This window comes from Erinaceus europaeus, chromosome 1 (assembly GCF_950295315.1).
Source record: "Erinaceus europaeus chromosome 1, mEriEur2.1, whole genome shotgun sequence".
NCBI classification, from domain to species: domain Eukaryota; kingdom Metazoa; phylum Chordata; class Mammalia; order Eulipotyphla; family Erinaceidae; genus Erinaceus; species Erinaceus europaeus.
Window position 1 is genome coordinate 74,579,346 of NC_080162.1, and position 51,311 is coordinate 74,630,656.

At 44.9% G+C, this 51,311-nt stretch overlaps 1 protein-coding gene across 8 annotated transcripts; it reads left to right on the plus strand.

Annotated features, from left to right (window-relative positions):
* The first annotated feature begins 301 nt into the window (after positions 1-301).
* HM13 (histocompatibility minor 13) lies at positions 302-51,110 on the plus strand. Of its 8 annotated transcripts, XR_009549039.1 has the most exons (14): positions 304-609; positions 10,873-10,971; positions 11,330-11,458; positions 16,406-16,488; positions 26,682-26,770; positions 28,924-29,009; positions 29,108-29,233; positions 30,113-30,170; positions 33,417-33,500; positions 37,457-37,493; positions 41,401-41,503; positions 47,165-47,250; positions 49,653-49,855; positions 50,691-51,110. XR_009549039.1 is itself a non-coding variant. In XM_060188183.1 (13 exons), exons 1-13 carry the CDS (start codon positions 427-429, stop codon positions 49,801-49,803), a joined length of 1,314 nt encoding a protein of 437 aa, XP_060044166.1. In that variant the 5' UTR covers positions 304-426; the 3' UTR covers positions 49,804-49,856. The 8 variants fall into 8 exon arrangements, 6 of the variants coding, with proteins under 6 accessions (XP_060044198.1, XP_060044166.1, XP_060044192.1 ...); XM_060188183.1 differs by lacking the exon at positions 50,691-51,110 and having other exon boundaries at positions 49,653-49,856; XR_009549040.1 differs by lacking the exon at positions 11,330-11,458 and having other exon boundaries at positions 307-609.
* The last annotated feature ends 201 nt before the right edge of the window (positions 51,111-51,311 follow it).

Sequence of the window (51,311 nt, forward strand, 5' to 3'; positions counted from 1 at the left end):
CCTGTCTCCCCTTTCTCAATTTCTCTCTTGTCTCTATCCAAAATAAAGAAAAATAAAGAACAGTTGAATATTGAATTGATAACCAAATTCTTAATTATTAGGATGAGTATCTGTGGGGAATGGGATAGCCTGTAATCGAGGAGGTCATCTGCCAGGGAACTGGTCCCCAGACCACTGCAGTGCTCCAGTGCTTTCTCTGATTAACTAGTTGCTTAGCAACCTACTGCTTGGTCCTCCGCCTTCGCTAGAGGGCGCGCGGGCGGGGAGCCTGGAACGCGCATGTGTACGCGGCGCGGGTCGACCAGGGAGGCACGTCACTTCCTATTTCTTTAGGGGAACGTGGCTTTCCCGGCTGCGCCTGTCTTTGCTTCTGCGTCGCTGCAGCAGCTGCCAGAGCTGGAGTCGGATCCCGAGCTCAGCCTCACCATGGACTCGGCCCTCAGCGATCCGCATAACGCCAGCGCGGAGACAGGCGGACCAGCCAATGGCACTACGCGGCCGCCTTCCACGCCTGAGGGCATCGCGCTGGCCTACGGCAGCCTCCTGCTCATGGCGCTGCTGCCCATCTTCTTCGGCGCCCTGCGCTCCGTGCGCTGCGCCCGCGGCAAGGTAGGTCAGCGCCCGAACCCGGCGCCCACCGCTTCTCAGGACACTGCTGACATGACAACTCCCGCCCGCACTAGGCGGGACACCTTCTCTCCCGGGCTGTCGACCCTTCCCATCACTGATCTCCACCCACTCCCCACCTGGACTCCACGCCCCGGGGCAGGCCCTAGATGCCCCGGGATTTGGACACTAACCTTGCTATTGACAGCTTCCTCAATTAGGTTTCGACCCCCCACTCAGTTGAACTCTGATGCATCCCTTCCTCTCTGCATCCTCTTGGGAACACTACTTAGCAGACCCTCACAGGGCAATTCGTACACTAATTGTTCTGAGCCTACTGGACCCAACCATACCAGTTCCTCCCTCTTTGCCTCTTACCTCATATTCCATCTGGGACAGTCACCTTATCTGAGCCTGAACATCTGAATGGTAAAATCCCAAGTCATTTCTCACCTCCACCCCAAGACAAAATTCCAAGATCTGGTCCCATCCGTAGACTGTTGCCTTTCTAATTGTAATCAGTGACCCACAGTGCCCTCTCCCATATCCCCTGGGTCAAGCCCTTGCCCCTGCCTGCAAGAAAGTTAATCTCCAGTTTTGTGCATCACTTCCTGAAATTAACTAGCCAGCTCCTTGAAACCTGGCACCTTGACGCCTCTCTTTTTAACCTGGCACTGATCTTGATTTCGCTGGCTTCCTCTGCCTGACTACTAGTCTGCCTGAACCTGTTCTAGTCTGAGTCCAGACTGTTCTGGTTGTACCCCAGTCCTCCTCAAAGTATTTTTTCTCCCTTTACTCGCTGAAATCATCCCTTCACTTAATTGGGCCTGCCTACTGAACTGTGACTTGGTTAAGTTCATCCCTGGCCTTCTGAACATCTGTTCCATTTGGCTACCTTAGAGAACACCCAACACTTTCCATCTCCTGCTTTCCTGACACGTACCCTTTTTTTCCTATAATAAGTCCTCTTGGCCATTGCACTAACTACTTCTAACTAACTTCTACTACTGCTCATCTCCTTCTTTTTCTTTTTAGATTTATTTCATGAGAGAAAGGCTAGAACAGCACTCTTGCATATGTGGTGCTAAGGATCAAACTCACATTTGCAAGTCCAAAGCTCTTACACTGTGCCGCCTCCCAGGCCTTAACTTTTTTTTCCCCCCTTTCACCAGAGTATTGCTCATCTCTAGTTTGTGGCAGTACTGGGAATTTCACCAGAGGGGACATCAAAGCCTTAGGCATGAAAGTCGTTTGCATAACTCTCTGCTTGGACTTTTCTAACATCTTTCACGGTCTCCTGATCTGCAGCTCCTTGCTGCTGCTGGTCTCCCACCAGAACAGTGGAAGCTTCGTACTAAATGAGTACAGACCCACAAGGAAACCACTTTTGAAACTGCTCAGTTCTCAAAACATTACCCAACTTGAGCACTGGCTGAGGACTGCCACCTTTCTTCCCCAAAATCAGAAAAGCCGCTGGATCTCTATGGTCAGACACAAAGGGAAGTAGTTAGACAGGACTTTGGTGGCCCCATTGCTTTTCTGTTCTGCCTATTGTAAGTAGAGTCCAGGTGGCTATAAACCACCCTGCCATCTTTTTCATGACACATAGTGCAGAGAGATAAGGTCGAGGATGTGGAGGGCAACATGGTATAAGGCTGGACAGCTTGATCTGACACACCCCCAAAACTGTCAGTAATTCTCCTTGGTGCCTTCTGTATATTGCTCATTAGTCTCTTCAAACAACAACAAAATGCCTTCCAGGGCCAGGGAGATAATGCAACAGTAGTGCATGGTATGTTCATACAGGAAGTCTCTCACTCTTGATCCCCAACACTACCAGTAGCAGAGCTGAGATGTGCTTTGGATAAAAAAATTTTTTAAAAAAATTTAAAATACCTTCAGGCAATAAAATTGCCAAGACTTTCACTATTACCAGGGTGAAGGTATACTACAAAGGTAAGTGGGTCAGAGTCCTTTCACTGAGAAGTTAGTCTGAGTGACAGAAATAGCCAAATCTGATATTATAATACAAATAGTGCAGAGGGGTTTAGGGAGAAAGATACTGCACACTTGTGGCAGAGCAGGAAGACATGTAGGCCTGAGCCTTGATGTAGAAGTAAAATTTCAGTTTGGAGGAAACATTCTAGGCAGGGGAAACCAAGCAAGCAGAGGAGGAGTTAGCTCAGGAGATGGTGGAAGACCCAGCACAGCTGGAACAAAGAGGATGGAGGGAGCCACCATGCGGTAGCGCAGCACATTAAGTGCACATGGCGCAAAGCTCACAGACCAGCATAAGGAAACTGGTTCAAGCCCCTGGTTCCCCACCTGCAGCGGGGGGGGGGTTTGCTTCTCAGGTAGTGAAGCAGGTTTGCAGGTGTCTATCTTTCTCTCCCCCTCTCTGTCTTCCCTGTCTCTCTCGATTTCTCTATGTTCTATCCAACAACAATGACAATAAAAAACAACAGCAATAATAATAACATCAATAATAACAAAGGCAACAAAAGAGAAAAAATAGCCTCCAGGAGCAGTGGATTCATGGTGCAGGCACCAAGCCCCAATGATAACCCAGGAGACAAAAAAAAAACAGGATGGAGAAAGGAAGCTTTGTATCCACTGTTGCCTCTAAGTACCTCCAAACATCTCTTGAAGACCAGGGAGGTCAGAAAACTGCATGAAATGGCAAGTAGTCTGACCCCTTACCACCTCCAATAGCCAGGATGATCTAAAAACGTAGAAAACCTTTACCCTCTTTGATTCTCATAGCAATTGAGTATATCAGTTTTACCGCCCCTACTATACAGAGAAAGAAACCGAGGGTCAAAGGAATGGTTTCTCCTTATCACTGCCAAGTAGAGACAGAATCAGGTGACCCTAGTTCCTAGTACAGGACTCTCCTTTACACAAGTACCTCTAGACCCCCCCACACAGGAAACATTTTTGCCTAGGAAAAGAACAGACTGAATGACTCCTTTTTTCTTTTTCTTCTTTTTTTCTTAATTTAAAGGTTTATTTAAGGGGGCTTGGCAGTATCTCCTGAGTTTCACAACTACTTTTTTTCTACCCTATTTCCCTGATAATTAGCATGGAGAGAATAAATAAAGTTGGGGGTGGAAGGAGCATTCAGGAGTTTTGATTTCCCACCAATGTAAGAACCATAAAGCTAACTGACAGGAGATGAGTGAGAACAGAATTCTCCCTAGGACCCAGCTATCTGTTATAACAGGCAGGGTCAATCGTGAAAGCATGGGAGACTGGGAGTATGGACTGACCAGTCGACGCCCATGTTCAGCAGAGAAGCAATTACAGAAGCCAGACCTTCCACCTTCTGCATCCCACAATGACCTTGAGTCCATACTCCCAGAGGGATAAAGAATAGGAAAGCTGTCGGGAGGGGATGGGATATGGAGATCTGGTGGTGGGAATTGTGTGGAGTTGTACCCCTTTTATCCTACGGTTTTGTTAATGTCTCCTTTTTTAAATAAATTTTTTTTTTTAAATTTATTTAAAAAATGAAAGCATGGGAAAAAAAGGTGAAACACGTAGGTGTGTGTCAGAAGCAATCTTTAAGCAATGTCCATCCCTGTCAGAGATCTGCCATTCTAGAAAGGAGTAAAGCCCAACCCGAGTTATAGCTGCATATTAAGATACTTCACAAACCCTTGACCTATAACTCAGAGGACCTCCCCAACCAACTTTTAGGACTCCTGCTCGGTGCCAGACCTTGGACTGGGTCCTAGGGGTGCCAGGACAATGGAGGCCAAGCCTCGCCCTCACCAAGGAAAGACAGATGTGTAGCCAAACAACTAAATTGGATTCTGATGCACCTTCTAGTGAAAGAAGCATTGTCTTTGCTTGGATGCATGAGATTCAGCAGGAAGAACAGGAAGAGAAAGAGGCATGGGACCACATCTGAGTTCTGGAAGGTGGTGAATCATGTGACATGACCCCAGTACAGGGGCTTAGATGTGGTGACAAAAGATAATCAGGAAGTCTTAAGGTTCTTGAAGGCAGCCCCGCATTTCATCTTCATAATTATTACACACTTGCCACATCAGGAATACCTGGGAACTTGTTAGAAATGCATGGTCGGGGCAGGGCAGTGGCGCACTCAGTTAAGATCACATATCAATATGTGCAAGGAAGCAGGTTTGAGCCCCCCACTCCCCACTTACAGAGGAGGTGCTTCACAAGTGGTGAAGCAGATCTGCAGCTGTCTCTTTCTTTCTTCCTCTCTATTCCCCACTCCCCTCTCAATTTCTCGATGTCATGTCAAGTAAAATAGAAAGGAAAAAATGGCAGCCTTGAAGGATGCATTTGTAGTGCTGGCACCAAGCACCAGCGATAACCCTAGTGGCAATTAAAAAAAAGAAAAAAGAAGTGCATGTTCAGAACCAGAAACACATGGACTCAACATTATTTTCACGAGTATGGTGATTCTGGTGTGTACTAAAATGTGAGAATGTCTGATTTCAAGTCATCTGGTAATTTAGATCTTTTGCTTTTTTTTTTTTTTTTCTGAGTGATCCAGGAGGTAGCACAGTGACTAGAGCATTGGACTTATAGTCATGAGGTCCCAAATTTGATCCTTGACATCACATGTGTCAGAATGATGCTCTGCTCTCCCCTCATTTTTTTTATGTACTTTTATATTTATTTGTTTACTTTGGTTAGAGACAGAAATTGAGGTGGAGAAAAAGAAAAAGAGAGACACCAACAGTGTTGCTTAGGACGCGTCCCCCTGCAGTTGGGGCTCAGACCTTGAACCCAGATCCTTGTGTGCTATAACATGCATGCTCTACTAGGTGCGCCACCTCCCAGCTCCACTCTGGTTCTCTCTCTTTCCCCTTCTCTCTCATGATAATAAATCTTTTTTAATGACTTAAGAAATGCTAAAATTAGACTGTATACATTTGTTATTTCATATTTGTTTGTATCTAAAGGATAAATTCTTTAAAATATATTAGCTGCCTCAATGGTTATATGCATATTTGATTTAGGTGAATTTTTACCAAATTACCCACCATAGAGGCTGTTTCAGTGTATCTTCCCATCAGCAATAATCCCGACTCTGAAGGCAGATTTGTGATCCGATCTGGTCCAAGCATCAGGAAGAACTGGCAAGGTGGGTGGTAGGCAGGGAAATGGTGAGGGAGCTAGTGAGGTAGTTTTTCACCTTGCTGTAGTGGGGGTCAAAGGGCTGAGACTAGGAATTGGTTGAAGTTAGGAAGCAGATTGTGGAAAGAGGAGTAAGCAAATTGGGAGTAAGGAGGAGACCCTGAGGTGGTTTTTTTGGAGATATAGAATGAGTAGTCCACAAATTGAGGATCATTTCTAGGGCATGGCCTGGAAGCAGAGTCCCCAGAGCTCGAGCTGCGCCAATGACTAGAAGCTGGGCATCTGCCTTCCCTCACTGCTTTTGCTTCTACCCTGATAACTGAACATTTAGAATATCGCTGGAAACTAAATTTATTTCTGCTATTTGTGTCAACTCTCCCCCCACCCCCAGACTCTAATTACGTTGTGTGTTTCAGGAGCTACTGCATTTGCATAAGAGCATCTGGCTTTAAAAAAAAAATTCCAAATTGAATTGGTAAAAAAAATTCTAACAACTTAGTATTTTTATAACCGCAAAGCTTAACTTTTTTTGCCTCCAGGCTTCCTGGGCATTTTATCACAACTTTACAACAGAAATGTCTAGGAAGGACAGATAGGAGTTATCTAGGGAACAGTGGCCAAGTAGAGTTTGTGCTCTGACACTAGATTGCTTCAATTAGAGTCCTGAGGCTCATTTGCCTCATCTGTAAAATAGAGCTACTAAAATTACCTGGGTGGGTAAGTGTGTGTGTGTGTGTGTGTGTGTGTGTGTGTGTGTGTGTGTGTGTGTGTGGCGGGGTGTGGGGGGTATTTTTTTGCATGAAATCATGTAAAGTGACTAGAATAGTGCACAGTGCCTAGGAAGTTCTCAGTTGGTGTTATTCTTATTTCTGTTAATGTTAGGCAGATTTCAAGACTCCATTCTTACTCACCATTGCAACATAACAGTCACCCCAGAGTAAATGAGATCCCTCTGTATTGTAGAGCACCTGGCCAACTTGGTGTGTGTTAAGCCTCTTCCCTCACAGGAAACTGAACTGAATTGAAAGGAACCATAATTCTGGTTTGTAGATGAAGGAAGCCATGTATACTTTCACACCTAAGGGCTCTGCACCTACAGGTTCCTCTACCTCCTTCCTTCCTTCCTTCCTTTATACACAGAGCAAACTCCTCAGTGTTTAGCTTCTGCTATTTACCAGACCTTCTGCTTAAGACCTAAGTGACCTCTTCTCTATCCAACTGCTACTCCTGCTTCCCTTCAGAAGTGTCCTGTCTGCATTCTCATGATTCCCATGTTCATAATAAAAGTTTGTGTATGGAGCTTAGTAAAGTACTCAAAGTACAACACATAAGTATTTCCTATGTAAAACTATAGAGTCCACGAAGCGCAAGGACCGGCGTAAGGATCCCGGTTCGAGCCCCCATCTCCCCACCTGCAGGGGAGTCGCTTCACAGGTGGTGAAGCAGGTCTGCAGGTGTCTCTCTTTCTCTCCCCCTCTCTGTCTTCCCCTCCTCTCTCCATTTCTCTCAGCCCTGTCCAACAACAACGACATCAGTAACAACAATAATAATAACTACAACAATAAAACAACAAGGGCAACAAAAGGGAATATATAAATAAATATTTTTTTTAAAAAACTATACGGTCCTGACAATTCAGAATTTAGGGCTGAGGAGACTGAGACTCTGAATGAGGAAATGACGTTCCCAGTATTGCAGAGCTGGCAGTCAGTCCTGATATCAGAGCCCTCGCTCAACTATGTAGCTCTCATATCTTGTGTTAAATCAGTAAGTGTGTCATCATTTGCCAGATGTCATTGTTTTGTTGTTCTTTTTACATACCAAGGCCTTGACTTAACTGTCTGTGACTGTCTCATCTATTTTTGTGCCCGTGATACACATGAAGTAGGTTGAATTCATGAAAGTATACAGCGAGGGTAAGGAATTTACCCAAATTCCACGGATACTGGTGCCAAAGGCAGAAACAAGCTACTTAGACATAAGTAAATCTAATTATTGTCATTCTGCGTGACAGATGAGTAAACTGAGGCTCAGAAAGCAAATGATAATGCCATAGTCACCCAGCAAGCAGTAAGACTTTGGATTTACATTATATGCGTCATTTTGTATATATGTGGATTGTGTCATAGGAGAAATTCTCAGAAGTGGAATTGTTTGGTCAAAAGATAAGTGTTTTTTATGCTTTGACATGCACTGCCATAAGTGCTTTCTGCAAAAAAAAAAACCATATTGAGTGAAGTTAGACATTGTTCCTAGTGATCAGAGCCACTTGTAGTTCCTGTTCTGTGAATCTTAGGTATCTTTAGCATGTGCAGATTGCAATTTGATATACCTGCCTGCCAAATTACCCTACCCAAATGACTGGGCCAGTTTATACTCAAAATGATGGTGCTGGGTGGAGGGTAGATAGCATAATGGTTATACAAACAGACTCTCGTGCCTGAGGCTCCAAAGTCCGAGGTTCAATTCCCCCCACCACCACCACCATAAGCCAGAGCTGAACGGTGCTCTGATTAAAAAAAAAAAAAAAAAAAAAGATGATGATGCATATTCCTCCCTGTTCCTCACTTCTTCTCCTAGTCAATCCCATGGGCCTGCTGCCCTGGCCCTATCTCCTTCCCCTTCTGCAGTCTACCTTCCTGAACCAAAATCAACCCCTCTGGGCAGCTTGCCCCTTAGTATGTTTTGTCCTGTTAGTTTTAGTTTTTATTGAGGGAAAGGCCAGAGCACTACTCCAGCATTTGTAATGTTCTATTTTGTTTTGAGTTGGGGGGTTTTTTGCCACCAGAATTGCCTGTGTTCTTGGTGGCTTTTTTTCCCCTTTCTTTCTCTTTTTGCTAGGATGTGAGAGGCAGCTGGGTAGTGGCACACCCTGTAGAGCACACATTATTATGGGCAGGGACCTGGGTTTACACGCCCAATACCTATCTGCAGAGGGAAGCTTCATATGGGATGGGATAGTGCTACAGATATCTTTCTTTTCTCTCCCTCACTTTGTCTTTCACCTTTTGTCAAAAAAAGGAAAATGGTTAGTTATTTGTGAGAGAGACCAAAACACTGCTTCACTATTTTATCTGGTACTATTTTATCTGGTGCCAGGGATCAAACCAAAGCCTTGTGAATGTAAGATGTACATACCTTGTACGTGTAAGACATATTTCCCAGTGCCCTGTCCTGTTGCTTTTTAAAAGGCAGCTGTGGGCCAGGTGGTGGAGCACCTGGTTAAGTGTGCACATTATAGTGCACAAGGTTCTAGATTAAACCCATGGTCCCCACCTGCAGGGGGAAAGCTTCCTAAGTGGTGAAACAGGGCTGCAGGTGTCTCTCTGTCTCCATCTCCCTCACACCTCTCAATTTCTCTCTGTCTCTATCCATAATAAAGAAATAAAAATATTTTTTTAAAAAAACAGCTGTGAGCCAAAATATTTGTAAGACTGATGCAGACCATGACTCTTTTTTCTATATCCCAGGGGTATTAATGTCATGTTTAAAAAATAGACATAGTTGGGGGTCGGGCAGTAGTGCAGCAGGTTAAGCACACATGGCGCAAAGCGCAAGGACTGGCATAAGGATCCCAGTTTGAGCCCCTAGCTCTCCACCTGCTGTGGGGTCGCTTCACAAGCAGTGAAGCAGGTCTGCAAGTGTACGTCTTTCTCTTCCCCTCTCTATCTTCTCTCCTCTCCTCTCTCAATTTCTCTCTGTCCTATCCAATAACAACAACATCAGTAACAACAATAACAACAACAAGGGCAACAAAATGGAAAAAATAAATAAATAACTTCCAGGAGCAGTGGATTTGTAGTGCAGGCACCGAGCCTCAGCAATAACCCTGGAGGCAAAAAAAAAAAAAAGGAAAAAAGAAAAAATAGACATAGCAACAGTGGCATTCCCGTTCACTGTGATCTGTGATGAGCCTGTGATTAGTGGAGAGAATTTCACAGTAGCATGAGCATTAACTAGACCTATAAATAAAATATAGTGGGAATTGCAGTTGAGAAGTAGACTTATCCCAGTGAGGAAATCTGAAAAGCTTTCATGCCAGTGACATTTGCTAAGTCGTTGAAAACTGAGAGATTTTCCTGGCAGTGACAGCCTCATTAACTTGTTTTAACTTGTTTTTTGTTTTTTTTTTCACAATGCTAGAGAATGAACCCAGGATCTCATGCATGCAGAATGCTACCACTGAGCTGTCTCCCCTAGGCAATTTTTTTTCATTCTTTTTTGTTTTGGGGAGGAAGAGATACAGAAGGGGTATAGGATCAAAGCACCATTCTACCATCCATGGAGCTCCCCCTGGTACTGTCCTCCAGGTGGTGCTTGGGCTAAAGCCAATATCTTATACCTGGTAAGGTGCATGCTTAATCAGGTAAGCTGTCTCCAGTCCCCTTGAACATGAATTGCACTACTATTAGGAAGTCTCTCAACATTCTGTAAAGCCAGTTTAATTTCTGTGTTGCAGTATTACTCCAGATTTGATTTTTTTCCCCATTTTTATAACACTGAAATTATTATGGCTCCATTCAGTTCTCTCTCATGTAAATATTTATCTTCCTTCAACTTTTTACCCAGATCACATTCATGCCAACTCTAGCATCTGCCATTGTAAATTTAATCATGGTTTTTACTCTTACCAGATTCTGTTTTCCCAAAAATTTTCTTCAAATTTTGTCAAGATTTACTTCTACTTGAAGTTAGTGTCTTCCCATCTGCAGCTTTAGCCATTGTCAATTTTGTTTATTGTCAATTTATTTCCACTTAGAATATCTACTAAGAATCATATAAAAGGAGGGCTGGGTGGTGTCACACCCAGTTGAGCACACACATTACCATGCATAAAGATCCAAGTTCAAGCCCTTGGTCCCCACCTGCAGGAGAAAAGCTTCATAAGTGGTGAAGCAGTCTTGTAGATGTCTCTCCCTCTCTGTCTCCCCTTCCCCTTTAAATTTCTCTCTGTCTTATCAAGTAAATATTTTTTTTAAAAAAAGTCTTCAGTCAGGAAAGTGTGGAAACCTGAAGCACCTAGTTGAACTGGAGCAGAGAATGGGAATAGAAAGGAGCTGAATAGGCTAATAGAGCCTCAAATCCTTACCAGCCCTTGGGAGCCGGAAGCACACCCTCTGCTCAGTAGATACTTTTTCTTCTCTCCTCTAGAACCCATCAGACATGCCTGAGACAATCACCAGCCGGGATGCTGCCCGCTTCCCTATCATCGCCAGCTGCACACTCTTGGGGCTCTACCTCTTTTTCAAAGTAAGTCCTTTGCCATTTATTGTGTCATTCAGTTTAAATTATTTTGTTTTGTTTTGTTTTGTTTTTCTTTTTCCCATCAGAGGAGACACGCATGTTCACTTACAGAGAATAAAGAGCAGGAAAAAGTAATGATTCACCTTTAGTACTCAGTAACAAGCACCATTGGTGTTTGGGGCTTGTTCTTACCAGTCTTTATTTTGTTCCCTCTGGGCAGCTTGCTTTTGTGTTTTGTTACCATATTTTCATGATATCATTTATTATCATTATATTGTTTATGTTGGGATGGGGTATAGCTTATGTCTCAGACCTACCTCTACCATACTAATTGCTGCTTTTTTTTTTTTTTTAATTTATCGAGGTTTATTTTCCCAATAAAAGTTACACAGGCTCAGTGTTGAAAACCTGGAAAACACAGAAAAGTAAAAAGGGAAAAACAGCAGCCATCCAAAACCCCACAACCAGAGACAATCACAGATTCCCTTTTGAGGTGTGTCCTTCCACGTTCTTCCCTGTGCATGGTTTCTCCATAGCTGTGACCACGTGATGTATTCACTTCTGTAGCTGCTTTTTTCACTTCACATTAATAATATCATAAGCATTTTCTCATATTACTGTACAATCTCTTCAAACTTTTTTTCTAATAAAACAGTGCTATTTTCTGATTATGAAAGTAATATATGCAGGAAACTTGAAGAAAGGAAGAAATACCAAGAGAGAAAATTATAGATAATTACTCTTAACGTATAGCATATCTTCTTTCCTAGTTAACATTTTTAATGTCATTATAATCATAGTATAGATGCATTTTGCCTTTTTGTTTTTTAATACTACATCACAAGTCCTTCTTTTTTTCCTGGTCATTGAAGATGCCTGCAGGGTAACTTTTTAAGTTCTTTTAAAAAAGTAAAAATGTGTGGTCCGGGAGGTGGTACAGTGATAAAGCTTTGGACTCTCAAGCATGAGGTCTTGAGTTCGGTCCCCGGCAGCACATGTGCCCGAGTGATGTCTGGTTTTTTCTCTCTCCTCCTGTCTTTCTCATTAATAAATAAATAAAATCCTAAAAAAAAAAAAAAAAAGTAAAAATGTGTTTCCTTATTCAATGAGAGACTCACACCAGAGCACTTCTCAGCTTTGCTTTGTGATGGTGCCAGTGACTGAATGTGAGATCTTTGGGACCTTCATCTTGGAAGGCTGTTGCACAACCACTGTGTAACTTTCCTCAGGCCCCATGGATGACTTAATTTACGTTTTAAGAATACATATGCAGTGACCCAAGAGGTGGTGCAGTGGATAGGCATCTGTTTCAAGTTCCCTAGCATCAAATGTACCAAAAAGATGCTCTAGTTCTCTCCCCCTCTCTCTTTCATCAGTTAATTAGTAAATCTTAAAAAAAAAAAAAAAAGAGCATTTAAAAAAATGAATATACAATATATGTTAAGAAGTCTTTCAATATAAGGGAAGGTGCAAAAGAGAGAGAGAATGAGAGTGAGTGTGTGTGAATGCCAGAGATTGAACTCAGGATCTCATGCCTGAGAACCCAATATTTTGTCCACTGTGCTGCCTAGGTCACATAGAACATACTGCTCTTACCATGGAGGTATTTTGTATCAACACGGTCAACCCGGCCTCTTAACTACCCATGCTTCTGTTTAGGTATGTGCCCCTGAAAGGTATTAATGCCAGGTATCATAGAATAACCATAAAAATGATTTTGCTCATGTCTTGCTGTGCCCATCTATTTCCAAATATATTTGCAACAGGAATATAGCACCTCCACTTGTTGTTATTTGGATAGATAGTGCCAAAGACTACAACCAGTGTACACTTCTAGCAGTTATAAGTATGCTGGCTTCCTTGTGCTCTCACCAGCATTGGAGAGCAACTTCTTTTATTTTTGCCAGTTTGTGAGTGAGTTAAAAAAAAAATGTGTTTTTTCACACCCATTCCCTGTATTGTCACTCCCTTACTAATAGGTCTGAACTACTTTTTAATAGTTTGAGAATATCCCCACAGGTAGATAGACAACATTGACTTGCAGAATTCCCCTCACTTTAAAATGAAAAGGTCATTTTGAGTTTCATTCTCATATAACATTACATGTCACTGATTTTTTTCCCCCGCCTTTTTTTTCCTGGATTCAAGTAGTGTTGAATTTTATCAAATGCTTTGATTCATAGCACACCATCATTGATCCCTCCCAGTCCCCCCCTTTTTTTTCTCCCGTCACAAAATGCTCACCTCCATTCTCACCTTCATTTCCCTGCCACCAGAGGCACCTGCCATACTGCATTTGATTTATGTCCTTCACTGTGTATGTCTCCTAACAAAATGTATGGTATTGGTGTATCAGTGAGAGTCTAGTTTTCATGAATAGAACTGTGCCCTATGACTCCCTCTGTTCTTGTTTCCTGTTCTGTATACTTTTGAAATGTCTGCATCTCTGTATGTCAGCTCGTGGCCTCTGACTTTTTGTTTAGCAAATGTTTTTCAGGTCTCATCTGTGTTAAATGCCAGTAATACGTACCCAGGTCCCTGCCTCTAGATTATCTGGTGTCTTTAGTACTTAGCTTTCTTGGGCTAGTTCCTCCAAAAAAGAATTTCTGGCAGCAGAGTGAATATTCTTATTTAAAGTACTACATGCTCAGTCTAACCTCTCCAGGCAAGTCATGCCTTGGGCCAGAGTACACAGAGCATAACTCTCCACCTTCTCTAGAATGACCACATTAGATTTCTGATAGGCAACTATCTGGCAGCACAACTACCAGACACCTCCTGAATTCCAGACTTGAGAACAAGTTGATTGATTTACTTGAAAATAATTCTTATTTGACCCCGTTCCTCCTTTCTTGGTTGAGGCACTGAAGTTTATAACATTTCTCAAAATCATGAAGCTTACTTTCTCCCACCTCATACAAAACAGATTGCTTTAAAGCTGCTTGTAAAAATTAAAGTCAACAGCATACAGAAAACAAAGTAACATACACCAAAAGACACTGGAGCAAGGGCCATCCCCACAACCCATGCTATAAAAGATTTGTACTTTTGCCGCAAGTGCTTCTGACACAGTTGTGACTCTGATTCTCTAGCAGTCAAAGCACAGAGGAAAGTGAAACTTGTTGCACAATTCCTGATCCCCAGAACCTCAAAAGTACAACCAGAGAGAAATTTTTCCAAGGCCCACAGTGAAAAAACACTGTGAGAGATACACTGTGTCTTTACCAGCCAAACATAATCCATATGCCTATGAAATATGACCATAGCTCTTTCTTTTAGTATTCTGACTTAATCATTGAACCATTCTACAAAAAATTGATTACTGTGTGCCTGGTCCTATGCTAGAGATACTATAGTAAGAAAACCAGCTGATACTTCTCTGCCCTCAAAGATCATCCTGTTAAATGGAGAACAGATGCCAACTAGATAATCCCATAGCCAACTGGAAAATTAGAGTCCTAGCAAGTGCTCTGAAGGCAAAGTCTATAGTGCTGGGAAAGCAGAAGACCCCACCTCATATGAACCCTTGCTCCTGCCCAAGGCCCCCATCTCAGACCTGCCTACCACTTTGCTGCTCAGCCAAACACCCCAAAGGCCATCCTTTTCTTCGCTCTTGCCCTTCAACCCTCAGCACATCCTGTAGCACTAATTCCAGAACAAATCTATAATCTGACTTCTGCACTTCTCTTCCCAAAAGCCCCCCCTTCAATGAATTGGTTTATGCAGTACCCTCCTCACCAGGCATGCAACTTTGACTTTGGCCTGTGAAGTCTTACTCCCACACCACAGCAGAGAGATCCTCTCAGACCATCAGATTACATCACAGCCTTGCACTCAGCCTGCCAATACCAGCCTGTCTCACCCAGATGAATCTCAAGTCCTTTTCAGGGCACCATGGCTCTGTCTCCCTCTCACCTTCCTATTCTCAGCTACTTGAAAGCACACATTTTACTCCCTTTACTTGACTATCCCGTGCACACACAAGCACATACTCACCTCAGGACCTTTGCACTTGTGCTTCCCTCTGCTTCAGATATCCTTACAGCTACTTACTCCATTAAGAGAGTTGCTCACTTCAGTGAGGGGCCTACTACAAAGTGGAGTAAGTATCCTCTTGGCAAGAGCCTTTCCCTGGCCACCTGTCTAAAATACCAGCTCTTCCTTTTTACTCCTTGCCCTGCTTTCCTTTTCTTCTTGGCACCCACCATTCCCTGACAACATCTACATGTTTATTTCCCTTGAGATTATTTCTCTCCCACTAGCACTTGAACTCAGCAATGGCAGGAACTTTTCTGCCTTACTTCTGGGTATCTCCCCACTGGCAAGCATGATGTTCCATAGTCAATACTGAGTAAATATGAACTGAATTAACAAGGGGGTGGTCATATCACAGAAAGCTTTGGCACAAAGAGCTGAAGATGTAGAGATGGTGTAGGTAATAGCAGGAGAACATCCAAGCAGCAGAGGGTATTGCACAGACTAGCTATGAGAGAATAAACAAGATGCTTCTGAAGAACCAGTGTGGTCACTACAAGTACAGTAAGAACAAGTATGGCAGAAGCTCTAGCTGAGGAGATCTGCTTGTGGTCACGATAAGTGCCTAAGAGGTTGGGTTATGGTGTGAGCCTTGAACTTTTGAGAGCAGAGGGACACTGGAGAGACATTAAGTGATGCCTGGGCAGAGGCTTACACAGTTTATACAACCCAGCTTGACTGCAGCCCTGTCCCCATGCCCCACACAGCAGTATATCATTCTCTCCTAGTTAGAGACTATCACAGTGACAAATTCACCAAAGACAGTGCAGCAGACATTGAGCAGTATGTCATATCTTTCCCCAAAGTCCAGAATTACCAACTTGTGACAGCTGGCTTTGGAATACTATCAAAGAATTTTTCTCAATTTCACCTAAGCCCATAAAAGAGCTATCAGAGCTGTTAGAACTTCCAGCTATGACTGTGGATGAAGCCATCTAGAAGGACATGATGTGGAGGATGAAGCAGGTGCAGAAGACTTAGAAGTAGCATGCATCAAGCCTTGGTGCCCACTGTAGGAAGCTTGGAGCAGGGAGAAGGAAACTTGGAAGAGTGTGTTTGAAGGTTTAGAAGACATTCTTGGGACTCCAAACTTCAGACTCCAGTCCCCACGATTCCCATACAGGATTCTGGGCATCAGCATAATAGTGCCTGTTTTCAAATAATTGAACACTCAACTGCAAACCTATAGAGCCCTTTGAGAGAAGCACTGGGAGTTTCAGGTTCTTTCCCATTTTTCCCCATTGCCACAGAAATTGGAAGGCCCCTAGTACTACCTGAGATTCTTCCTGATACCATTCCCCAACTTTAGAGAGGTGAAACTAACTGCCTGATGAGACAGTTAGTGGGGGACTGGTTTCTTCATAACCACTTGTAGCCCTAACTTTCTTTTCTCTTTCTGCCTCAGATATTCTCCCAGGAGTACATCAACCTTTTGCTGTCCATGTATTTCTTCGTGCTGGGAATCCTGGCCCTGTCCCACACCATCAGGTCAGAAGGCATCTCTGCAACATTTGAAGCAGCTTTCTCAGAAGCCAGTAGAGGGTCTTGGATGAAAACATGACCTTTGGTGTCATTCAGAGCCAGGTTTGAATCCTGGCTATAAAACCTAGGGGAATTTTCCCCCAAGTTACACTGTGAGTGTCCTAGAATGAGAACCATAACCTCTCTGGGCCACAGTTTCCTTACAAAGAGTGTAAGTTGTTTGTGGACAGTAATGTGTTTTCACAGTACTAAAATGAGAAATACCAGGGACCCCCTACAAAGTGTTACAGCCTACTGTACCAAACACTAAGTTGAGTTCCCCAAACATGATCTTACAAACAACAGAATGAAAAGTTTGACTTGCAGACTCTGAAATTTGATAATATGACTTTAAATCCCAGGATCTGCTACTTAGTAGTTCTACAACTTTGTACAAGTTATTTAATCTTTCTAGCTTCAGCCTCCTCACCTGAATGTGGAGGGAAATAATGCTTTCCTCATTAGTTATGTGGAAATTTTCTGGTACAGTTAAAGAACTGTTGACTATTGTCATTATGCTTACCAATGTAGCCTGTCAGGTAATCTTATAAAGTTAACTTTTGCTTGTAATCCTGTGTTGCTTTTGAAAACTGGAGCTCCAGGAAGCTAAGAATTCTCTGTGATCACACAGCTGGTAAGCAGCACAGCCAAGACTTAAATCCAGACACACCTGTATGTCTCTAGAGTGTTGCCTTTTCCCACAGACACTGCTCAGATTGTCACATCCTATGTTAATTCATGAGGTTAAAGGTCAACAATCTAGGCCAGTGATCCTTAGGGCTGTTGTTGGCCTTTTGGGCATGTCACTTCTCGTGTTGTAAATATTTGGCATCCCTACCCCTGCGTGCCCCCGTCCTACCCCTCAGCTGTGACTACAAAACCATCTCAACATGTTTGCCACTGGCCTCTCGCAGTGGCCTCAGGCTAAGAACCAATGATAGATCATGAGGTGACCAGCAGACCAGAGAAAGTTCCAGAAGGAAGGAATGAAACTTGAACTCAGCTTTGAAAGGCAGAAAACCTAGAAAGAGGCATAAAGAAGGGAGAGGCCAGGAACTGCAAGGTGTACTTTGAGGGTGTGGTCCAGATCTCCAGAGTAGTCAAAGAGAAAGCTAGAGAGAAAGCAGGATCTTCTCACAAAAGACATTGAATGCCATAGTTAGTTTGGCCTCATTCCTCTCTCACTAGCAGGTCAGTGTTGTAGTCAAGGATATAGACTCAAGAAGCCCTGGAACCAAGGCCTGGCTCTGCCAGCTTTTTCCCAAATTCCATGAACATCATTTTCTTTACCTAGAAAATGGAAATACTACAAGTACATCCTTGTGAAGGCATAAGAGGAATCAAGAGAGCCTGTCTGTGCTGCAACTAGAGGACACTAGCCACAGATAAGTCACATGGTTGACCCAAGGTCACACAGCTGCGACTTGAATATCCTTTTTTTTTTTTTTAAACTTACTTCAGTGTATTCAATTACTGCTACACTTCAAACATAAAATGAAGACTTGAGCCTAACATGCTGGTTGTGATCCCAGTTGCCCTTTCTCAAAGGACAGACCTCTCCTTTCCTGATAGACTCAGAGCAGAGGACAATCACTTCTAGGTGCTTTTCCCCATTTCCCCCCTACAGTTAGGATCCCCCGACTATAGCTCACTTTATCCATTACTTAAGAAAGGCCCGAGGGGCCAGGCATTGGTGCACCCAGTTGAGTGCACACATTGCCATGTACAGGTGGTGAAGCAGGTCTGCAGGTGTCTTTCTTTTCTTCTCCATCTCTTCCTCCCTCTCAATTTCTCTCTGCCGTATTAAATAAAATTGAAAGAAAGGAAGGGAAAGGAATAAATGGCCACCAGGTTGGGAGTCAGGCGGTAGCGCATCGGGTTAAGTGCACGTGGCGCAAAGTGCAGGGGCTGGCAAAAGGATCCCAGTTCAAGCCCCCAGCTCCCCACCTGCAGGTGAGTCGCTTCACAAGATGTGAAGCAGGTCTGCAGGTATCTTTCTCTCCCCCTCTCTTGTCTTCCCCTCTTCTCAATTTCTCTCTGTCCTATCCAACAACAATGACAGCAATGACAACAACAATAATAATAACGACGATGATAAACAACAAGGGCAACAAAAGGGGAAAAAAATAGCTTCCAGGAACAGTGGATTCGTATTGCAGGCACCAAACCCCAGTGATAATCCTGGAGACAAAAAAAAAAAAAAAATGGCCACCAGGATTGGTGGGTTCATAGTGCCATCATCAAGCCCTAGCAATAACCTTCATGGCAATAAAAATTTAAAAAATAAAAAAAAGGACTGAGCTCCCCAGTCCTCCTGATAGTTCCACCACAGCTGAGTAAAAGAACCGATAAATTTTAAGCTAATGTTAGGCCTTGTGCTGAGTGACTTTCATTTTACCTCAGCAACCCTACAAAAGATTTCTATCCAGTTGCTCAAGGAAGATATTTTTAACAAGATATTTGAATCATTTTAACATCAAAGACACTTTTTCTCTTTTAGATTCATAACTGAGGAACACTATCCCAAATTCCTCATGTATTAGCCAAGATAGAACTAACAACAGACTAAAAGTACACATGGTAGAATTTGTTAGTGACTAAAATCTAAATTATTTTCTTGATAAAATATCAAACACGGCATTTGACCTGGGAAAATTAAACCTCATAAAAATAATGACTATTGACAGAAGGGATTCTCCCCATATAGTATCGATCATAGCTAATCTCAAAAACTTGATATGGGTCCCATGCAATAACTGGGGTGGGCTAAACTATTACTATAAAAATACCATGAAAAATAACTAAATACGATTTATAAAAATTAATACTTTTAGTGAAAAGAGGAGGGAAGGCACATTCTTACCATGTTATTTAGAGAATTGATTCTAAGAATTGTTTACTTTTTAAATATTTATTTATTTTGTCCTTGTTTTATTGTTGTAGTTATTGTTGTCATCGTTGTTGAATAGGACAGAGAAATGGAGAGAGGAGGGGAAGACAGAGGGGAAGAGAAAGACAGACACTTGCAGACCTGCTTCACCACCTGTGAAGCGACTCCCCTGCAGGTGGGGAGATGGGAGCTCGAACTGGGATCCTTAAGCTAGTCCTTGAGCTTTGCACCACCTGTGCTTAGCCTGTTGCGCTACTGCCCAACTCCCGAATTATTTACTTTTTTGTCAAATCGAATTTTTTAATACTTTCTCAAAAAAAAGTCTATAGCATTGTTGGATTTTTTTTTTTTTAATTTTTATTTTGTCTCCAGGGTTATTGCTGGGGCTTAGTGCCTATACAATGAATCCACTTCTCCTAGTGGCCATTTTTTTCCATGTTGTTGTTGTTTGATAGAACAGAGAAATTGAGAGAGGAGGGAGAGAGATAGACACCTGCAAACCTGCTTCACCACTTTCAGAGTGACCCACCCTGCAGCTGGGGAGCCAGGGCCTCAAACAGGGATACTTGTGCCAGTCCTTGCGCTTCGCACTACGTGCACTTAACCCGCTGCGCTACTGCCTGACCCATGGATTTTTTTTTAATGAGCTACTTAAGTCCATAAACTTCTTCAGATAGTCAGGATCCAAATAGCATTGTGTGAGGGTCCAAGGAGAAGAAAGTCAAGGCTCAGAAGAGTTGTAGGACAGGATTCACAGCTGGAAGAAGGGTGAGGGACTGAGCCCAGTTCTGTCATACTTCATGGCCAGTAAGTATTCTTTTTTTTTTTTAATATTTATTTATTCCCTTTTGTTGCCCTTGTTGTTTTATTGTTGTAATTATTATTATTGATTTCATTGTTGTTGGATAGGACAAAGAGAAATGGAGAGAGGAGGGGAAGATAGAGAGGGGGAGAGAAAGACACCTACAGAGCCGCTTCACCTCTTGTGAAGCGACTCTCCTGCAGGTGAGGAGCCAAGGGCTCGAACCCAGATCCTTCAGCCGGTGCTTGCACTTCACACCACATGCGCTTAACCTGCTGCGCTACCACCTGACTCCCAGCCAGTAAATATTCTTACCAACTTTGGCAAAAGTGGAGGGAAGAGGATGGACTTGCTACCCTCTGCTAGTAGCCTTGTGGTCTCCTAACAACTAGCATAGGAGAGGTCTTCTAGAGACCTGAGTTTGAAGTTGTATCAGCCCAGACTACAGTTCTCTTAAGGTGCCTTCTGTCTCCACTACCCTCTCCCTGAGCCCCTAAAGCTTCTCTGAGAAGCCACTGCTTGGGCCACTGTCTACCTTTACCTTGCACAGTCTCAAAGACTCGAGCACAAGCCTGATAACTTCCTGCCAAAGGAAACTCACCTTATTTTGACCACCTCTGAGCTCATACCCTACATACCCAGCTCACCTTTAGAGGAAAGGGCTAATATATTCTGGGAGGAGGAGGAGGAGTTCATGTCAGTTTTATTTATCCTTTCCTTTCATTGCCAGGGGATAAGGGCATCAGGATGTGGTTTACCAGAAAGAAATAGTGACCTTTATATTTGACATGAACCAGAAGAGATCAGATAGAACCTCTGCCTGCTACAAGTGTCTGCATTCAAAGGTGTTCAGCAGACATTTACCACTGCATCCAATTCTGTAGGGTGACTATAATCAGACAGGAGCCCTGCCCTCAAGTTCACCCTGATGCCAGCCATGTTGCTGGAGTCTTGTCCTGTATTATCTTGCAGTCCCTTTTTCTTTAGCATGGCAAAGACTTGAAATTGCAGCTGCAGTTAAGCTTATAGGGTGCCAAATATTCATTTAATCTCCCTAATAAATGATTTTTAAGTGTTCCAGGTAACAATAGCACAAAGCAGTTAAATGTTAGATGATGACTTTCTTTTCTTTTTCTTTTTCTTTTTTTTTTTTTTTGCCTCCAGGGTTATCACTGGGGCTTGGTGCCTGCACTATAAATCCTCTGCTCCTGGGGGTCTTTTTTTTTTTTTTTTTTTTTTTTTTTGGATAGGACAGAGATAAATTGAGAGAGATGGGGAAGATAAGGAGAAAAAAAAGATAGACACCCACAGACCTTCTTCACCACTTGTGAAGCAACCTCCCTACAGGTGGGGAGCCAGGGGCTCAAACCAGGATCTTTGCATGGGTCCTTGGCGCTTTATACCTGGTGCATCATTGCCCAGAACCCTGAAATGGCTTTTCCGAGGTGACACAGCTATAACTCGTAGAGCTAGGATTTGAACCAAGGAAGTCTGACTCCAGAGTTTATGCTCATAAATAACTCTACTGCTTGAAAAGCATCAAGCCAGGCTTAGCTTCTCAGGCCTTCTCTGTCTCTGTACACAGTCTGGATTCAGCGTCCCCTATAAGTGATGCCTTTAGGTAGTGTCTAGCCCTTTCTGTTCCATTTTCTGCTTCCTAACTCCTCGGAGTCTTGCCATAGCAGCCTTCTCACAGTTACATCCTTGTGCTTGCTACTCCTCTATTTGCAGAGCCCTCTCATTTGTGGGAAGGACTGACTGACAAGAGGAGAAACTGAGACCCAGAAATAGTTTGTTGGGGGAGAGGGGTTTCTCATTTTTTTTTGTTATTAATAATAGGTTACAAGATTATAAGGTTACAGTGCATAGCTCCACACCACACCCACCACCAAAGTTCTGTATCCCACCCTCCCATCTCCCAAAGAGAACCACCAGAGTTCTTGCAAATAGTCTTAGAAACAGATTGCTAACTTCTGTTTTATTGTTGTTGTTTGTTTGCAAGTTCATGTGTATCAGTTTTCTAGATTCCACATATGAGTGAAACCACCCAGTAGTTTTCTTTCATCACTTATTTCACTAAACATAATCACCTCCAGTTCCATACATTTTGTTCCAAAGGACACAATATCATCTTTTTTATTACAGAATAATAATCTTTTTTAAATTTTTTCATACTTATTTATTCATTTTCCTTTTTTGTTGCCCTTGTTGCTTTATTATTGTAGTTATTATTATTGTTATTGACTTTTTTAAATTTTTTTTAAAAATAAGACATATGTATTTTAAAGGGGCCAGATGGTGGCGCACCTGGTTGAGTGACATGTTACAGTGTGAAAGGACCCGGGTTCAAGCCCCTGACCCCCACCTGCAGGGGAAAAGCTTTGCAAGTGGTGAAGCAGGGCTACAGGTGTCTCTCTGTCTCCTCCTTCCCTCTCAATTTCTGGCTGTTTCTATCGAATAAATAAAGATAATTTTTTAAAAATTTAAAAAATAAGACAGATGTTGTTGTTGGATGGGACAGAGAGAAATGGAGAGAGGGGGAGAGAAAGATAAGACACCTGCAGACCCGCTTCACCGCTTGTGAAGCGACTCCCCTGCAGGTGGGGAGCCGGGGTCTTGAACCAGGATCCATATGCTGGTCCTTGTGCTTTGCGCCACCTGCGCTTAACCGCTTCACTACCTCCCGACTCCCACAGAGTAGTATTCTCTGGAATATATATCCCATAACTTTTTTATCCAGTTATCTGTTGATGGGCATTTAGAAAGCTTCCATCCCTTGGCCATTGTGAATAATGCAGCTATGAACACAGAGGTGCATAGGTCCCTTCAAATTAGTGTGTCATTATCCTTTGGATAAATGCCTAAGAGTAGTATTGCTGGATCCTAAGGTAATCTCATTTTTCTTTGTCTAAGGGCTCTCCATACAGTCTTCCAAAGGGACTACCCCAGTTTGCATTCCCACTAGCAGTGAAGCAGAGTTCCCTTTTTCTCCACAACTTTGCTAACACTTGTCATTCCCTGATTTGTTGATGGAAGCCATTCTTTCAGGTGTGAGATGGTATCTCAGTGTAGTTTTAATTTGCATTTCTCTAATGATAAGTGAAGTAGAGCATTTCTTCATGTGTATCATGTGTATCACTGTGAGCCATGTGTATCACTTCTTTAGAAAACTATTTAGTTCTCCCAGGAATAGTTTTTTAACCTACATGTTTTTTTTTTCCTTCAAGTCCCACAGTCTTAGAAAAGGAGTTCTTGAGTGGGGGTAGATAGCATAATGGTTATGCAAAGAGACTCTCTCAGGTCTGAGGCTCCAAAGTCCCAGGTTCTATCCCCTGCACCACCATAGACCAGAGCTGAGTAGTGCTCTCGTTTAAAAAAAAAAAATCTCCTTCCTAATCTTTTTTATTATTATTATTTATTTATTTATTGGATAGTCAGAAATCAAGAGGGCGTGGTCCGGGAGGTAGCACAGTGATAAATCTTTGAACTTTCACGCATAAGGTCCTGAGTTTGATCCCCAGCAGCACATGTGCCAGAGTGTTATCTAAGTCTTTCTCTCTCCTATCTTTCTCATTAATAAATAAATAAAGTCTTTAAAAATATATATTAAGAGAAAAAGAAACATCAACAGAGAAGGAAGGGGGTGGGAGAGAGTGAGAGAGACAGATACCTGCAGCCCTGCTTCACCTCTCGCAAAGCTTCCCCCCTGCAGGTGGGAACTGGGAGCTCGAACTGAGATCCTTAAGCATTGTAACATGTGCGCTTAACCAGGTGTGCCACCACCCAGGCCCTCTCCTTCCTAATCTTTACCAGTGTTCCCTGCGTGCTTCTTGGCCTGCCTCCATTTACCTATTAGATTTGCCTACCTCATCTGTTACTGTCATGCCTTGTTTGTTTTTTAAGATTTATGTTGGAGAGGGGTAGCATTACTCTGGCATATGTGATGCCAGGGCTCAAGCTCAGGATTTCATGCTTGAGCATCCAAATGCCCTATCCACCTTGCAGACTGCATCACTGTCATTCTGATCTGGTGTTGCCAAATACTTTCAAGATAAAGCCAGTGGTGATGGAACCTCAGTTTTCATGTCCCTATTGTGGGTTCACTATTGGGCGAGGCTTCCCATCTGACTTTATCATAGATTTGCACCAGAAGGGGCTCTTTATTCCAGAGTACAACTGAGGGAATTGAGCCACTGAAGTGGCTGAGCCAGGGCAACAAAGTTGGCTGGGCCACCTAAAGTTATAGTCGTTCCACAGCACTAGTCCACCCAGGACCAGACTGGGTAATACAGGAAAGTCCACCTTGTGGCTGGAGAGGTGACTCAGCAAGTAGAGCACAGGACTTATTGTGTCAGGCCCTGTGCTCTACCCTTGGCACGGCGATGTGTCAGAGCGGTACTCTCATGTCTCACTAAATAAAGGTTTTGTTAACCCCCCCTTTTTAAAAATTTTTTAAATTATTTATTTTCCCTTTTGTTGCCCTTATTTTTTCTTGTTGTAGTTATTATTGTTGATGATGTCGTCATTGTTGGATAGGACAGAGAGAAATGGAGAGAGGAGGGGAAGACAGAGAAGGGGAGAGAAAGATAAGACACCTGCAGACTTGCTTCACCGCCTGTGAAGCAACTCCCCTGCAGGGGGGGGAGCCGGGGCTCGAACCGGGATCCTTAGGCTGGTCCTTTTGTTGCCCTTGTTGTTTCATTGTTGTAGTTATTAGTGTTGTTGTTGGATAGGACAGAGAGATATGGAGAGAAGAGGGGAGACAGAGAGGAGAGAAAGATAGACACCTGCAGACCTGCTTCACTGCTTGTGAAGCGACTCCCCTGCAGGTGGGGAGCTGGGGGCTTGAACTGGGATCCTTTCACCAGTCCTTGCGCGTCGCACCACATGCACTTAACCCACTGCGCTACCGCCCAGTCCCCCTAACCCCCCCCTTTTTTTGTTTCTCTTTATTTATTTATTGCATAGAGACAGCCAGAAATTGAAGGAATGGGGAGGGAGAGAGACCGCAGCCCTGCTTCACCACTTGCAAAGCTTTCCCCCTACAAGTGGGAACTGGGGTCTCAAACCCGGGTCCTTGAACACTATAACGTGTGTACTCAACCAGGGGTGCCACCACCCAGCCCCCCTTTTTTTCTTTGCCTCCAGGGTTATTACTGGGGCTCAATGCCTGAATGGAGTGGGGGAGTTAAAGAGGGAGAGAGATAGACACCACAGACCTGCTTCACCACTTGTGAAGCAACCCCCGCAAGTGGGGAGCCAGGGACTCAAACCAGGATCCTTACACATGTCCTTGCGCTTCATACTATGTGTACTTAACCCATTGTGCCACCGCCCAGCCCCCTTATTAGCCCTATAAAGAGAAAAACACTTTAAAAAGAAATAATTCAGCTGGTAGAACATAGGATTTCCATACCTGAGGCTCCTGGTGCCCCATGTATCAGGATGGTGCTATGGCTTCCCTTTTTCATGTGAAACACACTCTCTCTGTCTCTCTAATAATATACATATATATATATATATATATATATATATATATATATATATATATATATATATATCATATGAAGTAAGTTTAAAAGTTTTTTTAAAATAAGATAGAGACCCTTTTTTAACACCAGCATCAGTATTTACTATTTTCCTTTTTCTTTCTTTCTGATGAAGGGTTAGAGAGAAAGAAAAAGAGAAAAAGAGAGATACATGCAGCACTTTTCCATTTGTGAAGTTTCTTTCCTACAGGTGAGGACCAAGGACTTGAACCCAGGTCCTCGGTCTGGTAACGTGTGCTATATCACCATCTTTTTTTTTTTTTTTAAGTCCATTTCCCACCTGATCAGGAAGTAGAGTATGCTGCTAAATTAAGGAATGTTTCCAGAGATGAGGCCAAGCCCATCCTGAGCAACAGCAGCCTCATGGGAAGAGAGTGAACATACGGTTGTTCTCACCCTAGAGACCGTGACTCCTAACTAATTGAGTATAGGCGAGCTTGGGAAAATCTCAGCCAGACCAAGTTTTGGAATGAGCTAGGGATAAGGGTAATCATCCGGTCATCTGACTTAATGGGTCCAAAAAGGAATACAGGAACGATGCATTCTTGACTGAGAATTCTCATTCCAAGTATTGTGTGGGCCAGACTTTGGAATCCATTGCTCCCCTAAAAACTATAATACATGAAAATAATGCCTCTGCTTTGTGCCTCTTGGGTGACAATCAAGAGGCAATAAGCAGCACAAATTCCAGATCTGCGTTTGAGTCTCTGTTCATGTTTTAATTCCCTATATGTCCCTGAGAAGTAGCATACCCTCTGAGGGTACACAGTAAAATAGAAATGAGAGCCATCTATTGGGAAGGCTGCAAGGCTATCAAGAGGTAGCAGCTGTCAGTGTGTAGCTGGATGGAGTGGGCTGGGGCTGTGATTGGTTCCCCCTGGGACCTCTGTTTGCTGATCTGCTTTATTTTTCCTTCCAGCCCCTTCATGAATAAGTTCTTCCCTGTCAACTTTCCAAATCGACAATATCAGCTGCTCTTCACACAGGGCTCTGGGGAGAATAAGGAAGGTCAGTACTGCCACTCCCCCTGCCCTGGGTGTCTTCTGCCTCCACCCCCCATTGCCTCTCCCTTAGAACAAGGGGTGGAAGTGGTGGACTCTAGAATCACATTGCTAGGTTCACCTACCATCTCTGCCATTGACCTAGACATGGGACTCTGGGCAAACACTCTTGTGTCTCAGCCTTGAGGGATTTTGTTGGAAGTGGGAAGTAGGGGTTCATTTGTTAAATGAAAGTGGAGATCTCATACCTCATTCATAGGCATGTTTAGGGCTGTAAGCAATTGCTAAGTAAAAGCATTCAGCACAGCACCTAGCTCAGAGTGAGCATTCAGGAACAGCAGACTATCATAGCTATTTATATTTATACCTGTTATAAGTGTGATCACTCTCTCACCTAGGGCTTGAAGGGGGCATTCCACAACTACTTTTTAATGAAAATGATGGAGATCAGGGAAAAACTGGGCTTTGGAGCTTAATGAGGGGATAAATACAATATTGTAATTGGACTACTAATGTCTCAACCAAATGGAAGACATAGTCATTTAGATTAACAAGGGAATATGTTCAGAAAATGCATCATTAGGCAATTTCATCATGCAAACATCATAGAATATAAGTACACAAACTTAATGGTATGACCTACTGCACCCCTAGGGTATATAGTATAGCCTGTTGGGACCACCATCCTCTGTGCAGGCCCTCACTGACCAGAAACATTACCATTACATGACTATATTTCTCATGTGTGTAAAAGTTTGAGTTTATGAATTTTACTTTCTCTTATTTGTGCTTAGCACATTCTGCCTTGTCCCTGGAAAGCAACTTTTTTTTTTTTTGATAGGACAGAGAGAAATTGAGAGGGGGGGAAGGAGACAGACACCACTCATAAAGTTTCCCCCTGCAGATGGGGAGCAGGGGCTCAAACCCCAGTCCTTGTGCATGGTAATGTGTGTGCTTAACCAGGTACACCACCTCTTTGCCCCAAGAACACCAATTTAACATGATTACTAAGCTTTAACAATAGAGCCTTCAGGGTCCTTAGTCCCGTCCACCTTGTGGTCTGCCACGTGCAGCTAGCCCTCAGGTGTGGGGTGATACATTATTCCACAATCAACACAGAGAGGCAGTTACAGCACAGCGGAAGCTCATTTAGTTGCAGAGGAAACTAGAAAATATGGCCACCAACTGCCATGTCGTCAGTTAAAAATCACCAGAGTGCCATTACCACAGAGGAAAGAACAGAAACTGGTGCTACTCCCTGGAAGCTGAAGGAAACTACTGCCCTTATTGGGCCTGCATAAACTCCAGCTCTCTGGGCTTCCTCATTAGGAGGTCACCAAGAATGGGTCTGATGTCAGCAAGGCTGCCACAGGCCTCTTCGTAAGAGTAGCCCAGGGACAGGCCTAGTTTTCCTCTGGGCCTCTACTCATCTTCTTCCTTCTCCCCCTTGTCATCTGCTAGTTACGTAGTTCTGCCAGCAGCCTTCTGGATTCTTTTGGAAGTAGAGTTTCTTGAGCAAACTAGAATTCTAGTAAAGACAAGTTTAGGGACTAGATTGTACCCAGTAGAGTGCACAGCTGCCTAAGTTTAAGCCCCCAGTCTCCACCTGCAGGAGAGAAGCTTTGTGAGCAGTAAATCAATGCTAAATGTATCTCTTTATCCCTCTTTCGATCTCTCACCCTGTATCAAAAACAGAAAAGAGAAAAAAATGACCACCAGGATTGGTGGAGCCATGCAACTTTGGTGGCAAAAAAAAAGACCTGAGCTCATGGCAGCTGGTAGAAATTAGTCACCTGCTATGTGTCAGGCACTGTGCTGAGCACTTTGTGAGGCCATCTCACATGCAGCCCTATGAGGGCCGTGCTCTGCGACCCTTATTACAGATGAAGAAACTCCCCTATAGATCACCCACTGACAGGTACAGAACCTGTGTCTCCACAGACCACCTCCCACTGGCCCCATATCGCTGGGGCTTCCCATGCTCTCTGGGCCTCCATCCCCTCCTCTAGGAAACCAGAGGACTGGAGGTGGCTCCTGTGAGCACCCTGGACGTGGGGCCTCTGACAGTGCCCACAGCAATGCCCTCCTCCGTCCAGGGGCTGACAGGTGGGAGGGGCAGCCCCGCCCCGGGGAGTGGACTTACCCGGCCTCTCTGCCCAGAGATCATCAATTATGAGTTTGACACCAAGGACCTGGTGTGCCTGGGCCTGAGCAGCATCGTTGGTGTCTGGTACCTGCTGAGGAAGGTAAGGAGCTGGGGTGAGAGGTGGAGGGAGAAGGAGGTCTGATGGGGATGGCACAGAGGACTACATAGTAAGCTCATCTTACTGCCACCTTTCACCAGCACTGGATTGCCAACAACCTGTTTGGCCTGGCCTTTTCCCTTAATGGAGTGGAACTCCTGCACCTCAACAACGTCAGCACCGGCTGCATCCTTCTGGGCGGACTCTTCATCTACGATGTGTTTTGGGTGAGTCAGACTGATGCGAAGTCTGCCTGGCTGCCAACCCCCTTGCCTTCCTGCTCCCTACTCTTAGACCCAAGCAGCAGCCACGTGGTGAAAGCACCTGCCCTAGTATAGAAGTCCAGACCCTGGGCAGAGGGTAGATAGCATAATGGTTATGCAAACAGAGTCTCATGCCTGAGGCTCTAGAGTCCCATGTTTGATCCCCCACACCACCATAAGCCAGAGCTGAACAGTGCTCTGGTTAAAAAAGCAAGTTCAGACCCCAGAGCAACACCAGGCCCTCACTAGGTCCAGTTGCTCTCATCTATGATGTGGGTGAGGGAACATATTTCTCCACTTGCTGAAAGCCTATTTTTCGCCATCCAGTCATCCTCATGTCTTTCTCACAGAGACCCTGGCAGAGTACTACTTAACTTCACATCTACCCAGCCAGCAAGTTGAGACTCAGAAAAACTCTTAAGATGCTAGCCTGTTAATATGTTTTGTCTATGCATCCCCATGGGCTGGGGGGCCTGCTGTCACACACACTCACCCTGAGAGGCATTACCTAAGATTGAAGGTCTGCCTGACAGCAGAGTCCTTTGCTTGGCTTCAGGCAGCCTCTCCCTGTATCTCATGTAAGGTGACATGAACTTGAACAAACATGGGACACCTGACTGGAGTCTTTCCAGACTCTTACCTCTTTGTTGCCTGAATCACACATGTTGTCCATATGGTCAGTATTGATGACCACCTAATCTCAACTTCACTTCTGCCCTGGAGCCCCTCCCTCCTCCCTATCTCACTCTAGATCTCAGGCAACAGTACACCAAGAAACCTGAGGGTAGCAGATTTTCCTACCCATCACTCACCTCCCTCTAGACTCCTCTCTTCTCCTTCTAGGTGTTTGGCACCAATGTGATGGTGACAGTAGCCAAGTCCTTTGAGGCACCAATCAAATGTAAGTAATGACCCATATTGTGAGGAGCCACTCGCTGCCCCCTTCCCTGTGGCCTATCTCATCATGTCCTCTTGTTTTGGTTATAGCTCTCCCTAGTCTCTTTCCACACTCCTCTTCCACCAAGTTCTCCTCTGTCTCCCTCTTGGTGTTCTCATTGGTTCAAGTGACTGTGTTCAAGGCAGCCACTTTCTAGTTGGTCATAGGGCTGTGCCCAAGAATTTGCTATAAGAGACCAAGCACTGAGAGGGAATATCTGACCCAGGGTGGGGCAGGGGAAAGCTCATGCTGGCCTGAAGCGCCCCTCACCAGACCCCTTCAGTGGCTACCTACAAGGTGCTATCTGTCCCACCTTTCTCACTTCCCTGGCTCTGATCTTCAGTGTATACATTGTTTATAAATATGAGAAAACTCAGATGCAAGCTTTTTAAGTTGTGGAAGTCATGGGAATGCTATTATTTCAAACTGTAGCAAATTTAGTGGTAGAGCACCTCAGGGTTGAGTTAATAACCCTCAGTGGAATAACCAAGAGCCAGGGTTACTTTAGTTGTCCTGCTGCCCCCATCTTAGTACGTCTACCTTCCCTTGAGCTCATTTCTTGGTTCCAGGATGGTTGCCCCAGTTTTCAGTATTGACAGCTTACAGCCATGTCAAGAGGGAGGGGCAGGCAGGCCTTCATGTCTTTCATCAGAGAAGGATAGTTTTCCCCCAAGAGCCCCTGAATACATGCACACACACACACACCTCCCCTCATATTTCACTGGCCAGAATTAGTTAACAGCTTAAATCAAAACCAGTTGTTAGCAAGGAAGATAGAGCAAATATGATTGGCTTAGAAATTAATCAGAAATCATCTCCTGGAGTCATGAGCGCTAAAGAAGAGAAACTCAATAAACATGACCACGAGGAAGAAGAAAACGGCCCTCTCCTGAAAGGACCAACAGTGAGGGAACACTATGAGGAACACTGGCTCACAGCAGTGGGCATTTGAGTTGAACCTGGCCTTAGAAAATGAATTGTTGGGAGTTGGGCGGTAGCGCAGCGGGTTAAGCTGTGGTGGTGTGAAGTGCAAGGACCAGGGTAAGGATCCCAGTTTGAGCCCCCGGCTCCCCACCTGCAGGGTGGTTGCTTCACAGGCGGTGAAGCAGGTCTAGGTATCTATCTTTCTCTCCCCCTCTCTGTCTTCCCCTCCTCTCTCCACTTCTCTCTGTCCTATCCAACAACAGTAACATCAATAACAACAACAATAAAAACAACAAGGGCAACAAAAGGGAATGAATAAATAAATAAATATTAATAAAGTCCTAAGGAAAAAAAGAAAGAAAGAAAATGAAATGCTAGCTGTGTTTCTCAGTCTCCTCCACCGCTCCAGACAGGTCTTCTCCATGAGCTAGAGAATAAGATTGTGGCTCGTGGTCACAGTAACAACAGAAAGGTAACTGGTTTCTTCACACTTACACTTAAATAAACCTGTGGGTCCCAGCCTATATACTAGGCACACACACCTGCTGGGGAGATGGAAGATCATTAATAGGCCTGGATTTCTGCTCTCCCCAGTTCCTGGGGCAAAATATTTGAATTAGCAGCCCCCACAGAACTAGGGAGTATAAAATGAAGGCAATCCCCTAGAGTGAGAGAGTAGACAGTGGGCATGCCGGAACAGTTATTCTCACATGCTCTGAGTGATTAACTCAGCCCGGGTCATGAAGGATGAATACATCTTTACCAAGCAAGCAGAGCAGTGTGAGTTTTTTGACTTTTTTTTTTGGTTTTGTTTTTGACTGAGAGAGGGATCATATGCAATGCTGGGATCCTCATGCCTACCAGGAATATGCTTCAGCAAATGCCTGGAGGCAGGAAAATTCATGAAGGACCCTGGGAGCAAAAACTAAGGAAGGGGATATGTATAAATTTAGGGAACAGCAGGAAAGAGGCCAGATTTGGGGAAGCCAAGAAATTTGGAAACTGTCTGGCAGGCAGTGTCTGGAACACACAGACAGGGGATGTCACTTCTGGTTCCTGGCACTTGTAATCTTTTTCTGGGTTGTAGAGAAAGCCCATTGCCTTCTGCTAGTAGAGATCAGGTAGTGTAATAGAATAGTTCAGTGCACATGTACCAGAGCTTGGACTTCAATCCCAGAGACTACTTCTCTAGGTCTTGTTTTCACAAACACTACTCAGAATTTGAATGCTACCAGGATGGAGAAGATCAAATGAGGAGTTCTGTAAATGTATTGTGCATTTAAGGTAGGAAGAAGTGAGCAGGGAAGGGATCTGTCTGTTTACTAGGGAAGCACAAACTTACCTATGCCATCTGCCAAGCCTGGGTCACATGACTAGCTAATGATAAAGAAGGTCAGGAATTCAGTCACTGTATAATCCTGAGTGTCTTAATCTTATATCACAATTATCACCTGGAACATCTACCCCACCCCAAATCAGAATTAGTTACTTAAGAAGGTTTGGGGTGGTAGCTAACAATCCATGCAAATCACTAATCCTCCCTACAATGGATAGTGTGGGAGTCATTGTACCCATTTAACAGGTAAGAAAATTAAAGCACAAAGCAGCTGAGTTGCCTGTGCAAAGCCCACAACAGAGTCGGGATTCAGACATATTTAGTCTGACCCTGAAGCCCTCATATAACTGTTCTTTTGTTCACAAGCTCCTGTGGATGGAATTCTACCATCACTGAACACTGAGAAGGGAGCAGTTTCTCAATCTGCGTTTATCCAAATAAGCCAGCCAGCAAGAGTTCCGAGTGAGGGACTTTAAGTAAGGAATTTGTTGGTGTGCGGCCTTTTCCCCTTTGGCAGATCCAGATATGGCCTGGACTCCCGCTACTTCAGAACAAAGACCACCCTTTGCCCATACCCCTGTGGTAGTGAGATGGAAAGCCTATTAGATGTCAGCACTGAAAGGATTCCTTTATGTACTGGCATTTAGGGTCATTCCCATGTAACTACAATAGTATTGCTAGAAAAAGGCATTGAATTGTATGGCATTTTAGCTCTAGCTCTATAAAAGCATTAATCTGTGGTCTAGATGACCCTAAAGCCTTCTCCCATTCTTTAACCAGCTATGGTTCCAGATGCAGACTTTGTCCTTAAGCCTGTCAGCAGTCTCTTGCCTTCCCATTCCCACACCTAGAAAGGTATATGTGTGAGATTTATACAAATGAGGTTGGGGGATAGGCCTCAAAGTGAGGTGAACTCTGATCAACCCCTCACATCCCTTCTTCCCCTGCAGTGGTGTTCCCCCAGGATCTACTGGAGAAGGGTCTCGAAGCAGACAATTTTGCTATGCTGGGACTTGGTGACATCGTTATTCCAGGTGACTGGGCTTGGCTGGTGGGGAGCCAATGCAAGGACTAGTGGGGCTATCCCCTGGGTCACTGAGGATGACAACAGGTTACTTTACCCACTGGGGAAGGGAAAAAGAAAGGGTAAGGCTGGGTGACTCCATACTGCCAGGGTTGGTAAAGGAGTACCAGGCTGACCCTGAGCTGGACACTGGACGGGCAGCAGTAAACAGGAGTCCTCACAGAGCTACTGGTTTATTCAACAGAGGTTACTAGGCTACAGAACAAATACATGACGGCCTAAAGTACACTCTGAAAAAGCATATTCTATGATAGTATTTATGGAATTTGACTTTCACTTATCTGCATATGTATAAGTATTCCACATGTGCTAGAGCCACCAGAGTCCTCTTCCCAGTGCTGGGAGGGGGCCCAGTAGAGTATGCCTGTGTATAGATATGGCAACAACGTAATTGTGGAATCCTGTGTCTACTGGCTTGGTAGAGGAACATGTGGCACTCATCTGCCCAAACTGGCCCATTATCTCCATGTCGGAGTCAGGGTGGGAATGGGCCTAGGTGCTCACCTTCAGAACCAGTTGTAGACACATCTCTGGAGACTGGCATCATCTCACCTTAGGGAACCAGCCGCCTAAATTATCAGTCACAAGGCTTAAAGGTAAAGCTGAGCTACCACTCTTGACGGCAGCTGAAGCAACTAAGACAATGCGATGTTTGCAGATCTGGGCCTGGCAATAGAGATGCAGTGACCACCCGAAGGCCATACCTGTTACTCTAGTCCCAGAGGCTAGAGTCGGTTAGAAGCACTCAGTGCTTCGTTTTTAAAAAAAAAAAAAAAAAAAAAGAAAGAAAGAAGAAAAAAGAAAAGAAAAGGAGAAAGAAATAAGGGGCCTGGTGGTGATGCACCTGGTTGAGCATACATGTTACAATGTGCAAGGATCCAGGCTCAAGCCCCCGGTTCCCACCTGCAGGAGGAAAGCTTTGTGTCCGCAGGTGTCTCTGTCTCCCTCTCTATCTCTCCCTTCCTCTCAATTTCTGGCTGTCTCTATCCAATGAATAAAGATAATAATTTAAAAAGACTTAAAATGTGGAACAAATTAAAAATCAACTTATTTTCCAGTGTAGAATAGTTTTAATAACCTGAAATGGCACAAGCCTTTCTACTATGAAACATTCATTTGTGCTGCATGTAGAAGTGGAGCAGGAACTTTCTCTCACTGAGGTGCAGAATTGAGGGAACTCACATACCTCATACACAGATAGGCAATAGGCCACCACTCAAGCCAGATTTCTCTGACTTGGGGAAAAAAAAAATTCAGTATCAGAACTGCTGTCATAATAGTAATAGCAATAGTAAGGAAATTATCACAATAGCTGTCATTGGTAAATATTGTATACCAGATACCTTGCTAGGAGCTTTTTATATGTTGACTTGACTATTCCTAGCAGCCTGATCCAGTGGAAGACATCTCCATTTAATAGATGAGGAAACTGAGGTTGCAGGAGACAGGTTTACCTAAGGTCTTAGAAAGATTTGGGGGGAGGAGGGCTAGGGAAGGGGCATGGACATGAACCTAGGTGTTTCCTTGTGCTGTAAGGCAGGAAGACTTGCCTAGGAAGAGGCAGCTCCATTAGAAGAAAGAAATTGAGTCCTATAAACCTCTGGCTTTCTGCAGTCTTGATCTGTCATAGATGGCCATAGTGGCTTCCCTAATGTAGTGTTCCATCTATAGTTTTAGGGCTCAGGATCTAAAGTTATTTAGCAAGAATAAATGTTAATTGTGCCCTCATAATGGTGCTCTCTAGAGAAGGGCAATTGTTTTGAGAACCAAGCATGTTATTAGAATTGAAAGCACTTAGCAGAGCTCTGATCCCTGGGTTATTAGCAGTTGGAGAATTTAGCCGCCAGGGGGCACTGAGTTCCTAGATTGTTTCCAGAAAGATGGCATTTGTTCTCTCCACCTACCAACTCTCCACTCACACAGACTTCACTAAATTTAATCAGATATTCCCACATGAAACATTCTAACTAGCATAGAATGTTTCAGTCCTTGAAAACCTGCTTTCAACTATGTGCCCTGTCTGAATCCAAAGTCCAGAGAGTTGGCTGCAGGGAAACATGGGTGTATGCATCATACAGGAACTAGACTGGCTGGCAGTGTCTCAGGCACTCTTGGGCTTCTGGGCTATCTGGACTGAGTTTTGAAGTGTGAATAGGAGAGCAACAGATAAACATTTCCCACCAAATGATTAGTGTCTTCTAGCTTTCTTCATTCTGAGTAACCACCACAGGAATATTTCAGAATCTGTTCAGTTTGTTCTTAGAATTCTAAAAAAAAAAAGAAGAAGAAGAAGAAGAATTCTTCAGTGGGGGTCCAGAGAAATAACTCACAGGGCTGGGTATATGCCACACCACACACACAACTCATGCTCAAGCCCAGGACCACAGGGATATGTCATCATGGCACCAGGGGTATCTCTGTCATCCTCTAAAAGAAAAGTCAGCCCTGACTGGTGAAATCATTTGTGCATGAGGCCCATCTATATATGCAAAAAGAATTCTTCACTGTTCCCATACTCTCCAGGTAAAGACCCACCTTATCCCTGTGTCCCCTGGAGACCTGCATGTCTGGTCCATCTCCACACTTCCTGTTCCAGGCTGTCACCTCCCATACCCCAGGTCCCCCTTTGCTTAGGGGCTCTGCATAGTGTCCTCTCCCTGGCAAGTGTTACTTCCACAAAGAAGTCCTGAACCACCAGCCCCAGTCTCATCTCTCAAGATACCTTCCCATGTCATAGGAAATGCCCTTTCACAGTTATAATCTTTTTTTTTATTATTTTTATTTATTGGATAGAGACAGCCAGAAAGCAACAGGGAAGAGGGAGAGAGACAGAGACAGAGAGACACCTGCAGCACTGCTTCACCACTCGCAAAGCTTTCCCCCTGCAGGTGGGGTCACAGTTATAATCTTACGTTGATTTTTATTACTATTTGGCTAGCTTGCCTACCCCCTACCACTTTAACTCAGCTGGGTGAGAGCAGTAATTTTGCTTGCTCCTGTAGTACTAGGTAGGTAGCTTAACTCAATAAACATTTGGTCAGATGGACCCAGTGTGACGTTTTCAGGTGCCTGGGTCACTGTAGTCCCAGGCCAAAAGTGATTCTGAGACCTCATTGTTGTGGGTGACTGAGTGTAGAGAATATAACTTTGGGGGCTGGGCAGCAGGTTAAGCGCAGGTGGCGCTAAGTGCAAGGACCGGCATAAGGATCCTGATTCGAGCCCCCGGTTCCCCACCTGATGGGGGGGTTGCTTCACAAGCGGTGAAGCAGGTCTGTCTGTCTCTCCGCCTCTGTCTTCCTCTCTCTCTATTTCTCTCCTATGCAACAACAACAGCAATAATAATGATAAACAACAAGGGCAACAAAAGGGGAAAAAATGGCAAAAAAAAAAAAAAAAGAGAGAGAGAGAAAGAGAAATTAACTTTGGGGTCTGGGTGGTGGCTTATCCAGTAGAACATACACATTACCATGTATGAGCACCCAGGTTCAAGTCCCCAACCTCTACCTGCAGTCGGGTAAGCTTCAGGAACAGTTTTGCTGGTGTCTCTTCTTCCCTGTGTCTTTCTCCTCTCTTCTCTCTTCTCTCTTCCCTCTTCTCTCTTCCCTCTTCCCTCTTCCCTCTTCCCTCTTCCCTCTTCCCTCTTCCCTCTTCTCTCTCCCCTCTCCTCTCTCCTATCCCCTCTCCCCTCTCCCCTCTCTCCTCTTCTCTCCTCTCTTCTCTCCTCTTCTCTTCTCTTCTCTTCTCTTCTCTCTCTCGCTCTCTCTTTTTCTCATGGCAGTTAGCAATACTGGCTCACCCTTGACCCCTGATGATTATTTCAGGAACGGAGATACTGAGTTGGGGATCCAGTTGCCTGGATCCCAACTCCTTCCTTGCCACCCTCTAACCCAAGCTTTCTCCCTGCAGGAATTTTCATTGCCTTACTGCTGCGTTTTGATATCAGGTAAGCTACTAATGAACTCTAACCCATAGGTTGCACACATATTAGGGGCTTTCCCCAGGCAGGGGCTCTTGGAGGTCTTCAAGAGCCCAGAGGACGTAGCATGAAGGACCAGATCCTCCATCTCCCCAGTAACCAAAACAATTCTGATTATTTATTTATTTATTTTTACCAGAGCACTGCTCAGCTTTGGCTTATGGCGGTATAGGGAATTGAACCTGGGACTTTGGAGCCTCAGGCATGAGGGTCTATTTGCATAACCATTATGCTATCTACCCCTGCCCACGATTCTGATTTTTTTTTTTTATCTGTGTTTTAGATTTTGAAATTCTGAGTTTAGATTTTGAAATTTTTGCCAAGGCTGGCAAAAATAAATAAAATTCACAGGCCTAGAAATATAAACCCAGGGAGTCAGGCAGTAGCGCAGCAGGTTAAGCACATGTGGCGCAAAGCGCAAGGACCGGCGGAAGGATCCCAGTTCATGCCCCCCCCCTCCCCACCTGTAGGGGAGTCGCTTCACAGGTGGTGAAGCAGGTCTGCAGGTGTCTCTCTTTCTCTCCCCCTCTCTGTCTTCCCTTCCTCTCTCCATTTCTCTCTGTCCTATCCAACAACAATGACATCAGTAACAACAACAATAATAACCACAACAATAAAAACAAGGGCAACAAAAAAGGAAAATAAATTAATTAATTAAATATTTTTTTAAAAAATATCCGGCAAAATGAAAAAAAGAAATATAAACCCAGAAGATCTGGTGATAGCTATAGTGATTTCTCTGTGGGTATCCTTGACAGGTAAACCTTCCTGAACTAAAGTTTCCTCTTCTTAAATTAGTGACTTACAAAACCTCCGATCTCAGATCCTTAGGCAAATCTCAGGAGCTTGTGTGTACACTGACCTCTGAGCTCGTGGGGAAATCCACCTACAGACAAGGTCAGAGTTATCACCATTCTCTATCAGCCCAAGGTCTGGTCATCGTGTCCCAGCTGCTCCTGCTCATCCCCACCTTCTCTTTTTTCAACCCTATATAGAAAGTGAGCACAAGGGAGAGGGGAGGGGTTCAACTCTAGTCATTGCTTAATAGTGGCATCATATTTTGTTTAGGCACCTGGACTCACTCATCCCAGCAGAGGACTGTGTATCCCCCCCCCATCACATGTCATTTGTGATATTCTCTATGTTTTGCCTTCCTTATTTTTGTGTGGTGCTGAGAATCAGTCACAGGGCCTCACACTTGGTAAGGCGTGCACTCTACTACTGAATCACTTTCCTGGCACTGAGTTACAAGGGGACTTAAGAGCTTCTTTTATCTTCTTTGTGCCCCGTGGTAGCAGTAGTCTTGACAGTGGTAATAAAATCTACTATGTGCATGTGCAACTGAACTCTTCCCCACTCTGACGTCAGTTACCAGATTATTGTTACCCTGGACATTATGAGCATACAGGCCTTTGAAAGCACCTGGCCCATTTGTAAGTAGAAGCAGAGCTGTCCCAGCCAGTTCTACTCCTGGCAGCTCAGAAGTAATATAGGAAAGCCCATGTCACCCCCGCCCATCTACCCCCCCAAGAAATCACTCAACTGGGAGAGCATCAGATTTACATACCATAGGTTGCTACTTCTGTTCGTGGCACCGCATGTACCAGAGTGGTGTTGTGGCTTGTCTCTGTGTTATATGGATCTCTATAAATAATTTTTTTTAAGTTGGAGGGGGTGCTGCAAACCTTTTTCTGGAGATGGAGAGTCAACTGCCAGCACCCTCAGAGACAGAAGCATGCTTCTGACCTGAATTTCCGAGAGAAGTCCTTCAGGGCTGATTCCAGAATCTAAGCAGCATTCTGAGAAGCTTCACAACAGTGCAACCTTGCAGCTGCAGGGTCAGAAGCAGTAGAGAAGGGGGGGTTGTACAAAGGTTGCTGGGCACTGTCCCAAATGCTGGGGACATACACAGACAAGTTGTGGAGTTAGTGATGTAAAGGGAGGTCATATAACAGCAAAGTCAGATCACATGTGATTCAGCTATTCTTAAATTGATCTTGGATGAACCACCTCTGGGAAGCTACCAGTATTTTATCCATGTGATTGGCATCCATATTTAGTAGTCATAATGGATTATTGAACTTTTATATCTCTGCACTGAAAATACGTAGCTTAGCCCCAGGAGGCAAAGAACAGGACATGCACGGTGAAGCCCTTGGCTCAGTCCGTAGAATCACATGTGCCAAGGTGGAGTTCTGATCTGTCTGTGGCCCATTAGGTGCCACAGTGAATAAAGTCTTGGAATCACAAGCTTGAGGTCCTGAATTCAATCCCAGGCTCCACATATGCCAGAGGAAAGAAGTGTAGTGTCGGGTAGGTGGCTCAGTGGTAAAATGAAGGACGTGCATGTATGAGGCCCCAAGTTCAATCCCAGACACTGCATATATGGGACCAGGATTCTGGTCTTGGACAGTCTCTCATAAGTCTTTTTTTTTTTTTTTTTTAAGTAACAACTTTACAGCTCCTATATCGTTGCTTCTCAATACATGATTCACCTGGGTGTTTTTGCCACCGGATTATCTCTGGGGCTGAGTACTTACACAACAAATCCACCACTCCTGGTGGCCATTTTTCTTTTTCTTTTTTTTAGAACAGCTAGGAATTGGAAGGGGGAAGGGAGATAGATATCTGCAGACCTGCTTCACTGCTCCTGAAGCATTCCCCCTGCAGGTAGAAGGCAAGACCTCAAACTAGGATCCTCTTGCATTGTAATGTGTGTGCTTAACCAGGTGTGCTACCACCCACCCCCTCACCTGAACTTTTTTAAATGCATGTTCCTAGGTCCTGCCCTTGACCTACTAAATCAGACTCCCTGAGAATTGAGCCTTTTCTTTCTTTTTTTTTTCTCAAGTTTCTCAGGTGGTTTTATGTTGGCTAGTCTTATAACCACTATTCTAGTTTTTTGTTGTTTTATAATAAATTTTCATGAGGTTTTTTTTTTTTCTTGCCTCCAGGGTTTTCACTGGGGCTCCATGCCAGCACTACGAATCCACTGCTCCTGGAGGCTATTTTTCCTTTTTGTTGTTGTTGTTGTTGTTGTTGTTGCCCTTATTGTGGTTGTTATTGCTATTGTTGTAATAGCTGTTGTTGTTGTTGTTGTTGGATAGGACAGAGAAATCGAGAGAGAAGGGGAAGACAGAGAGGAGAGAAAGACATCTGCAGACCTGCTTCACCACCTGTGAATCGACCACCCTACAGATGGGAAACCGGGGTCCTTACGCTGGTCCTTGTGCTTTGCGCCATGTGTGCTCAACCCACTGTGCTACTGCCCAGCCCCCTTAATTTCTGTTGTTGTAATCGACACCAGGGCTTCTCTGGTTTGGAATGACTCTGACTTTTTTTTATATTTATTTATTTGTTCCATTTTGTTGCCCTTGTTGTTTTATTGTTGTAGTTATTAATGCCGTTGTTGGATAGGACAGAAATGGAGAGAGGAGGGGAAGACAGAGAAGGAGAGAGAAAGACACCTGCAGACCTGCTTCACCGCCTGTGAAGTGGCTCCAATGCAGGTGGGGAGCCGGGGGGCTCGAACTGGGATCCTTCCACCAGTCCTTACGCTTTGCACCACCTGTGCTTACCCGGCTGTGCTACTGTCCGACTCCCGACTCTGGCTTTTTCACATAGAGACAGAGGGAAAGAGAAAAAGCCCTCACTGGCTTCTTCCAGAATGATGGAGGTCAGGCAGGGACCTAGTTCATGCATAAAGCTAAAGAGGAAATAGCACTTGTCAGAGACACAGAGCTGGAGGCACCCCACCTCCAGCCTCCTGACTCAGACAACCTCCTGGTTCTTCCTTGTTCTCCATAACAGTAATGTTGCTGTTCCAGTGCCTACATCTAAACCTTCTCTTTTTCCCCCACACTTTTCCCTGAAGCTTGAAGAAGAACACCCACACCTACTTCTACACCAGTTTTGCAGCCTACATCTTTGGCCTGGGCCTTACTATCTTCATCATGCACATCTTCAAGCATGCCCAGGTAAGCAAGACAATGCTCCCGTTATCAGATGCTTTAACTGCAAGTAACGGGCATTTGCACAGGACTTACTTGTCACGTATCCAATCTAGAGGTAAGTGCTACCCAACGATATCAGTGCAAGCAAGTCTGTGATCCTCTTGCCCTTTCCTCATTGTTGCAAGATGGCCACCACAGTTCCAGGTAGTATGTGCACATTAGTGGCAAGAAGAAGGAAGGAAAGAGATACTAGTATGTTTGTAGCCTTTATCAAGAAGGCAAAGCCTTTCCTGGAACCCTCTCAGCAGACCTTTACCCACATCTCATCGACCAGATCAATGTCACATGGCCTCTACTGCAAAGAGTCTAGGAAGAGAGTATGTGATTTCTCAGCCTTGGTGGTAGGGGCAGAAAGAAAGATAAGATAGGAATGAGGCATCTGGGTCTTTTAACCGAGTGCCCACTCCAAATGAGTGAAATCCCCTTCCTCCCACATTTCCAAGCAAACTAGGGTGCCTCCTCGTCCCACCATCATGAGTACTGAGCTGCCACAGATAAAAGCAGTGTGAAGTGGGGCTGAGTGCTGTCAGTGTGGCCTGGAGAGGGGAAGGCTGGGAGGGGGAAGTGAACAGACAGGGTTATTCTCTACTGGAAATAATAGGAGCACTTCCCAAGTATGAGGCTCTGCTCAATGCATCATGAGTGTCATTGTAAACAGATGAGGAAACAAGTTCAACTGCCACAGAGCAAAAATGTATGGAACCAGGATGCAAACCTCTGTCACATGAAAACTAAGCCCCAACTTTGAACTTCTGCCTGTGGAAAAGACAGTGTAGAATGGAGGCTAAGGGAAGCCTGGTGTGAATCCATCTGCTCACTGCGGGTCCCTGGCACAGTTACTGAAGTTAGGCTTGATGTCCCTCATGAAGTAACAAAAACAAATAGTAGGGATGAATAGTAGTAGTCACCTGGGAGTTATTTGAGAATGAAATGAGCTAATTTAAGTGGAGTCCTGAGAACCAAGTCTGCCCAAGTAGGATCAGCTGACATCATTGTTGCTGTCGCCCCCACCCCACCTCCACTTCATCCCTCTCCCCACCCCCAGGGGAAGTCACCTTTTTAAACCCTTTTGTTCATTAACTCTTGATCCTCATAATATTTACTATGAAATAGATACTGCTGTACTTGACAAAATGTTCAAAATCTCCTAGCCCATATGTGGAAAACCCAAGAGCCAGAGAACTACCCTCATTCATTTCTATTCCAAATGGCCACAGGGACTACCCAAGCTGAGAGTAACTTGGCAAGGAGACCACAGAGAGTGACTGGCCCTGAATTATGGGACCAGTTATGAGGTTCTTGGCCCTTTGTTGATTCTAACCCGAGAGCCATCCCCTAGCAGCCACCAGATGGCAGGCTTGCCTTCAGTCTGGGCTAGACTCAAAAGATACCTTTTTTTTTCTTTTTTTTTTTTTTTTTTTAACCAAAGGCTTGAGAGGTGGTCTTGTCATTATGGGGAAACTGTAAGCCAGAGAGAAAAAGAAATTGTCGTGGGTCACAGAGCAGGAAACCCACACAGTAGGTGGATCCCTAGATTCTTCACCCCTGGCTCTATTGCCTATACTGCTACTCAGTGCAATTGATCCATTCTCCCTAGTCCATAATGATGGTAGAAAAATGCCTGAATATCTTGGGGAGGGGTCCAGGACACCTGGGGAACCTGTTCCATGAACTCCATTTCTAAGATACAGACAATCCTAGTGCCACCAATTCCTTAGGTGGGAGTTGCCATTTACCTCTGTCAAAAACAGACTCCTAAAAAGGTCCTTAGAAATAGTGCTGTGTTTTCATTATACAGAGAGAGAAGAGAATGGCTAAGTGGTAGTCATACAGCAAATTTGGGGCAGATCAAAAGTCAGGAGTCCTGATATCCAGCTTACTACCCCCCCACTCCCAGCTGTGCATCCCAGTTCATCTTTAGCATGATTTTTTGGAGAGGTCCACTAGTGCCTTGAGAGGAAGGAAGATAATAGGTTTTTGGAAGTCAGGCGGTAGCGCAGAGGGATAAGCACACATGGCGCAAAGCACAAGGACCTGTATAAGGATCTCGGTTCGCGCCCCCGCATCCCCACCTGCAGGAGAATCGCTTCACAGGCTGTGAAGCAGGTCTGCAGGTGTCTGTCTTTCTCTCCCCGTCTTTCTTCCCGTCTTCTATTTCTCTCTGTCCTATCTAACAAAGCCAAAATCGATAGCAGCAATAATAACTACAACAACAATAAAAAAAGGGCAACAAAAGGGAAAATAACTAAATATTTTAAAAAATTAAATTAAAAAAAATAATAGGTTTTTATGTTGGGGAAGATAGCATATTGGTTCTACCAAAGACTTTCTTACCTGAGGCTCTAAAGTCCTATGTTCAATTCTCTTCACTACTGTAAGCCAGAGCTATACGGTGCTCTGGTAAAAAAAATAAATAAATAAATAAATAAATGCTTTTCTGTACAATTTTAAAATGGATAAGAGGAATATCAGATCTTTCTTTTTTACATTTTTCATCTCAACTTTTTTGTGTGTGATTTTTTTTTATTATAGGGGAATTAATGTTTTACATTCAACAGTAAGTACAATAGTTTGTACATGCATAACATTCCCCAGTTTCCCATATAACAATACAACCCCCACTAGGTTCTCTGAATCCTTCTTGGACCTGTATTTTCCCCACCCACCCACCCCAGAGTCTTTTACTTTGGTGCAATACGCCAATTCCATTTCAGGTTCGACTTGTGTTTTCTTTTCTGATCTTGTTTTTCAACTTCGGCCTGAGAGTGAGATCATCCCATATTCATCCTTCTGTTTCTGACTTATTTCACTCAACATGAATTTTTCAAGGTCCATCCAAGATCGGCTGAAAACGGTGAAGTCACCATTTTTTATAGCTGAGTAGTATTCCATTGTGTATATATACCACAACTTGCTCAGCCACTCATCTGTTGTTGGACACCTGGGTTGCTTCCAGGTTTTGGCTATTATAAATTGTGCTGCCAAGAACATATGTGTACACAGATCTTTTTGGATGGATATGTTGGGTTCCTTAGGATATATCCCCAGGGGGGCTGGGTGGTGGTGTACCTGGTTGAGCACACACGTTACAGTGCACAAGGACCCGGGTTCAAGCCTCCAGTCCCCACCTGCAGGGGGAAAGTTTCACAAGTGGTGAAGCAGGGCTGCAGGCGTCTCTCTGTCTCTCTCCCTATCTCCCCATTCCCTCTCGATTTCTGGCTGTCTCTATCCAATAAATAAATAAATAATGATGATAATAAAAAAAAAAAAAGGATATATCCCCAGGAGAGGAATTGCAGGGTCATAGGATAGGTCCATTTCTAGCCTTCTGAGAGTTCTCCAGACTGTTCTCCACAGAGGTTGGACCAATTGACATTCCCACCAGCAGTGTAGGAGGGTTCCTTTGACCCCACACCCTCTCCAGCATTTGCTGCTGTTACCTTTTCTGATGTATGACATTCTCACAGGAGTGAAGTGGTATCTCGTTGTTGTCTTTATTTGCATTTCTCTGACAATCAGAGACTTGGAGTATTTTTTCATGTGTTTCCTTTTGGATCTCTTCTGTGGTAAATATTCTGACCATGTCCTCCCCCCATTTTTGGATGGGGTTATTTGTTGTCTTGTTGAGTTTGGCAAGTTCTTTATATATGTTGGTTATTAACATCTTGTCTGATGTATGGCATGTATAGATCTTCTCCCATTCTGTGAGGGGTCTCTTGGTTTGGGTAGTGGTTTCTTTTGCTGTGAAGAAGGAATATCAGATCTTTATCCCTCTAACAGTAGTAAACTCTCTGCCTCCCAATGGAGCCCCTCAGTGATTGCCAACCCTCAAAGAAGGACATGCCTTAAGGGAACTAAGCTTCTGCCCATCCTCCCCCGGGAAGCCCTCTCTTGCCCTCCTGGCCTTCGTGGAGAAAATACACTGTGTGTAGAGACAAAGAACCTGGTCTACATTCTGACCAGCTGTGTGACATAAGCCAGGTTCCTTTCTGTTCTCTGGTCCTCAGCCTGTTTATGGGGAGATTCCATCATAAATTGCTGGAGCATGCTGTGAAGAACTACAGGGGCCCTGAGAGTGTTAACCAAGAGGACTTGACTCCTTGCAAGTGAAGGCTTCACCAGGGAAGTCCAGCTGAGCTAAAGTGTGGAGGAGGGGGAAGCTAGGCAAAGGGGGGAAGTACAGCTCAAGCACCACATGCAGAGATCCTGTGGCTGGAGGAGCAAAATAAGGCAAATGTGTTAGGGGGCCCAGGGTGGCGCACCTGGTTAAGTGCACACACTACAGTGTGCAAGGATGCGGGGTCAAGCCCCTGGTCCCCACCTGCAGAGGGAAAGCTTTATGAGTGGTGAAGGAGGACTGCAGGTGTCTCTGTCTCACTCTCTCTTTCCGCCCCTTCTCAGTTTCGCTGTCTCTATACAATAATAAAATTTTAAAAAATTAAAAAATAGTAATAAGGCAGATGTGGCCAGAGCAAGACAGGTCAGATGAGGTGAGAGAAGGAAGCAAGGGTGATTTCTCTTGGGGGCTCATACCACTTGGGAACATTGAGGTCCATGGAAAGCTGATCTCCAGCCACAGAGAAATGCAAGGTAGTGACTTTAGTGTCAAGTGTGCCCAGAGTTCAATCCCCAACTTGCCATTTCAGTCTCTGAAGCCTGGGCTATCCCCTTGCAAATATCATCTTTCCTCCTGTGCACAAAGAAGGTGGGCATCAGAAATGCAGAGGTGAACTGAAATAACTCCCTTAGGGTCCTGCCTTCAGTGCACACAGGAGGTGCTCTGTGAGCAAAGGCTGTCAGTATTATTGTCCTGTACTCAAAACCAAACTCGGGCAGTATCTTAGCTGAGGTTCTGAGGCCAGGCCACTCAGAGGTAAATACTGCCAGAGTATCACCAGCTGGGAGGTCCTGGTATAAACCCACTAAACATTCCATGTGTAGTAGTTATGGTGTCATCCTCGCTGTCACTATTGTGGCAACATCTCCTAGAGCATTTGTTAGAAATGCATACTTCCAAGTGCACGTGGCGCAAAGTGCAAGGACCAGAGTAAGGATCCCGGTCCAAGCCCCAGGCTCCCCACCTGCAGGAGTGTCGCTTCTCAAGCAGTAAAGCAGGTCTGCAGGTGTCTCTCTCTCCCTTTCTCTCTCTTCCCCATCAATAACAACAACAATAATAACTACAACAATAAAACAACAAGGGCAACAAGAGGGAATAAGTAAATACTTTTAAAAAAAAATAAAAAAGATTTAAAAATAAATAAATAAAAAGAAATGCAAACTTCCAGCTACAGATCAAGGAAAGCAGGGTCTGTGGAGCTAAGACCAATCCAGGAGGGTGCATGTTTGAACCTGATATCCCAGGTGATTGGGACTCTGCCAGGCAGACTGCAAGGTGCATATTAAGCCCTGCATACTCGCATTTCTGCATGTTTCCTGTGTTCCTTCCCAGGGAAGAGCAGTCCTGGCACAGGAGTCAGGAGGCCAGGGTTTAGGCCCAGCTTCTATTGTTGTGAACCTTGCAGTCACTGCCCCTCAGTTAAGTCCTTCAGAGGATTGAAGTGATAAATATGGCCCTGACCAGGAACCCTGCTCAGCATTGTCTCACCAATCTGTATCCTCTCATAGCCTGCACTCCTGTACCTGGTCCCTGCCTGCATCGGCTTTCCTGTCCTGGTGGCACTGGTCAAGGGAGAAGTGACAGAGATGTTCAGGTAAGGCCAGGCTAGGGGCAGATGTTTGCACAGCACAAGCACACCTACAGGCAGCTAGTGGAGCCTGCCTGGGCTGTTTGTACACGTCTCCAGGGGAACATTGTTCCCACCACCAGCCCCACCCCTTGCCCTTTCTGCCAGCACATGGCTGCCAGACTTGTGGGCACCAGCAGGAACCTTTCCAGAGCTGGGAGCCAGGCAGGGCAGATCCTTGGGGTCTTTAGGCAACCTGCACACCCAGATAGATGCCAGCTGGGTCACGAAACGGAAATCGCTAGTATTCGTTTCCCTCCAGGCTGCCCCACTGTCAAGACTTGGGTTTCCACCCCACTCGGCCACCATGTGACTTCAGGCATGTCCTTTACATCCTCACCCAGTTTTCACATATAAGTAATATAAGAGGGGGCCCAGTGTCATCCCTGTTCAACCACCTGTGGAGTTGCAACTAGAGCGAACTGCTTTGTCTCCAGCTCCATTTGTGCCCCACTTGCACGTTTATCCAACCCTTCCCCAGACCATGTGCACACCTGCCACACCCTGCATGCAGCCCCACCCATACCCAAGGCCTGCGTGCCTCTGACAGGTGTCTGCTCCCTAGCATCACTGAAACCACCGCCTGCTAGGGTCCCAGAATAGCTGTGATTGAAGCTGCCCATTTGGAGCCCTTCCACCCAGCACCACCTGCCTGGCCTCCAAGTTGTCCCTCGAGTGCCTGCCAGGACCTTCTGTGCACCTGGCTGCCTGCAGGGAGCCTGTGACTCATATCCTCCCCCATACCTGCCTCTGCCCTCCCTGCCCTGCCTAAAAGCCGCAGGCTCCCAACCTGCTTGCCTCTATCTCCTGGCCTGGCACAGCCCTGTGGACTCTGAGGCAAGGCCGGGGACAAAGGGTCAACCTGGGGGCAGGGGTGGGACTTGATGGGCTCAGCACCTTACTCACTCTTACTCCCTTTCACTCTTGGCCCCAGTCCTGTCTGCAGAGTGACCTCCCCAGTGTCAATCCTCTTGTATGCTTATTGGGTCTGAACATCCCAGCCAGGCCAGAGGGTGCCCCTCTTCTCCCACCTGTGGATTGCTTTTCCTCATCTTTCTATCCACTGAAGCCCACTCCCAGGCCTCAGGAGGTTCTTAGGTTGAGGAGAGAAGCAGGCTCTCTTCTTTCTGTTCATCTCTCTCCCTGATTCTCTTTATCCTTTTTAAGTTTTCTTTTTATTTTTATTTGATAGAACAGAGAGAAATTGAGAGGGAAGGGGAAATAGAGGAGACACCTGCAGTCCTGCTTTAGCACTCGAAGCTTCCCCGCTGCAAGTGGGGACCAAGGGCTTGAACCTGGGTCCTTGGGCATGGTAATGCATGTGCTTAACCATGTACTCCTCCACCGGCCTCCTTTTTTTTTTTTTTTTTTTTTTTTTTTTTAGTTTTATTAGCTTGCCTTTTTTTACATTCATTTACTTTATTTAAATTTTCTTTGAATTTATTTTGGATAGAGACAGAAATTGAGAAGGAAAGGGGAGACAGAGAGAGAGACACACCTGCAACACTGCTTCACTGCTGATAAATCTTCCCCCCTGCAGGTGGGGGACCGGGGCCTTGAACCTGGGTGCTTACACACTGTAATGTGTGTGTTTAACCAGGTGTGCCACCACCTGGCCCTCCATTTACGTTTTTTTTAATGTTTATTTATTTATTTATTCCCTTTTGTTGCCTTTGTTTCTTTTTATTATTGTAGTTACTATTGTTGTTGTTGGATAGGACAGAGAGAAATGGAGAGAGGAGGGGAAGACAGAGAGGGGGAGAGAAAGATAGACACCTGCAGACCTGCTTCACTGCCTGTGAAGGGACTCCCCTGCAGGTGGGGAGCCAGGGGCTCGATCGGGATCCTTCCACCGGTCCTTGCGCTTTACGCCACCTGCACTTAACCCGCTGTGCTACTGCCCGACTCCCCATTTACATATTTTTAATCATGAGAACATATTCACATGGTTCAAATTTCTACTGCTATGAGCAGAAATACTATCCATGCTCTAGTCATCCATAGAGACCAGCTCCATCAGACACGTTCAGAAACATCTTTGCATCTAGAAGCGATGTATGTTCACACATTCTTGCACGAATGGTGGCGTTCTCATGGCATTCACTATTTTTCACACAGCATTATGTCATAGGGGTATTTGCACAGCAGCATGTACATACCAAAAACTTCTTGGTTCTTTTCATAGCTGCAGTGTGCCTTTGTATAAGTGCTCCTTTTCTTTGTCTCCAAGTAATATCAGTTTCTTTCCACAAGTCTCCAAATGCAGAGATAGGTCAAAGACACAGTCCTCCTCCTTGCTCCTGAGAAGTCTCTGTCCTCTTTTTCCTTGCCATCTCTTTTTTCTGTCTCTCTGTCTGTCTCTCACACAGCTACGAGTCCTCAGCGGAAATCCTGCCTCACACCCCGAGGCTCACCCACTTCCCCACAGTCTCGGGCTCCCCAGCCAGCCTGGCCGACTCCATGCAGCAGAAGCTAGCTGGCCCTCGCCACCGGCGCCCGCAGAATGCCAGTGCCATGTAATGCCCAGCGGGTATCCACCTGCCCACTGCCCCCCACTGCCCCAGGGCCCAAGGTAGGGCAGACACCCCAGCTCCAGTATACCTGTATACAATGCAGGGAGCATTGTCAGGGGCGGGTGGCAAAAGCGGCTCCCCTATAACTGTCCAGGCAGTGACTACACAGCCACAGATGTGAAGAGGAGACCACCAATAATGTGGGGCTCACATGAAAGTGATGTCAGACGAGTACTGTTACTAACCACTATAGATGTGTGCATATATATAACCTTGGGCAAGTCACTTTCTTTTCTGGGCCTCTCTTTCTTCATCTTTTAAGTGGGCCCATTCCTGCCTCAGGGGGTTGGTCTGGTGAGGAAACGTGGTATTGTCCTTGGCATAAGCTCAGTTGTTCAATAAGTGGAACCCATAGTAAGAGGAAAGCCAGGCTGTCCACCTTCATGGGTGGCATCTTGCCACTTGCCAGTAGGGCAACCCCCGTCTGCCTGCACCCTTGAGGATGGGCTGTTTTGACTCCTTCTGTGTGCCCTGGAAGGTAATCCATCTCCATTGGCCTCCTCCTAGCCCTCTTCCTCCTACCCTATTTGGCAGATGGTTCAAGAAGCTTAAAGGTGGTATGCACAAGCCCAGCCTCTCCTCCACTTGTCACTACCCTTGCCACCTCTTGGTGTCAACAATCACACCGAAAGTTAAACAGCTTTTTGGAGGAGGGCACGCATTGGGATCAAGGCCACGTTCTGGAAGATGTGGGGCAAGTGTACCTTGTGTGCCATAGGACTCTCCAAGGATGGTGGGAGGCAATTCACAAAGCTTCTGTCTCCCCCTCCTCTAAATACAGTGTTTGTTTTTATTTATTTATTTAATGTGTGTGTTTTGTTTTGTTTTGGTCAGTTATGAGGAATCAAATCCTAAGGATCCAGCAGCAGTGACAGAATCCAAAGAGGGAACAGAGGCATCAGCATCGAAGGGGCTGGAGAAGAAGGAGAAATGATGCAGTGCTGTCTGACCACTGAGGGCCAGACCAGCCAGGAGGGACTGGACCAGCACAGGCGTGCATGGGCCAGGGCGGAGGCCCAGGCAACACCAGTAGAGGGTGGGGCAGCAGGATCCCTCTAGTGGGAGGCCTCTCCCCCTTCTCTGGCCTTCCTCTGCCCCTCCCCATCCCCTGCAGGCAAAGGAAGTTCCCAATTTTCCTCACCCCCTCTAGGTGCCAGGTGGGAAAAGTGGGTCTGGTTTTTAGTTTTTTGTTTGTTTGTTTGTTTTTGTATTGTGGACTGATTTTGCCTCACATTAAAAACTCATGCCATTGCCCAGGCAGGCTACTGTTCTGGAGGGATTTGCTGCACCCAGCAGCTTGTATTAGGTTTATTAGGTCTCAACTTCCCACCCAGAAACACTGTTGTAAGTCCATTCTTGGGAACTCAGGGCATCGCATTCAGGAGTGAAGCCCACCTAGTGCCTGACCAGTCAACCAGTTCAGCACCCCAAAGACACCCTCTAGCCAGCAGGGGG

Excerpts from the sequence above, each read along its gene's own strand:
- HM13 (XM_060188183.1), top strand. The coding sequence starts at position 427 with ATGGACTCGGCCCTCAGCGATCCGCATAACGCCAGCGCGGAGACAGGC. Across the intron at positions 10,972-11,329 it reads GGCTCTACCTCTTTTTCAAA|GTTTATTTTCCCAATAAAAG; the intron begins GTAAGTCCTTTG and ends TAATTTATCGAG. Across the intron at positions 41,504-47,164 it reads ACATCTTCAAGCATGCCCAG|CCTGCACTCCTGTACCTGGT; the intron begins GTAAGCAAGACA and ends ATCCTCTCATAG.